General features: G+C 32.1%; 3 protein-coding genes and 1 long non-coding RNA gene across 4 annotated transcripts in view; 1 reads left to right on the forward strand and 3 right to left on the reverse strand.

Annotated features, from left to right (window-relative positions):
- Positions 1 to 16,744: 16,744 nt before the first annotated feature.
- LOC111703391 (protein mab-21-like) lies at positions 16,745 to 26,769 on the reverse strand. The gene is given in 11 exon segments (XM_023475319.1): positions 16,745 to 16,850; positions 18,404 to 18,468; positions 19,980 to 20,069; positions 20,169 to 20,267; positions 20,774 to 20,840; positions 20,922 to 20,984; positions 21,830 to 21,916; positions 24,087 to 24,153; positions 25,581 to 25,719; positions 26,225 to 26,291; positions 26,420 to 26,769. Coding segments are annotated over 11 exon segments (912 nt in total). The 5' UTR covers positions 26,500 to 26,769; the 3' UTR covers positions 16,745 to 16,762.
- Positions 26,770 to 49,121: 22,352 nt separating this feature from the next.
- LOC111703401 (alpha-crystallin B chain) lies at positions 49,122 to 54,045 on the reverse strand. Its single transcript, XM_023475333.1, has 7 exons — positions 53,973 to 54,045; positions 52,532 to 52,629; positions 51,714 to 51,757; positions 51,204 to 51,250; positions 51,036 to 51,107; positions 50,130 to 50,237; positions 49,122 to 49,267 (listed from the first exon to the last, which is right to left on the reverse strand). Exons 1-7 carry the CDS (start codon positions 54,023 to 54,025, stop codon positions 49,213 to 49,215), a joined length of 477 nt encoding a protein of 158 aa, XP_023331101.1. The 5' UTR covers positions 54,026 to 54,045; the 3' UTR covers positions 49,122 to 49,212.
- A 153-nt stretch (positions 54,046 to 54,198) lies between these two features.
- Positions 54,199 to 58,225, reverse strand: LOC111703402 (uncharacterized). The gene is made up of 2 exons (XR_002765607.1): positions 58,075 to 58,225; positions 54,199 to 54,281 (listed from the first exon to the last, which is right to left on the reverse strand). It is a non-coding gene; the product is annotated as an uncharacterized LOC111703402 (long non-coding RNA).
- Positions 58,226 to 66,904: 8,679 nt separating this feature from the next.
- Positions 66,905 to 70,801, forward strand: part of LOC111703396 (early growth response protein 1) — a 14,447-nt gene continuing 10,550 nt past the window's right edge. Inside the window, exon 1 of the mRNA XM_023475327.1 lies at positions 66,905 to 67,351. Coding sequence (XP_023331095.1) covers positions 67,126 to 67,351 — 226 coding nt within the window. The 5' untranslated portion in view covers positions 66,905 to 67,125. The remainder of the gene's footprint in view (positions 67,352 to 70,801) is intronic.

Raw genomic sequence — 70,801 nt, forward strand, 5'->3', positions numbered from 1 at the left:
CCGACCACCGTGAAAGTATGTGATTATATATTCATACATCTATGGTTAAGTATGCTTAGGTAGATAGATAGATAATATCATATTGTTAGATAGATAGATAGATATTTGGATAGATAGATATAAAGCAGCATTTACAGAATGTTATGAAAAAGTTTATTAATCTCTAGGTTTCAGTTACTAACTGTAGTTTTCATCAGAAAAATGTGGATGCTACAGTATTAAATAGAAAACCATATGGAATAAGAAGATTATATTATATTATATTATATTATTATATTAATACTTAAGCGTACTTGATGTTGTTACAAAGCAAATAGTTTTACTAGACACCTATCCAATCACTAATTTAGTGCATGAAATGGGTCTGTTTACGCTGCACAATTGCTGTGTCTCATGCTCATTGGTTTTTAAAGTTCTAACTTGATTCTAAAGTATTCTACCTATTTCAGAGTATTCTGATCATCCCTGTATGTAAATGTGATGTTAAAAAGATAGAAGCTATGTACGTATTTTTCTAATTCTGATTCTGATGTAATATTCTTAAAAAGTCTGAAGCAAAATATTCGTGAAAAGTTTTCACTTTCCGCATTGTTGCATTAAAAGTATGCTCATATTTTCTTACTTTGAATTTATTTTGTAATACTAGGTTTATTGTTTTAGTTCCAAATCACTGGCAGGATATTCAAAAACCTCTATATTTTGGAATACTAGGTTTATTTGTTTTGATTCCAAATCACTGGCAGGACATTCAAAACCCTCTATATTTTGTAATACTAGGTTTATTGTTTTAGTTCCAAATCACTGACAGGATATTCAAAAACCTCCATATTTTGTAATACTAGGTTTATTGTTTTGGTTCCAAATCACTGACAGGATATTCAAAAACCTCTATATTTTGGAATACTAGGTTTATTTGTTTTGATTCCAAATTACGGACAGGACATTCAAAAACCTCTATATTTTGGAATACTAGGTTTATTTGTTTTGGTTCCAAATCACTGACAGGACATTCAAAAACCTCTATATTTTGGAATACTAGGTTTATTTGTTTTGATTCCAAATCACTGACAGGACATTCAAAAACCTCCATATTTTGGAATACTAGGTGTATTTGTTTTGGTTCCAAATCACTGGCAGGACATTCAAAAACCTCTATATTTTGGAATACTAGGTTTATTGTTTTAGTTCCAAATCACTGACAGGATATTCAAAAACCTCCATATTTTGGAATACTAGGTGTATTGTTTTGGTTCCAAATCACTGACAGGACATTCAAAAACCTCTATATTTTGGAATACTAGGTGTATTGTTTTAGTTCCAAATCACGGACAGGACATTCAAAAACCTCCATATTTTGGAATACTAGGTTTATTTGTTTTGGTTCCAAATCACTGGCAGGACATTCAAAACCTCTATATTTTGTAATACTAGGTTTATTTGTTTTGATTCCAAATCACTGGCAGGATATTCAAAAACCTCTATATTTTGGAATACTAGGTTTATTTGTTTTGATTCCAAATCACTGGCAGGACATTCAAAAACCTCTATATTTTGGAATACTAGGTTTATTTGTTTTGGTTCCAAATTACGGACAGGACATTCAAAAACCTCCATATTTTGTAATACTAGGTTTATTTGTTTTGATTCCAAATCACTGACAGGACATTCAAAAACCTCCATATTTTGGAATACTAGGTTTATTTGTTTTGGTTCCAAATCACTGACAGGACATTCAAAAACCTCCATATTTTGGAATAGATACTGAGATTGAAGTTTATAATCACAAATCCTGAGCTGGGAACTTTAGAATGGTGGATATCAGGATTAATGCTTAATCCTCTCTTTTTGCTAATCTCGAGACTAACATAATCTCGAGATTATGTCCCGTCATGATGCCTCGTCAGGTAAGTACCGACGCGCATGAATGGAAAAGAGAAAAAAAGTGTATTAGGGACTAAGATTAAAAGTTTCCATAGTGGATATTCGACATAAAGCAGTCGGGATTAAAGGTTATCCATTCTAAAGTTCCCAGCTCTGTATTCTGACAAATTTGTTTCTCTCATACTTGCTTAAATGAAAACTAGAGGATCTACGAGATCACAAAGTCGCAGCTTCTTATTTACTCTCAAAAAGGAAATGAGTCTTTGCAACAAAATATTATTTTCTAATTTGTATATCTTCTCAACCAAATATCCTAGACCTTAGAAATTTCAAACTATGAATTCTGTTAGATCAAATAGTCTAAATTTGAAATATCAAAGGATTATAGAGGACGTGAGTCAGACTCTAATAAAAACGCATAAATAACTTCCAGTATATATATTTCTTATAACTTATTACTAGAGGGTTCAGAACTAGAGTCAATATCGATATCACACGTGTAGATGTTTTATCAGTACTATGCCCCGTATCTCATTCTGTTGAATCTTGTGGAACTTGTTTAACGCGGCCAGGCATCGTCTTCCACAGGATTACACTATTAGGTGGTTAAGATATAGAGGTTTAAAAATTTGAGTTTGTGGCAAAAAGTCAATTCCTTTAATTAAAAAGGATGGTTTTAAGGAGAAAAGAATCATTTTGTTTAAATGAATTTAGTTCATTCAAAAGTTTAAAGTAAGATCAGAGTTAATCCATATTGGCAGAAATGACAACAATGACAATGTTGTATAGCGTAAAACTATACAAAGTACTAATTAACTTCTTGATGTTTATTAACCAACCCTGGTTAAATAGATAAATACAATCAATAGTTAAATAGATGGACGGATAGTTAAATAGATAGATAGATAGATAGATAGATAGATAGATAGATAGATAGATAGATAGATATCGGAAGGAGAAACTCAAAGCCAGTGTTTAAATTGTAAGTTTGTTTAACAATTCAGGGAAAGATACACTTCACTTTTTTATTAGATATTTTAAAGACCAAATGCAGATAAATTTTAAAATTTTATGAAAAATATTTATTTTATTGGTTTTGTTCCCCTGGTTCATGGGGTCAGGAATTCAGGTAATATATCACATTCTTACAGATATACAATATGTAATTAATATTCCAGGATAGATAGATACCTGGATACACAGATAGATAGATAGCTGGATGCACCGATATATATATAGCTGGATACACAGATATATAGATAGATGGATACAAAAATAGATAGCTGGATACACAGACAGATAGATAGGTGGATACATGCAGATATTACTTCTTAAAATAAGCTCAGAACCTTTGTTTTGTTTATCTTCTTCTATAATATAAACCTCTCCGCTCATATATATATATACATACTTATATGTATATATTTTTATATGCCAGCTATAGCTGGCCAAACGGCTGGACCGAATGGGCTGACATTTTTTAGGTAACTCTTGAGTACCCCGGGGGTAACAAAGGTATTAAATTTTTTTTACCAAAAATCTAAGTTTTTTCTTTTTTTTAATTTGATTTGAAAAAATTCCACTGGCAACCCCGGGCACTTCAGTTAGTTTAGAATATATTTAGTAATCTACAGATATTCGTGTAGATAGATGCAGTGAGACCCATTAAATGGTGGAATAAAAAATATGATTTATTAAATAGTCTAATAAGCATTTTACTCAATAAGTTTATATTCAAGCTTCTTGTAAAACTTATTGTTTTAAAACAACATCAAATATAGGTTTTATTTAAATATAGTATTTATACAATTCTCCGAAATAATGAAATTCTTTTCTTTGTAAAATCGTCTTAGCTTTCTTCGATTCTTTTTCAAACATAGCATGTATTAGAATTAAAACATTGGTTTGGCTTATGAAAATCTACTATTAAATTCTGAAATAAGATTGATATTTGAAAGCTTAGAAAAGTGTCGTTTATTTTCATACCATATTTTAGGGAAATTGTGAGGGGGAAGCAGTCTGATTTTAATAGATTTTACTCTAGGAATATAAAAATCATTACTGATTCTAAGATTTGCGTTTTTGATATTTTTTGATAATGTGAAATCTTTTTTAAATGTCGGGGGTTCAAAGCCCAAAAAGCTTCGCTGTGTTTCTTATTCTAGGTAACCCCATCAAAAGACGAATATCTTTCTTTTGCAATGATTCTATCTTATCGATATTTTTGTTTGAAGTTAGCATATAACTGAAAAGCCCCACTCTCTCCCCCTCTCCCTTTTCCCCCTCCCCTTCCCCTTTCCTCCTCGCATTCCCCACATTTCCCCCTCCTCATCCCCCCCCCCCATCTGGTCCGAGTTCTGTGAAGATAATTAGATTCGGAAGCTAAACTGAATATTTGACGGACTCATGACACACTGATTACTTAGTGACAGGTTCATGGTTCATGGTTCATAGATAGATAGATAGATAGATAGATAGATAGGTAGATAGATAGATAGATAGATAGAAACTGTACGGTATCTAGAAAGGATGAAAGCATTCATCATCCTATCTATGGCTCTTCCCAATAAATAAATACCTCATAAATCAGGTCTAACCCGGCCACCCAGGTACCTTCCCCCCCCCCACCTTCTCCTTCTCTTAATATCCACCCCCACCCCCCTCATTACCTAAACCAGCATCAAAATTCTTTTAATTTCTTTCTTATCTAAACTCCAGATTTTTATTTTTGTAAATGAAAGTTTAGAATGTGTAAAACGAATATTTTCCCCTTTTTACAATATATACACATTATACATGTGTTTATAAAATCAATTTGTTGCTTGTTTAAAGTTTGAAATATTGGTTCAACATTATGGGTGGGCACACTCATACCTCACGCTGGGGTTGGGCAGATAGTGTTCGGTGTTTGTGTGTTATGGTAAGGAGTGTGTGTGTGTGATGTAATGGAATTGGGAGGGACTGAAAGACTGCAGATAGAAGGATAAACAAGCGAAGAGGGAAGAAAGGGAAAATGGAGCAAGAAGAATGGGAAGGGAAGAAGAAAAAGAAATTGAAGGAAAGAAGGAGAGTAAAGAGAAGGAAAGAAGGAGAAGAAATGAAAAGACAAGTAGAAAAATAAGAAGGGAGAAAAGGAAGGGAAGAAGAAGAGAAAGGTCAAGGAAACAAGGAAAAGAAAGGAAAAGAAAAAAGGAAAAGAGGAAAAAGCAGTAGAGAAAAAGAAGAAGTAGGGAAAATGGAGCAAGAAGAATGGGAAGGGAAGAAGGAGGAAAATGGAAAATGGAAAGAAAAGAAAGAATAGAGAAAAGTAGAAGAAAGGGAAAATGGAAGGAGAAGAAAGGGATTAAGGGAGAAGAAATCATTGGAAAGAGGGAGAAGAATGATAAAGAAATTGTAAGATGAAAGGAAAGGAAAGAAGGAGAAGAAGAAGAAAGGAAATGAGTGGAAAGAGGGAGAAAGAGAAAAAGAAGAAAAGAAGGAGAGTAAGAAAGGAAAGAAAAGAAGGAGAAGGAAAAGAAAGGAAGAAAGAGGGAGAAGAATAAGAAAGGAAAGAGAAGAAGGAGAAGGAGAAGAAAGTAAAAAAGAAGGAGAAGGAGAAGAAAGGAAGAAAGAGGGAGAAGGGGATGAAATGTATTTGTGGGAGTGTGTCCTACGTATTCCTATAATGAGATGAAGCCTCCGTGAAATGAAGGAATAAAAGGAACAATTTATTTTCTACAAAATTATTCCATTAAATATTTTCTAACTCTTCATTCATTCATTCATTCATTCATCCTTTAACTCTTCATTCATCCTTTCACTTTTCCTTTTATATATCCTTCCGTTCATCTTTTCATCTATTTCTTATCCGTTCTACAATTTCTAATTCTTTCCTCAACGTGATAAAATTTAAAAGGAAATGAATATGTAACACATACTGATTTAGTCTTTATAAACTGGTAAGATATTTATTTATTAACTATAATTCTAAAATCTTTGTATCTTGACAACCTGATGTTGTTTTGTATTCTGACACACAAATCTGCCCCTTTAGTAAAAGTAAACCTTGTTGAACCTTGTTGCACCGGCTAGTCCTTTCCGTAGAGCTAGGTACAGAACAAACTGGGACCGGAAAGGTTGACCCGGCTCGGAAATTCAAATTTTCTACGGCTGACCGTGCTGACTCGAGCTAAGAGGGGGGGGGTATTAGTAGGAAACATTATTTAATTTGTTCTATTCCCTGACATGTTATTGTAAGAAATGTAAAGTTAATCTAGTTATCCCAGTACACTCATACTCATATATACATATTATAGATAGATAGATAGCTAGATAGATAGATAGAAATGATCACGGGGATCTGAGCATCTAAAATCCCCCTCTTATGGAAACAGTAAAATGTATTCCAAATAAAATCTTTGAAATGAACTTTAAGCTTCCAACTTTTGAATTTGAACAAAATTCTCTGCTCTCTCATTAGTCCAAGGTTTAGAGTTTGACCATACATATCTATGGGTTTGACCAATTAGAAATGAGAAAATGTGTTTTAAATGTTTTATACAGTTCCGGATCAAAAATGTTATGCTGTAAATCTGTTTAGCTCAGGTCCCCTCTGCGGATACCGGTTAAATTTAGGACACACTGCACAACCATCCTTTATTTTCATCATTTCTTTAATATCTCTTAATAGATTACCCCTGCAGTCCCTGAATTTAACTTTCATCCTTTTATTTGAAAGATTATATTTTAGACCCAATGGTCAGAAATCTTTTCAAATATGAATTATAATTCTTACAATGGAACAAATAAAATGGTGTTAGGCATCTTTTAAATAAAATTCTTATTGACCGACTGAACTCAAATTTTGATTGGGGAACTCGGTAGAACCACGGGAATGTTGTTAGTTTGGTCTCTAGGTGGGTGCAACTAAAAATTGCGAAAAATTGGTTTCCAGGCAAAGGTTGGCTCCCAAGCTAGTAATTAATAATCATGTACAGGTTCTTTACAAAACTATCATTTTATTATTGTTGTGAAACATATAAAATTTACCTTGAGTCAATTAAACACTCGTAGAAATCTGTCTTTGTGAGAGGATTAAACTATAAAAATGTTTCCAGGTGTTTCAATCCAATTTCAGATTTGGAAATTTTTTAACTTGGCAAAAGTCAAATTAAGAAAAATTTTTCTAATTTTGTAAAATTGATAAACCTTAATATGGTATTTTTCTACTCACAAATACCAAAATAAAATTCACACTTTCTTAGTTAGTGCATACTCTTAGTGCATACTCACAGATTTGAATAAAAAACTTGTAACTGAAAAGCCCCACTCTCTCCCCCTCTCCCTTTTCCCACTCCCCTTCCAGGATAGATAGATACCTGGATACACAGATAGATAGATAGCTGGATGCACCGATATATATATAGCTGGATACACAGATATATAGATAGATGGACCTGGATACCAGGATACTGCATATGTATTATCATCTTGATAACCATTCCACCATGGAGTTGATAGACTTTTGCTTAACTAGGCTCACATATATTTACACTTTTATCTATATCTATCTCTCAAAAGTAAAATATATTCATGGTTTCATCCATCAGAAATCAGCCCTCACTAGGGTAAAATGATGGATTGATAACTAGGGTGCCAAAAATATTCTTAACTCTGACATTCAAAAAGTAATTCAGTAATTTTTACGTGCCAATTCTGAAAAGATTGTGAAGTGTTCCCTCTCGCATATCTCATGAATTTTGGAATTGTTAACTCATGATCAAGACAACCCACTCTAAAATTTGCATCATCCGAGCCGGTACTACATGTATATGCATTCACCCGTACTGTCCAGTCAGAACAACCCAGTGTAGAGTCGGTCCAGCACGTTTTATTCAACAAGCGTACCCTGCATGCAAGATTACAGTGAAGAAGGGATCTACTCGATCTGAACTCAATTAACCCAAAAACTCTTGACAAATATAGAAAAAACATTTAACATATTAAATCAGAAATAAAGATTATGGATCATTGGAATTTGTGTAAAAAAGAATGAAATGTTGCGCCTTCAATATCTAGGCCATCCTCCAAATTTTACTTTCATCATAATTCGCCTTGGATAGAAAGGTAAAAACTAATGAATGTAATCTGCTTGCTGAGAGGCGTGTACTGTATTGTACTTGTATTGGCTTTTACTATTATATTATATAATATTGGCTGGAATCCCTAGTTTATAATCCTAGATATAGATTGATGTGATTTAGATGAGATAAATCTTCTTCACTTCAGAAGAGGGTCCCAAGATCAGCCCCACACCTTAAAGGGACTGTATATGTAATTTCAAGTAACTCTCCATGCACAGAGTGGCAAATTAGATTCATAACGATATTCTTAAAAGCCGTTGTGATTAAGAATGCTTGAGATACCGATGTTCTTGGCGTTGACATTTGATTTTTTCGATTGTGGGTTCTCTTTAAAAGTTACGTGCGGAATGCTTAAAGTTGTTAGAGCTAAACTATGTTTATGCAAGAAAAAACGACGATATAGTACACAATATTTTTAGATAAAGATTTAATGGTTAACGTTGTGAATCGGACATGTCCAACTTTAAATAGAGAGGTACTTAAAGTTTCAACAATAGTGTCCCTTTAAGCATTGCAAACACAACCTTAAAGATGGCAAACACAACCTTAAAGATGGCAAACACAACCTTAAAGATGGCAAATACAACCTTAAAGATGGCAAAACAAAATAGTTTGAGGTTTGATGAACTTCTGTACTTAGAAATATTAGAAGAATTAGATTTGTAATTTTAGATTATATTTCCGATACTTTCTGAAATGAACTAAAAATAAATTTTATAAAAAGTATTTTATTCCAATGAAATAAAATTTTTTTGTGACATGAGATAAGCAAATTATTTTGATAATAAACTAGAAATTGAAAAAACTTTTGTTCTTCTCAATAGAGCTCTTCAATAAAATAGAGAGTTATGATTGAAAACTTGTAAGAATTCTATCTAAAGTAAAATTTATTATAATTTGACAAAATACGTCACAGTAGACTCCGGTTCATTTTGAATTGTACCAGCACGGACTTTAGTAATTATGAAGTTGTATCGTACATATTGATTTTTCATGTTTAATCGTTCCAGGATGAAATGTCTTGGTCATACATTTGTTTGTCAATTATAAGCAAGTGCATTTATTTGTTAATGATAAATGTTTCATAAGGATTAAGAGGAATCGGACAGTCTGAAAACCCAGGAATCAAAATGAACTTATGAAATAAGGGAAATTCCACGTAAGATTGAAAGTTTTCAAGCATAACTCCACTTATTGAAGAGCTGATGAGAAGTAGTTTTTTTTGTGAATTTTTAATATGTAACCGGATAAATTTGTTATTTTTAATATGTAACCAGATAAATTTGTTATTTTTAATGTGGCCGAATTTAAAGAATTTGAGCGGCGGTTTAAATTTAAGCCGCGGTTTAAATATGGTTAGTTCCACTTAAAATTGTATCAAATGTTTCAAGAGTTAAGCCGGCGCTTAATTTAAACCGGGTTTTGGCGGATTTAAACCGCGGCTCAAATTCTTTAAATTCCATCTCTGATAAATTTGTTATTTTTGATATGTAACCAGATAAATTTGTTATTTTTAATATGTAACCAGATAAATTTGTTATTTGTAATATGTAACCAGATAAAATTTTTAATTTTAATATGTAACCGGATAAATTTGTGAATTTTTAATATGTAACAAGATAAATTTGTTATTTTTAATATGCAACCAGATAAATTTGTTAATTTTAATATGTAACCAGATAAATTTGTTAATTTTGATATGTAACCAGATAAATTTGTTTTTTTAATATGTACCCAGATAAATTTGTGAATTTTTGATATGTAACGGATAAATTTGTTATTTTAATATGTAACCAGATAAATTTGTTATTATTAATATGTAACCAGATAAATTTGTTAATTTTAATATGTAACCAGATAAATTTGTTAATTTTAATATGTAACCAGATAAATTTGTTATTTTTAATATGTAACCAGATAAATTTGTTATTTTTGATTTGTAACCGGATAAATTTGTTATCTTTAATATGTAACCGGATAATTGTTTTAATTTTAATATGTAACCAGATAATTTTTGTTAATTTTAATATTCAACCGGATAAATTTGTTAATTTTCATATGTAATCGGATAAAGGAATTGAGTCTTTGGAACTTAATCAAATATTTAAACCTCAATATCTTTATAACTCGATGTTGTAAACCTTTGATATTTCAAACTCAGATTATTTTATCTAACAAAATTCATAGTTTGAAATATCTAAGGTCTGCAACATTTGGTTCCAAAGATATTGTGATTAGAAAATAAGAGTTTGTGACAAAGACTCAATTCCTTTGTTATTTAAAATATGTAACCAGATAAAATTGTTATTTTAATACTGTGCGTAGGATCAAAACCAGAATAGCTGCAAGGTCATAAAGTTGTTTAAATAATGTCATATGAATTTGATCTTACTTTCCGTCTTGTTTAGATAAGACCTCGTACATATTCTTCAAGTATACTTCAATCGTTGGTCTAAGAAACAATGGAGGAATCCTTCAACCCTCACTCACCCTCAAAATTCTGGTTTTGTGGTATCAGGGATTAGATCCAAACAAGATTTTGAAAATTTGGACCTGGAGTTGAACCTGAAAGCCGGAGATCAGGTTTCATCAACCATCAGATAAAACCAGGGACAGAGAGATAAACTGCAGACGAATAATAATTTAATACATATTACAAACCCTCTCAACCTAGCTTCATGTTATTCTAAGCTCAAACTAATATATAAAAATCCACTAAATTCGTTCAGATCAAATTTTCCTGAAAATACAATATTAGATTCAAGAAATATAACAAACTCTATACAATTTTTCTATACCTAAATCAAATTTTTTCAAGTAGTAGATAAAGTTAAGCAGATAAAGTTAACCAGATAAAGTTAACCAGATAAAGTTAACCAGATAAATTTAACCAGATAAAGTTAACCAGATAAAGTAACCAGATAAAGTTAGCCAGATAAAGTTAACCAGATAAATTTAACCAGATAAAGTTAACCAGATAAAGTAACCAGATAAAGTTAACCAGATAAAGTTAACCAGATAAAAGTTTTATAAGATAATAGTTTGATACAAATTTACTGTGCAAAAATTCAATGTTATTATCATTTTTGAAACCTATCACTGTTACATATTGTCTAAGTACAAACTTAAACAAGGTTTTTATCAGATAAAATGTAGATATTTATAAATCTTAAAAGTAAGAAAGAAAGCAAGATGAACGCTAATACTCTTGAATACCTAAAGATAGACAAACAATTGACTTGAAGAGAAAATTTATGGTTGCGCGCATAAAGTGACAGATAAATGGTTAGATTGTAGGAGAAACTGACAGATAGATAGATAAATATACAGATAGTAGTACAGTTAGATAGATAGGTAGATAGATAGACTGTATTCTCAGGCTCTGAACCTCTGTAGGTCCAAGGAATTTAGATTTTTATCAAGGGTTTCCTTACACATGGGTGCATGGAGGGGTTACACACATGGTTGTATGTATGTAGGGGTTACATGCATGGTTGTATGTAGGGGTTACACACATGGTTGTATGTAGGGGTTATACACATGGGGTTTTACACATGGGTGTATGGAGGGGTTACATACATGGTTGTATGTAGGGGTTACACACATGGGTACGTGGAGGGGTTACACACAGGGGTCTATGTAGGGGTTATACACATGGGTGCATGGAGGGGTTACACACATGGTTGTATGTAGGGGTTATACACATGGGTGCATGGAGGGGTTACACACATGGTTGTATGGAGGGGTTATAAACATGGTGCATGGAGGGGTTACACACATGGTTGTATGTTGGGGTTACATACATGGTTGCATGGAGGGTTACATACATGGGTGCATGGAGGGGTTACACACATGGTTGTAAGGGGTTATATAGATGGTTGCATGTAGGGGTTACATACATGGTTGCATGGAGTGGTTATATACATGGTTGTATTTAGGGGTTAGGGACAGGGTTGCATGTATGGGTTACGTACATGGTTGTATGTAGGGGTTACATGATTGGTTGTATGTAGGGGTCACATGCATGGTTGTATTTAGGGGTTACATGCATGGTTGTATTTAGGGATTATATGCATGGTTGTATGTAGGGGTTACATGCATGGTTGTATTTAGGGGTTACATGCATGGTTGTATGTAGGGGGTTCATACATTGTTGTTACATTCATATTTTCCAACTGAAATACTAAATCTTTATTTAAATTAAGATCGAAATTTAAAATATATTGCCCTTTAAAAGTGTCAATATTTACAATTTTTGGAAATCATAAATTTAAAACAGAAAATCCGCGAACATTTGTGTATTTTGGAGAACGATGAAAAATGTTAAATTGCAAAGCAACAGTTGAAAGCTAAATTTGTTAATAGAAAAGGGGGAGCAAAGCGCTCTAATAGCCCAGTACTAAATACAAGAGGCTAGAGAGGGGGTACATTGTACACAGAGTGCTTACCAAATAAGGTAAACCTACAGGATACATGGAAACAAATATGGTTACAAATGTATATACAAGGATATTCAGTTAGAGAGGGGGAATACCAGGTATTCAGTTAGAGAGGGGGAATACAAGAGTATTCAGTTAGAGAGGGGGAATACAAGGTATTCAGTTAGAGAGGGAGAATACAAGGATATTCAGTTAGAGAGGGGAATACAAGGATATTCAGTTAGAGAGGGGGAATACCAGGTATTCAGTTAGAGAGGGGGAATACAAGGGTATTCAGTTAGAGAGGGGGAATACAAGAGTATTCATTTAGAAAGGGGGAATACAAGAGTATTCAGTTAGAGAGGGGGAATACAAGGTATTCAGTTAGAGAGGGGGAATACCAGGTAATCAGTTAGAGAGGGGGAATACCAGGGTATTCAGTTAGAGAGGGGGAATACAAGGGTATTTAGTTAGAGAGGGGGAATACAAGGGTATTCAGTTAGAGAGGGGGAATACAAGGGTATTCAGTTAGAGAGGGGGAATACAAGGTATTTAGTTAGAGAGGGGGAATACAAGAGTATTTAGTTAGAGAGGGGGAATACAAGGTATTCAGTTAGAGAGGGGGAATACAAGGTATTCAGTTAGAGAGGGGGAATACAAGGGTGTTCAGTTAGAGAGGGGGAATACAAGGTATTCAATTAGAGAGAGGGAATACAAGGGTGTTCAGTTAGAGAGGGGGAATACAAGGTATTCAGTTAGAGATGGGGGGAATACAAGAGTATAAGGATGGGTTTGTTACATGTATTTTTTTATCAACCAGCCCTAACCCCTCTTCTTACCCTCTATTTCTTTAGATACAATACGTGATTCCAATTCTATTATAAGAAAATACCCCCCCCCCCTTATTTTCTGTTTGAATAAACATATTTTAAACTTAAAATTCCGGCCTAATCCCAAAATTGCTTTTGACAGATTTTTGAGATATTTTCGAGATATTTTTGTTAATCTCTATCCGTTGTTTTTTCTAAATTGTAAACTAAACATCTGGTGTGCACAGACAGACGAGGAAGATCAACAGACGAACATACATATGGATAGAGAGATAAATAGTTAGACAGTTAGTAAGTTAGTTTGATTGGTGAACCCAGATTGTGATATATTTCACAAGTAATGGATAAGAAAACAACAAATATATAAATTTTAACGTGGGACTGGGAAATAGAGAACTTAACGATAATCCCTTGAACCCTTGTTGCAATTCTTGATAAAGAAACAATATTTTGACATTGTTTTGAAATCGATTTTTTTGTTTTTTTTTATCCTGAAAATGTACATGGGCATTCTGTAAATAATTTTAGATATACTGGGACTTGAAGTCAATATAAAAATTCTTTTGATAAACCTATCAGGCCATCCTGACAAACTGAGACATCTTGTATATAATTATAATGTTCTAAACTGGGACATCTTGCATATAATTATAATGTTCAAAACTGGGACATCTTGTATATAATTATAATGTTCTAAACTGGGACACCATGTATAAAATCTAAATCATCAAAACTTGGACATCTTGTTAATGTAAAATAGATAGAATAAAAATGATCTAAAATTGAAATTATCTAAACTGGGACACCTTGTATAAAATTAAAATTATCTAAACTGGGACACCTTTATAAAATTAAAATTATCTAAAGTGGGGCTCCTTGTATAAAATTAAAATTATCTAAACTGGGACACCTTGTGTAAGATTAAAATTATCTAAACTGTGACACCTTGTGTAAGATTAAAATTATCTAAAGTGGGACACCTTGTATAAAATTGAAATTATTTAAACTGGGACACCTTGTATAAAATTAAAATTATCTAAAGTGGGGCTCCTTGTATAAAATTAAAATTATCTAAACTGGGACACCTTGTGTAAAATTAAAATTATCTAAACTGGGACACCTTGTGTAAAATTAAAATTGTCTAAAGTGGGACACCTTGTATAAAATTAAAATTATCTAAAGTGGGGCTCCTTGTATAAAATTAAAATTATCTAAACTGGGACACCTTGTGTAAAATTAAAATTATCTAAAGTGGGACACCATGTATATAACTAACCAACTAAATCTGTATAATGTATATTAATAATTGAAAGAATACAGACTAGATGATATTAGCCTAGGGTTAACTGCCTTGGGTCTCAACATACATGATGATATACATTGTTCATTGTGCACTATTCATACGAGTATACCACTACACAACCAGACACCTGGACAGCCATACTACTTGCTAAACATTTTTACACATACCCTCCCCCCCCTTCCTTTCCCTTTTTTATATAAACCCGTATTACAGCTGCAGTCTCTTAAAGATTTGTGTACGATTATTTCTGTTAAATGTGTGTCAGCTTTCGTATATCAAACGTATTCGTATTTCTGTCTTTAAAGTATGTCTAATTGTGTCTTTAAAATACGTTTTTTTGTGTCTGTTAAATGTGTGCGTTTGTGTCTATTAAATGGGGGGTGTTTGTGTCTATTAAATATGTGCGGTTGTGTTTATTAAATGTGTTTGTTTAAATGAACGTATTTATGTATATATAAAATACGTTTTATATGCCTGTTAAACGTAATTTTTTGTGTATATTAGATACGTTCGGTATGTCTGTTTAACGTAATTGTTTGTGTCTGTTAAATCTGTGTTTTGGATCTGTTAAATGTGTTTTTTGTGTCTAATAAAATATGTGTATTTGTTTGACTCTGTAAAATGCGTGTGTTTGTGTCTATTAAATGCTTTTTTTGTGTCAAATAAAATGTGTGTGTTTGTTTCTGTTAAATGCATTTTTTTGTGTTTATTAAATGTGTGTGTTTGTGTCTGTTAAATGTGTGCGTTGGGGTGTGTTTGTGTCTATTAAATGTGTGTGTGTGAGTGCTCATTGTTTCCCACATTACTGCACTGAAAGTAAATACCTAGTTGAACTGTATGATGCATGATCACAAGAATTTCGGAAATCCAACAATATCGAAAATTAGGCAATTTCGAAAATTCGACGATTTCAAAAAGTTTAACACTATAATTTGAGGATTTAACACTGATTCCCAACTTCTCCTAAATACCTTATGTCTCTAAAACTCCTAAAGACTCCAGTATCTGAACTTCTAAAGACCCCTTATCTTTAAAACTTCTAAATTTCTAAAGACCCCCCGTATCTAAACTCTTAAAAAGCCCCCATGTATCTAAACTCCTAAAGACCCCCAGTATCTAAACTACTAAACCTGGTTGTTCTGTATTATCTAAACTCCTAAAGACTCCCTGTTCCTAAATTACTAAACCCGTGGCCGAATTTAAAGAATTTGAGCGGCGGTTTAAATTTAAGCCGCAGTTTAAATATGGTTGGTTCCACTTAAAATTGTATCAAATGTTTCATGATTTAAGCCGGCGCTTAATTTAAACCTGGTTTTGGCGGATTTAAACCGCGGCTCAAATTCTTTAAATTCCATCTCTGGTTGTTCTGTATTATCTAAACTCCTAAAGACTCCCTGCTCCTAAATTACTAAACCTGGTTGTTCTGTATTATCTAAACTCCTAAAGACTCCCAAATTACTAAACCTGGTTGTTCTGTATTATCTAAACTCCTAAAGACTCCCTGCTCCTAAATTACTAAACCTGGTTGTTCTGTATTATCTAAACTCCTAAAGACTTCCTGCTCCTAAATTACTAAACCTGGTTGTTCTGTATTATCTAAACTCCTAAAGACTCCCTGCTCCTAAATTACTTAACCTGGTTGTTCTGTATTATCTAAAGCCCGAATGTTATCTGAACTCTGAACCGTAGTGTATAGATAATAGATACATGCAGTAAGGTATAATTATTGGTATAGTTCAATAGATATTTGATTATATACTATATTCTATGTTATGCATTCACTCTTTACCCCTTCAGCCTTGTATTACTTGTATAAGGAATGATTCGGATATTTGAAATCAATGGTTTTCCCATCTTACATCACACAAAGTTTATTTCATTTTAATTTGAAATTGTGCAGGTTATCAAACAAAAATTCTTTTTCTCAAAGTTATAAGATTTATATTTATTAAATATTTACGCTGTCACAAATTCTTAATATAAAGTATCAACTTATATATTGAGATTGGAGTAATGGTAATTTTGTAAAATTGAGTAAACTGCATTGTTCAAGTTTATTTTTCATAACGAAAATTCAAAGTATATCAAGTTAAAATATTATAACCACACAATAAGCTGATTTTGCATTATTTTCATTTAAATACAACTATGTGCAAATATCACAAATAAAATCATACAATTAAATACTATTATTATGATTATATTATATTATCTACCAACCTGTAAGCATGAAATGAGTTGAAGAAGTATTCCTGTAATCCTGTCTCCCAAACATCCATCCTCCCACTCCTCCTCTCTATACAGGAGTACTCATTAGTCAACCAGAAGTAGGTTAGAGTAGGAGTAGGTAGGATTAATCAAGCAGGATTAGGTAGGATTAATCAAGCAGGAGTAGGTAGGATTAATCAAGGAGGGGTAGGTAGGATTTATCAATGAGGAGTAGGTAGGATTAATCAAGGAGGAGTAGGTAGGATTAATCAAACAAAGAGTAGGTAGGATTAATCAAGTTGGAGTAGGTAGGATTAATCAGGTTGGAACAGGTAGGATTAATCAAGCAGGAGTAGGTAGGATTAATCAAGGAGGAGTAGGTAGGATAAATCAAGCAAGAGTGGATAGGATTAATCAAGCAGGAGTAGATAGGATTAATCAAGCAGGAGTAGGTAGGATTAATCAAGTTGGAGTAGGTAGGATTAATCAAGCAGGAGTAGATAGGATTAATCAAGTTGGAGTAGGTAGGATTAATCAAGCAGGAGTAGGTAGGATTAATCAAGTTGGAGTAGGTAGGATTTATCAAGCAGGAGTAGATAGCATTAATCAAATTGGAGTGGGTAGGATTTATCAAGCAGGAGTAGGTAGGATTAATCAAGTTGAAGTAGATAGGATTAATCAAGCACGAGTAGGTAGCATTAATCAGCTTGAAGTAGGTAGGATTAATCAAGCAGGAGTAGGTAGGAGTAATCAAGCAGGAGTAGATAGGATTAATCAAGTTGGAGTAGGTAGGATTAATCAAGCAGGAGAAGATAGCATTAATCAAATTGGAGTGGGTAGGATTTATCAAGCAGGAGTAGGTAGGATTAATCAAGTTGAAGTAGATAGGATTAGTCAAGCAGGAGTAGGTAGGATTAGTCAAGCAGGAGTAGGTAGCATTAATCAGCTTGAAGTAGGTAGGATTAATCAAGCAGGAGTAGGTAGAATTAGTCAAGCAGGAGTGGGTAGGATTAATCAAGCAGGAGTAGGTAGGATTAATCAAGTGGTAGTGCATAGGATTAATCTAGCAGGAGTAGGTAGAATTAGTCAACCAGGAGTGGGTAGGATTAATCAAGCAGGAGTAGGTAGGATTAATCAAGTGGTAGTGGATAGGATTAATCAAGCAGGAGTAGGTAGGATAAGTCAAGTTGGAGTTGGTAAGATTTTCAAATTGGAGTAAGTGAGATCAGTCAAGTAAGAAAGATCGAGTGGGAGTAGGTAAGGTTAGTCAAGTAGGAGTATGTTTTTTTAGAAATAAATAAAAGAAAGAATAAATGTGGGATATAAAGATTAGAAGTAGAGAGAGCACAATGAGAATAGGAAGTATAAATTGGAAAGTATTAAAACATAACAAATAAATAAATAGATAAATAGCTGGATTTTGGGCTAACCCTTAAATAGTAATTTGGCCGAGAAATTTATTTACAGCTGCAGCGAATGAAGAGTTTAAGAAATATATTTTAATAAAATCACTGAAGTTGTCTCGGTAATCTCATCCTTTGTGGGTAATCACATGGAATTTTGATAACTGAGAGAAGTAGAGAGAGAGAGAGAGAGAGAGAGAGAGAGAGAGAGAGAGAGAGAGAGAGAGATAAATAATACCTTGGATGTTTCTCACATTCATACAGAATAAGGGTTTGAAGAACATAACAGCTGACAGGGTTACCCTATACGATAATAGTTTTAGTCATTTTAGCAACATATACTTTAATTTGAAATCTATCTTTCTGTCTATCTATCGATCTATCTATCTATCTATCTTTTTATATATATCTATCTTTCGATCTATCTATCTATCTTTCTGTCTATCTATCTATCTATCTATCTATCTATCTATCTATATCTATCTATCTATCTATCTTTCTTCTATTTATCTATCTATCTGAGTAGACCTGGTATATGCACTGTTATGAGAAGAATATGATGATATCCGTTTCCTGGCCAATTAATCTGTCATGTTTTCCAGGTCTATCCATGCACTATCTACTATGTATTTATCTATTCAACTTTCTATCTATATGTATTCTTATTTTTCCACTTTTGTATCTACCTATCTAAAATTGCATTTATCCATTTAGGTTTTTATCCTTCATCTATTTATATTTCATTTATCTATTAATCCTTCATCTATTTATATTTCATTTATCTATTAATCCTTCATCTATTTATATTTCATTTATCTCTTTACCTATTTATCCTCCATCTATTTATATTTTTATCTATCTATCTATCTTTCTATCTATCTATCTATCTACCTAACTGACTACCTAATTATCTTGTCAACCAATTGTTTAACCCACATCATTATCAAACTTTATAATGAAAATAAAACCGGATGCTTAAGGAGAAAAATGGCAGGGGGGGCAGGGGTTCCATGGGGCAATAGTTCCCGGTTCCAGGGGGGCAGAGTTCCAGGGTAAGAGGCCCGGCACCATAGAGGGTTAGTGTCTCATACCCCCTCATCCATAAACTACTTCTCTTTCTACTTCTCTTTCTTTCTTTCCCCTTTACTCTTGCAACCCTTCCCCCTTCTACTTATGTATACCCCCCTTCCCCCTTCTTCTTATGTATACCCCCCTTCCCCTTGTACTTATGTATACCCCCTTCCCTCTGCTACTCCTTCCCCCCCCCCCCTCAAAGTCTCGTATCTAAATTGAATGTAAGGTTTAGACTAAACATATTTAAAATCTGTATCTTGAGCCGACCTTACCATTTATCAAATATATATACGGTATAGTTCATCTATCTATCCATCTATCTATCTTTCTATCCATCCATTTTTCTCTCTGTCTATTCGTCTATTTCTCTCTGTCTCTATCTTTCTAATGATCTATCTATAAATCTATTTATTTACCTATTTATATGTCTATATATCTATCTATCTTTCTATCTATCTATCTATCTATCTATCTATCTATCTATCTATCTATCTATCTATCTATCTATCTATCTATCTTTCTATCTATCTATCTATCTACTATCTATCTATCTATCTATCTATCTATCTATCTATCTATCTATCTATCTATCTATCTATCTATCTATCTATCTATCCATCTATCCATCTATCTATACATCTGTCTACCCATCTTACATCTATCTAAGTATCTATCTGTATATCTATATATCTATCTTTATATCTATCTATCTACCTATCTATATGAAAGTGTGTCTATACCTGTAGATCAAGGTGTCTATCTCGAATAGTTTTCAGCATTGAAAGACATTTTTTTCTTGAACCTCCAATTAAGAGTTGAGCCTCAGCCTCCTTATATAGGTTTGATGTTAGCAGAAGTTTTTAAATTAATTTTTTTTTATTTATAAGTTTTTATCTCAGCAGTAAATGATTGTATTGTAAAGATCTCACCTGAAAGGATATTATCCAGGCATCTCCTTCCATGGATGAGCTGGATTGCTTGTTCTGAAGAGCTGCAGATTCTTTGGATAATAAATCAAATCCTTCCATCTAAATAAAATCCAAGTTAATTTAAGAATTTCTCGTTTTTTATTATCTTAAACTATTTGCTTAAACTAATCAAATACATTTTTTTCATTTCTTGAAATTGTATTGTTTTGGTGAATATACTTGTTGTCTGTTTTTGTTTGTTTGTTATCATGTTATAATCTTGTTATGATATGATATGGCTTGACAGGATACTATCTTTCTAGTTTTCGGACTGCTTAACTGCCTGGCTGCCTGCTGGTCCTTTCCTACTGCCTGATACCAGCTGCTAGGCATATTGCAATGCTTGAATATTAAATTATTAGCAGGACTCAAGCTATGACGGCCTGGATTGAATAATTATAAGGTTAGAACCGTTTTCTTACAACAATATCAAACCTAATTAAATTCCAAATTTATTGTTGAAGTTGAAAATAAAATTATTTCCAAAAATCTTCAAGTTCTTCCAAAACCACAACACATACTTTGTAGTAAACATTATCTTTTTAAACATTAAAGTTGCATCTCACCTTAACTTGAGCTACTAGATTAGGATGTGGCCAAGTCATCGGCATTAAAGGCCAGTGTGCAGCAGACCTAGGGAAGAATGCAACTGTTATAAAGATATGAATGTTTTATCAATTTTTTTTATAAAAGCATTTTCATTTAAAAACTTGCCTTGGCCAAACTCCATTGCACTTGAAGGCTGGTGTTATCTGAACTACATACTTTTCACGGATTCTAAAATATTATTCAATCAAACGTGAATATTTGACTTCAGAATTTTTTAGAAAAACTCGAATGAAAGCTATATATTATTTTGAATTTCTGATTTTAACGCCTGCTTTTATCTAAAGGAACTTATCCCTCACCTCTAAATAACTATTCATTATTTGAAATATCAAAGGTCAACAACATCTGGTTGTGATTAGTGAAAGAAATTTAGAATTTTTAGTGAGTGTTGAGATCTTTTCTATGATTTAAGTGTATATTTATTTGTTAGCTCAGAGCTGAAAACTTTAGAATGGTGGATATCAGGATTAATGCTTAATCCACTCTTTTTCTTAATCTCCAGATTAAATATGGCTTGTTGTCCTCATGAATTTAATCTCCAGATAAGTCAACAGATCGGGATTAAGGATATCCCATTCTAAAGTTTTCTGCTCTGAGCTGAAAACTTTAGAATTGTGGATATGAGATTAATGATTGATATCATCTTTTTATTAATCTCAAGATTAATTTAATCTATAGTTTAATTCTGAAAAGCGAGAACTCTAATTGGTATGAATCTGGAAGGAATATACAAAAAGAGAGAGAAAAAGCGGATCAATCAAGAAATTAAAAGTGTCCACATTGGATATTCACATAAATTCTAAAGTTCCCAGCTCAACATATAATAAAAAAATGGAAACATGAATATCGCTCCAATCTCAACTTAAAGGGAGTGTTCACGAAAAGCAAACTTGTTTTGTTGATATAGAAGGATTTCTAAACATTTATAAAGTTGTGAAGAAACTAGGTTAAATTAAGGAAAAGTGTTGTAAGATGCTGTCTAGTATATTCTCCAAATAAGTAAAACTTGTTACCTAATTTTAACTTCACTTGCATCGTTCATCATCTTTACTGAATCACGGTAGGAGGATTTATCACAGGCTTGGGCAACTAGAATATAAATCAATCAAATATTTGATAAATCAGTCAATCAATCATTTAATGAATTATTCAATTAACTAATCAAAAAATCAATTTCAACAATTATTTCATTAATCAATCAATTAATAAAAAATTAATCAATAAGTTATTTATAAAAAAAATTATTTGGTAATCAGTTAAGCAATTGAATAAACAACTAGATAATCAATTAATCAACGATATTTAAAAAACTGAATTATTGAAAAAACTAAAGTAAATGGTTAGAGCATAGATTAATTAATATAACAGATAGGACACTAGATTTTCAAGATTTAAAGGTTATTTTTGTTCACAATAACCCTGAGACAGAAGCCCGAAGAACCTACTCGCAGTCTGCGTAGAAAAGCATCTCTCTCTGTCTTGTAATTCTACGCAGCATGTGCGAAACTTTTGGGCGTCTGCTTAAGTGTTATTGTGAACAAAAGCTTTAAATCTTGAAAAGACGACGTATATTATTCTATCTGTTAATTTAGTTAAGCTATGGGTTAGATAAAAAATTTAATCAATGAATTCACAACGAAGTATGGAAAGAAACATTTAACGAATGATCAAACGAATTAATTAATAAATCAAATTAAATCAAGAGAAACAGTAAATCAATCGAATTTTTAGAATTTTGATAGGTAGGCAGGCGAGGCGAAGGGGGGGGGGGGAGACAGTTTTCCTGTATTAAAGGTTCAAAATTACCCTGAATTTTCATTCTTAAACCTGTTCTTAAATATGTTTATGGTTTAAAAGATAAATCCTTAAATTTTCGGTTAAGCGGAATTGTTACTGATTTAAGATTGGAACAATGGCAGTTTTATTATTTTATTTTGTTCGTCTGGACAAACTAAACCTGAACTAAACCTAAACTAAGCTATTTATAATCTTCAAGCCTTACACAATCCCTGACACTTTACAGCCCTTTCTTAATCTAGAGATAACTTCTGCGCTAAAATGAAAATATTATGAGTCCTTTTTATATTTTGAAACAAAGGGTGTGACGAAAAACATGTAAACTAAGTAACGAATTAAAACTTTATCAATTCATGACAGTCACAATCTTATTTAAAACGATGTAAAGTCTCAATTTATTCATTCTGTGATTTCCAAATTGCGGTCTGTTTTTTACTTTTTAAAAGAAATTAACGTAAAAATTTTCCCCTGCTCTGGTTTTCCTATATCTTTGCAACCAAATGGCGTAAAGCTTTATTATTTCAAATATCTTCTAAATCTGTTTGCAATGATAAAAGGAGAAGAAAATTTGAATTTTTATCAAGTGTTAAATTCATTTACGAAGTAGTTATGAAAACTTAAAATCAAACATTAAAAATGTTTGTTACAGACTTGAAAATAATGTTTGAAATCAGATTGTTTTAATTCTTGGCTTTGAGGACTGTGAAAGGAAACTATTGCGGGGGTAAATTGGTTGTATTACTCTATTGTACAGGAGCTGGTGTTTATCTGGTTGTATTACACTATTGTACAGGAACTGGTGTTTATCTGGTTGTATTGCTCTACTGTATAGGAACTGGTGTTTATCTGGTTGTTTTACTATATTGTACAGGAACTGGTGTTTATCTGGTTGAGTGACCACCAGATGTCTCTGTGTGCGAGGAAGGAAATGGTGGATTTGTGGATTGTGTGGTTTGGAAACACGAGAATTTAGGTTTGCATGCAGCAATTACTAGTAATCGTTCATCAAACCAAGGGGTGTACAAAAATCAATTTAAGGGGGATGTAGGGGGGGGGGAGGTAAGCTAAAAGCATTCAAAACTAAACTAAACACATCGCCGTTTTTATTTCAAACTTTAGGCTCGTCAAAAAAATTGTAGACAACCCCCCCCCCCTGCTATTAATTTCTCTGACACCCCTGTGTAAACCAACTAACCAACAAACAAATATACCAATCCAAATGTGAAAATTGTAAAACCAAAATTTGTGAATAAACAGAACAAGTAGGCTCGGGGAAAAAGTTATCTATGATTTCATCAATCTATCCATTATCTATGTATAAATTTGGCTTGTCTGTCTGTTTGTCTGTCTGTCTGTCTGTCTGTCTGTTTGTATCCAATAAAATAATAATAATAATAATAATAATAATAATAATAATCATAATAATAATAATAATAATAATAATAATAATAATAATGATGATAGTAATGAAATAATGAGTTTCACCTTTTTCTACCATCTGAAAGTTTAAGCACTGCACAGCCAGGCATAGAACCATCGTCTGTAATTAATTAATCAATTAACAAATCTTCCTGAATTTCAAGAATCTAGAAGAACCTATGTATTTTTCACTACTGTTATTGTAAAATATACAAAAAGATTCTGGAAAGGTCAAAACATGAAAAAATCGTTAAACGTTCAATAGAATTTCATAAAAATAAAAAATAAAACAATGAATATAAAAGAAAAGAATTGTAAACAAGGGTTATTTTTTCATTTTCTGTACCCCCCTGTTAGAAAAAACCTTAAATATCTAAACGTCTTTTAGAAAAAATTTTTTTTCTCACAAATCAAAATTAAATTTTGAAAAGAAATAATATATCAAAATATAGTATTGCAGTGTATAATATATAATATAATAAAGTGTAGACATGATAGAATCGAAATCAAAAACTTTTTCAAACATTGTCACAAACTCCTTCATTTAATGATGTACTTGTAATTTTATTTTACACCAAAGTAGTAAACTCTCATATTTCTGTAGATGATTGTCTTTTTCATGGTCAAATTTCTGTTTAACACATCATTTAATAAAAATTAAAACTTGTCTTATTTTGGACAGAGAACAAAAATAAAAATGAATGAATTGAAACAATGATATTTTATATATGACATTACAGAATAAACTGAAAAATGTTAGCAAAATGCAAAAACTAGACTTGGATCTGAAATTAGATAAATAGGTCAAATTACGGTAAATAACTGGTACGCTTTTATGACCTCTTAGCTCTTCTAATTTTGATTTAAAGCCTAAGCTTAAGAACAGAAAATTAATTTAATTGCGTATTTGAAATTAGATTTTTCTGCTCTTCAAAAAAGGAATTATGAATTATGATCAAAAATATTTTAATAATACGTGAATCTATTTTAGTTTGACACGAGGTGAGTAGCTAGGTAGGTTGCAAAAATATCAGAATATCAAATGCCAAATGATCAAACGCAGTACATTTCAATTAGGTCTACAAGCTAGAAATGTAAACAAATCAGAGAAAAATCATAACAACGGTTCGTGCTACATTGTTCATCTCAAAACCGGTTAAATGTCGACAACAAAGAGAAATCAAAGAGGAGACAATAAGAGATAAGGGAGGAGAAGAAAAGAGAAGAGAGAACAGATGAGTAGAGTAGTAAAAGAAGAGAAAAGAAAAAGAGAAAAAACGTAGAAGAAAAAAAGAAGAAAATAAAGGGAAAAAATAGAAGAGAAGAGAAATAAGAAAAAATAGATTGCGTAAAAAAAGACGTTTTATGATAAAAATATGTTTAAGAATACCTTAAACTTTAAAATTAACTTTATTGTAAAACTGTATGATATTTTGGAAAAAAAAATAGTTGTACTAACTGTTTAGCGTACATTTTTTTGATCAGTTAAAGATTTTTGATCATTTGGCAGTTGATATTCTGATATTTTTGCGGTAGGTTGGTTAATACCTATAAAGTTAAATTCTCCCATCTGGTTTAAGTAGAGGACCACCTCAAACTCTGTCGGGGAGATCACACGGAGGCCGTCGAACCGGCCGTTGATCTCTGTAAGGGAGGAGATAAACCTCGGCTCCTGGGCCTCAACCTCCTGGTTCATCAACATCATCATCATCATCTACAGGTAAACCAAGAGTACATTTTTGGAAAATTTTTTTTCGTTCTCGAATTGGCACTATAATTGATATCTTCAAAAAGATATTTTGAAGAGGTGGTGGAGGGGGGGGGGGAATTATGCATTTATGGATAATATTAATTTTTTGTACAGAGAAATTATAATCTTTTTTTTTTAACTTGCATTTATCTTGAAAACAAGAAAATGATAACCAAGAAACTATTTTAATTTTCGTTTTCAAATTTTACAGTATTGATAAAAATATGTTCGTTTTAAGTAATACACTCCGATCTATAATTAAATAATTAATGCAAAATTGATAGAAGATCAATATTCATAAATTTTTATAATTGGTTCGTAATATTAATTTGTTGTTGTTCTGAAACTGAATAGTTTATGTCTCTGAGCTTTAATTTTATTCCAGTATTTTGAAGGTTGGGTCGCAAAACTTCAGTGATAAGTATTTTGATGAATTTTGTTCCTTGAGCATATCTTGAACCACTGTGCAGACATCATGAATGGTTTTCCTGATACCAATGTTTCTATCACTAAAAATACAGTGGAAATTATTTCAACCATAATTTAACTTTTTTTTTTCGGAATAAAATATTATACATCACCGTAGATTTGAAAATTTTAAGAAATGCATATTTCTGGTATGAAAAAATCCCCCTGCCTGACTTGATGTGTTTGAAACTTTTCTATCTGATTCATAAGTTTGGTTTGAGCGCTCACCATATCAGATGGAACCAACATTTTGATCACTTCCGGTTCAAAATCAATCAATTAATCAACCACTTAAGAATTTTTGTAATTTAACTGTTTGTTTTACTGCATAACTGGCCTGTTTGCTTTGCTTTATCACGGAACTGACTGGGCTGAGCGCCTATTTGTTTTACAGACTTCCGGAAATTTAAGAAAGCGCAGCGTTTTCATTGGCCCTCTCCCGCTGTGCACGGACAATGCTTCTAGTTCCATTTGTCGGAACGAATTGTGAATCTCTGTTCTGATTGGCTGGTTGGATACAATGTCTGGCCGCTGATTGGAGGCGGTCTGGCGGGAAGGGGAAAGCAGAAAGACTGGCGGATTTTCATGTCAAAGTTTCGGAATTTCGGGTAGTGACAGCTCATAGGGTGTAGACTCTAATAAAGGGGGTGTAAGAGGGGTTACGAAATTAAAAACTTAGAATTTAAAAAGTTTAGTGATTGAAAAGGTTGAAAACTTACCATGAAAAAAAAAACAAATGTTAAAATTATTCAAAACACGATTTTGAAAAAAATATCTAAGGTTTCTCCTACCCCAATCTACAAACAAATTAAATTATTTTATGCAGCATTTTCTAAGACGTACAGAGAACGAATCGCAGTTACACTTATTTTATGCCTAAAAGAAATAAGCATGTCCATAATAAAATTATATACATTTTTAAGAACACACTCTCTCCACTAAAACCCTTATTCTTTCGGTGAGAGTACTGCAGTGATCTGCAGTACTCTCACCGAATGCTTAGTTTAGGGTGATCGGTTTAAGGATAATTAATTTTTCATATATAGGCTATAATCTTCTAGCTATTTCAATTGTGAACATATTCTCTTTGTTTACACTGTAAAACAAAACAAAAAAAACTCGCGGATTTTATAAAAAATTTTTTGTGGAATTTTAAAAATTTCTATAATCGAATTTTGTGAGAAAATTCGATCATCCATAAGCCTTCTCTGTGGTCACAAACAAAATTTGGGCCCAATCGGTTCTGCCGTTTTGACGTTTATTGGATACAAAGAAACAAGCAAAGTATATATATATAATATGAAATTTTCGGACATGTTGCTTTATCTGTAAAACCTTGAATACAAGGAAACTGAAAGCTATCTGTTCTAAAACTAGTTCTGATGCATGCACTTGTCCATTTAGATTACACTTATTTATTGCTGACCACTTTTATGCAGTAATTTTCAGCTAATTAATTGTATACTTATATATGACTGCACTATGAATACAAATTGGTTATTTTAATCGTGGGTTTTCTTAAAAATGAATTGTGCATTTATACTACAGAGAAACTGAGGATCTTTTACAGAACTTTCAGACGTCGACACTTTCAAGCTAGGAAAAATGACGATTTATACCACATTATTGTTTTTAGATGAAATTGAGCAAATAAGGTGAATAAAATAGTTATTGTTTAATTCCACTGAAAGAATCCTTGCTCCCAAGAATCAAAATAGCTTGAAAAATAGAGTTTAGCTATCTAACTTTATCTATCTACCTATCCAACTAGCTAAACTCCGTAAAAGGGTTGTCACCCTAAATCTCCTGTGATAAGAACAGTCCAAAACAAGGGGTGAACAATTTTATCATTTCAACACTTGTTCAAACATAAACATAATTTGAAATCCTTAAATTTATACACAATTATGCAATTTTTCTGCCCTCCCCCACCCAGGAAATATATTGCCCCTGGCTTAACTCCCCTATTATCTTACTGACCCTCTCCAAGTATAAAGTCAACAGTGTTTCACGCTTAAAACAATAGACTAGATTCCTAATACTACAATGGGAACATGAAAAAAATGTTATTTAATATTTTTTTTAAGAAGAAAATAAAAATAATTTTTAACCATAAAATTACATGTTTAAATTGTAAATTTTTAAAAATAACAGGAATGTTAAGCATTGTTTTACTGCCTATCTATCTATCTATCTATCTATCTATCTATCTATCTATCTATCTATCTATCTATCTATCTATCTATCTATCTATCTATCTATCTATATATCTTATCTATCTATCTATCTATCTATCTATCTATCTATATATCTATCTATCTATCTATCTATATATCTATCTATCTATCTATCTATCTATCTATCTATCTATCTATCTATCTATCTATCTATCTATCTATCTATCTATTTATCTATCTATCTATCTATCTATCTATCTATCTATCTATCTATCTATCTATCTATCTGTCTATCTATCTATATATCTATCTATGATCTCCACTCTCTCATGTTTGAACCTAATTCTAGTAAGATTGAAAGTGCTATACCATTACTCTACATAAGTGTCTAGTTTCCCCATCCCTAGGGGATAAATCCACATTCCCCCCCTTCTCCCTCCTGGAACTCTGTTTAATCCCTTAATCTTCTAGAAGGCAGGAGAAAAGGGTTGAGCAGAGTTAAAAGGAATTAAAATGGAAAACAAAACAAGAAACGTGTTTGAAGTAAGACAAAAAATGAGTTCGAAAGATAATTTTTTTTTAAATCGAGAAAATCTGATGGATTTCACTAATCAACATTTTTACATCGGGGGTTAATTATATAGATAGATTGACAAATATACATGAAGTAGATATATACATAGACATAAATACATAAACATGAAGTAGATAGATAGATAGACATAGATACATAAACATGAACTAGATAGATAGACAGACATAGATGCATTAACATGAACTAGATAGATAGATAGACATAAATACATAAGCATGAAGTAGAAAAGATAGATAGACATAGATACATTAACATGAACTAGATAGATAGATAGACATAGATACATTTACATGAACTAGATAGATAGATAGACATAAATACATTAACATGAACTAGATAGATGGATAGACATAAATACATAAACATGAAGTAGATAGATAGATAGACATAAATATATAAACATGGACTAATAGATAGATAGATAAATATGCGCAAGAAATAATTACATAGATAGATAGTAGAGAGATGAAGATTGAAGTATATGTTTAAGAGTTCATCCCAATCTTTTTATAGGTTTGTTCTGAACCCTACCCTCCCTATTGTGTGCTGTGTGAACTGTGTGTGTATGTGTGGTGTGTGTCTGTGTGCAGTATTGAGTAAACGTGCATAGATAATATCTAAATGAGGTTAAAAATACCTAAAAACCCGGATAGAACTTCTCTCTTTATCATTCATTCATTCATTCATCCTTCCATCCGTTCATCTCTCCATCCTTACTATGATACAGTGGTAACCAGAAAACAGTGGAATGATTGTTGTCTTTTTTATTCTTTTTATTATGAAATGTTGCTGAGGATTTGTCAACTATTGAAAATTAAAAAACCTAACTTTGCATTATTCACAAAGATCCAACCTGCCTATATTCTCGCTACCCATTTAATCCATGTTTATTGCTGGACCGTACAGGGTCAAATATCAGGCCTCTGTACACTACGGCTAGTTTGATTCCGGCCTGGCCGGTTATCTGCTATATGTCGTCTACGGTATAGATACGGCCTGGCCGGTTATCTGATATATGTCGTGTACGGTAAAGATAAGAGTTGGATCGGTCCCGGCCAGTACGTGAATATAATGCAAAAACCTAAACTGATTGAATTGTCCAGTTGAAGGTTCTATATAAAAAAAACGCCCAGGATATAACGAATAGTTTATCAAATTCTAATTAGAACTACAGGTTTTCCACCAATATAGCTTTACACGTTGAGATGATTGCCCCTTCTCTCGCAATAAATATGTTTCCTATGTATTTGCTATTTGTATTTTTTGTTTAAAATTATTTTCATTTTTAAGATTTTTGAAAAATAGAATTGAATGGTTTTCATTGTGTTCTATAGATTGGAGATCATCGAGAGGTATATAGGGGACAATAGAACTAAACCAGGGCAGTGTATAAAGACAGATATTGAAATAGATAGATAGATCAATAGGCATATAGTTGGATAGCTAGATAGATAGATAGATAGATAGATAGATAGATTAGGGCGGCCCTGTAAAAAATGTTCAGAGGTGCACTTTTTCTTTTGAATAGATATATATGAAACTAAGAAAAATCCAAAATATTTTTTATTTTGGACCATTTTTTCCGGTGCCACCGGAAAAAACGTGATTTTTTGGCCATTTTTGAACTTTATTGATTTTATTTCTTAAAACTTTTATAACATCCTAATTTTTTGACTGAGAATAATGTTTTATATCATTTTGGAAATCCCAGATAATGTTCTATAAGATAAAACCAACTTATACTGAATATTTTGAAAATTCATAGTTTTATAAGCTGTTTTTGCCCCAAAATCATTGATTTTATTGATGCGCACTTGCACCTCAATAACATACCCTGAGAACTGAACAAAACAAAAACTATTTTTTTTTTCATTTTCTATATTTTAAACTTATTCTAAAATGTCATTACTTTTTGAAATACCTTCAAAAATGGTCGATCAATGAACAGTTCAAAAACTCCGTTTTTTTTGAGTTTTTTAAAAATTGTAACTCTCTTATAATTTAATGACGTGTTTGGACATTTTGAACTTGTTCTTTTAAATTGTTCATAAAATGCATAGTTTTTGGCTTGGAATGTTGTTTAATATCATTTTGGAAACCCCGGATACTACTTTATAAGACATTATAAAAAATTTTTTAAAAAATTGTTGAAAACTATTTTATTTTTATGTAAGTTTAGTCGAAAAATAATCTGGTTTTTTACTATACACTAACCTTGTCAAAACACTCGCTGACAAATATAAAAACATTTTTTTTAGTTTTTCACTTTCTATTTGATATACTCTATGCTTAATAGTTCAGACAACTTAAAAAATCTATAAACATTTTGAAGTGATATGTTATTGAAGAAAAGTGATTTTCCTCCAATGACATTTATTGAAATCCTTGTAGAATCGTCAATTTTTAACTTCAGGTCAAGGTTACGCACAATCAAATATCAAATTATTTTGCATTTTTGCTTTCAGCCTATACCCCCTTTTTATTTTTTCTTTACAGTCCCTGTAAGATTAAGGTTGGACACAATTTAAAGAGCTTAAATATCAAGCTATAAGTTAAACATGATAAATGGAACAAAAAATTATATTACATTTTATTCATCTCAGCATTGCACGGTTTTCTTGATTGTCATTCAAAAATATTTAATTTTTGAAAGTATTTTTGTGCACAAAAATCAAAAGAGATCCTCTGGAACACAATAAAACAGACAAAATTTGGATTTGAAACTGCTGTTTCATCTCTGTGATACGTATCAGACAATGAGGAGGATTTGTTGTTGCTGCATATATTCTTAACAGTCTGGAGAACTGGTTTACCCATCTGGAATTAGAATTTGGGCCAATTTTATTCTTTTCTAAGTCAGTGGAAATATTTCCAGCGCTGAAAACTTTTGAATGGGATATCCTTAATCCCGATCAGTTAATTAATCTGGAGATTAATAACAAGAGGAGAACAAGCATTATTTAATCTAGAGATAAAGAAAAAGAGTGGATTAAGCATTAATCCCGATATCCAGAAATCAAAAGTTCCCAGCTCAGATATAATCCCATTTGCATATGTGATAAAGATATCTTTGGTACTGTAGAGAGATTCAGTATGAAGTCATTAGGTACATTGGGGAACTGTTCATTTGGCATAGGGAAAAAAAGAACAATTTTCATAGATTCAATAGACATAACTGGTCTCCAATCAGCCCTTTTCTTGAGAATGGTCCTGATTTTTCGCCATATTAAGTTTCTCAGTAGGTTTCTTGCTGCAAGTTCACAGAAATGTAGTAAACGGCAGTTTCAAATCCAAATTTTGTCTGCTTTATTGTGTTTCAGACGATCTCTTTTGATTGTTGTGTGCAAAAATATTTTCAAAAATTAAATATTTTCCCATGACAATTAAGAAAAACGTGCAATGCTATAGATGAAAAATATGCAAAACAATTTTTTGTTCCATTTATCATGTTTAACTTATAGCTTGATATTAAATTGTGTCCAACCTTGACTTGAAGTTAAAATTTGGCGATTCTACAAGGATTCCAATACATGTCATTGAAGTGGAGGAAAATCACTTTTCTTCAATAACATATCACTTCAAAATATTTATAGATTTCTTAAGTTGTCTGAATTATTAAGCATAGAGTATATCAAATAGAAAGTGAAAAACTAAAAAAATGTTTTTATATTTGTCAGCGAGTGTTTTGACAAGGTTAGTGTATAGTAAAAAACCAGATTATTTTTCGACTAAACTTACATGAAAATAAAATAGTTTTCAACAATTTTTTAAAATTTTTTTTATAATGTCTTATAAAGTAGTATCTGGAGTTTCCAAAATGATATTAAACAACATTCCAAGCCAAAAACTATGCATTTTATGAACATTTTAAAAGAACAAGTTCAAAATGTCCAAACACGTCATTAAATTATAAGAGAGTTACAATTTTTAAAAAACTCAAAAAAAACGGAGTTTTTGAACTGTTCATTGATCGACCATTTTTGAAGGTATTTCAAAAAGTAATGACATTTTAGATTAAGTATAAAATACAGAAAATGAAGAAATTTTTTGTTTTGTTTTGTTCAGTTCTCAGGGTATGTTAGTGAGGTGCAAGTGCGCATCAATAAATCGATGATTTTGGGGCTAAAACAGCTTATAAAACTATGAATTTTCAAAATATTCAATAAAAGTTGGTTTTATCTTTTAGAACATTATCTGGGATTTCCAAAATGATATAAAACATTATTCTCAGTCAAAAACTTTGGATTTTAAAAAAGTTTTAAGAAATAAAATCAATAAAGTTCAAAAATGGCCAAAAAATCACGTTTTTTTCCGGCGGCACCGAAAAAAATGGTCCAAAATAAAAAATATTTTGGATTTTTCTTAGTTTTATATATATCTATTCAAAAGAAAAAGTGCACCTCTGAACAATTTTTACAGGGCCGCCCTAAGATAGATAGATAGATAGATAGATAGATAGATAGATAGATAGATAGATAGATAGATTGATAGATAGATAGATAGATAGATATATAGATAGATAGATAAATAGATAGATAGATAGATAGATAGATAGATAGATAGATAGATAGATTTTTTAACGTAAAACTTGTGAACAAAACACATTGGTTGGATTAGACTAAATAGACAAGAAATTATGCATTGGATGAAAACAGAGAAAATTGATCAACAAAAGAGAAGAGGGATACAAAATGAGAAAAAAAAGTTAGTAAACTAGTTTTTATAAAATAACAAAATTTAGATAAAGAATGTAAACCTGGATCGACTTTAAAAAAGAGAAGGAAGAAATATGGAAGTAAATTATGGAGAGAAATCTAAAAAGCGCAACAAAACTCGAAAAATCGTTATTTCTCTGACTAATCAGGATGAGGTATCTGTGCTAAACTACTTATCTAGTTCATCCATCTTGTGAGTGTATACTGTATATTGTCTAGGGTTAGTTTAGTAGGTTCATTAGGCCAGTTTACTACTAATACCACCAATATCTATGCTAATACAACAAAACCAAATCTTTATACAACATTGCTTTAAACCAACCAAAAAAGTTGAGGAATATTACTGTGCCTTTATATTGAAATTTTATCAAGTTTGTTTGAAAATATTCTTGTTTTTCTATCTGACAGCTTACACCTTTCATTTGCGGGTTCTTTTTCAAACTTTTAGTAACGAGAAAATTACCATGACAGTATTATAAATACATGTTCAAATGTACAAAAATATATATGGAAATGCGCAAATGTTAGAATTTATGAAAATTTATGCAGCAGGGACAAGAAAGTAAATTGACAGAATTTTCCAGATAAAAGTTTTGTGAATCAGTCATATAACTTCATAAATAGAAGTTTTGTGAATCTGTGATATAACTTCTTAACTGGAAGTTTTAATCTATTATAATAACGGGGCTTTAACGGTTTTAGAAGGACTAAATCGTTTAAAGTTTGTGCTGTAAGTAAACTCCATCCTTAAACCATCATTAAACTGAATTAAAGAATTTAAACTACTTGAAGAAACCCTAGAAGAAATACTGACCGGGTTAAGTTGCCTCAAATCATATTTGTCCAGAAAAAATGTTGAAAAAGAAGAGGGGGAGGGTGGAGGGATTGGTAAACGGAGAGTTATAAATAAAATCTTATAATTGGGTGATCAGTAAGATTTGTTCTGGTGAGCACTTTATATTAGACAAATTATTTATTAGGTTACATCTTTTTTGTATAAGTTAGATAACAGGTTATTTTTTAATGGATAAGTTAGCCATTAAGTATTTTTTATTGAATAAGTTATTCATCAAGTTATTTTTTATTGGACAAGTTGGCCATTAGATAACTTGTTATGGAATAAGTTATCCATCAGAATATTTTTTTATTGGATAAGTTATCCATCATGTTTTTTATTAATTAATCTAGCCATCAGATTACTTTTTATTTGATTTATTAGCCATCAGATAAAATGATTAGACAACTTAGCCATTACAAGTTTCAAGTATAAAGCCATCCTTCAGGGATATTCATCATGCAAACATATTACCAAAGAGAAAAGAATATATATTAGAGGGGAATTTACTAGAACAAAGTGTAAAACGGCCATTTTGTTGTACTGTTTCCATACTTCACATATTTATGCTATATAACGTTTTGGGCCCTGAAATATCATTTTATAGAAAATCTAAAATTATTGTTAAAAAAAACAAATCATGAAATAGGCTGGTTTCATAATTGACCATTGATCATTTCACATAGACTCTATGCCTTTCACTTTAAAAACGATGATTTTCCGTTATAACTATAAATCAAATGATGTTTTTATTCACCATTCGTTATAAAGTTTATTTAAAAGCTTTAAAAAATTCGAAATTGAAATAGATAGTCTAGGGAACATACTGTATTATTGTACTCTAATGCATATAATTTGTGAACATTTACATGATTTGTACACTTTGAACTCCCTTTCAGGCTGAAAGGGACTGAAAAAATTCATACCGAGAGATTGTCTAAATCCCCCTCTAATACATATTCTATTCTCTTTACATATTACATACAGTTAAAAACACCTTAGTTTGGAAATTAGATATATGAGAAGATAAACTGTATTGTCTCATCAGGATAATAGATGTAGGCAAGGTTTAAAATAATAAGATGGTTAAAACAAGGGAATTTTAACCATAATCTTGAAAATACATTTTTTCCCTTTATTTTTATATTTGTTCAAGGGGCCTTGTTTTGAGGACCTGAAATAGGACAATAAGGGTGTGTTAGCTGTTCAAAATTTCAACAATTTTTGAAAATAATAATGGTTGTTAGTTAAATATTTGCAGAGAGAGGTTAAATAGTTAGACAGATAGACAGAAGAGATAGGGAGATAAGGATAGTTAGGTAATAACAGTCTAGATAGATAGATAGATAGATAGATAGATAGATGTAGATAGAAAGATAGATAGATGAAGGGTGCTGGAAACAAGATGTTAGAGGACTACATGGTTAAACAATAATCAGATTTGGTCAACCCTGCTCTGAATTTCAACACCCTGTAGATAGATAGATTAATAGATAGATAGAAAGAAAGATAAATAGAGAACTATATAAATGCATATTTCCAGGCTGCGAGAGGAGATAATCGTCTCCTGTCATCAAACCTGTTAAACTTGATTGTATTCTTCATATTATCCTTGTATCCTTGTTATCCTTGTATCCTTGTATCCTTGTATCCTTGTATCCTTGTATCCTTGTATCCTTGTATCCTTGTATCCTTGTATCCTTGTATCCTTGTATCCTTGTATNAGAGGAACAATATTTATCATAGAATAGAGGAACAATATTTATCATAGAATAGAGGAACAATATTTATCATAGAATAGAGGAACAATATTTATCATAGAATAGAGGAACAATATTTATCATAGAATAGAGGAACAATATTTATCATAGAATAGAGGAACAATATTTATCATAGAATAGAGGAACAATATTTATCATAGAATAGAGGAACAATATTTATCATAGAATAGAGGAACAATATTTATCATAGAATAGAGGAACAATATTTATCATAGAATAGAGGAACAATATTTATCATAGAATAGAGGAACAATATTTATCATAGAATAGAGGAACAATATTTATCATAGAATAGAGGAACAATATTTATCATAGAATAGAGGAACAATATTTATCATAGAATAGAGGAACAATATTTATCATAGAATAGAGGAACAATATTTATCATAGAATAGAGGAACAATATTTATCATAGAATAGAGGAACAATATTTATCATAGAATAGAGGAACAATATTTATCATAGAATAGAGGAACAATATTTATCATAGAATAGAGGAACAATATTTATCATAGAATAGAGGAACAATATTTATCATAGAATAGAGGAACAATATTTATCATAGAATAGAGGAACAATATTTATCATAGAATAGAGGAACAATATTTATCATAGAATAGAGGAACAATATTTATCATAGAATAGAGGAACAATATTTATCATAGAATAGAGGAACAATATTTATCATAGAATAGAGGAACAATATTTATCATAGAATAGAGGAACAATATTTATCATAGAATAGAGGAACAATATTTATCATAGAATAGAGGAACAATATTTATCATAGAATAGAGGAACAAATACTTCAATAATTATTATTGAGTCCAAAATGTTTCTACAAAATTTGTGATTATCTTTGATTTTTAGCACTTGCTTTTTTATTTGTTTTTCTGATTGCGCACTATTTTGGTTCAATGTGCAATGGGCAATTGTTAAATTAAAAATTTTCTTTCAAACAATTTGAACCTATCCGATTTAAAGCTTCTGCGTGACACTTTTAGATTTTTACTTGATTTCCTGCCATTCTCTTTTCTTTTCTTTTCTTTTCTTTTCTGGTTTCTCTTCAATATTGATTCAATGTTCAATAGACAAGTTACAATGTATGAAATATTTTAAAGTTTTTTCTTCAAGTGACCCTACATGCTAGAAGGGTCATAGAAGATATCGTCGTTTTTCCAGCTTGAGAAGTGTTTAGTTCTCATGATTCCTTCATAGTTTCTGTTGCGAGAAATCAGCCAGTCACCAAAGTAGAGAAACCACACTTGAAAATAACTAATTTTTGAAAGAGAACTCTTGAAAACCTCACATTGATATTGATTAGAAAAAGCTAGCTTTTAAAGGCACCGTTGTTAATCGGATATGCCACTCTTTGGGTCTACAGTCATTTTAGTGTACTTTTTGACCCCTTCTTTGTCACGTTGCCCCCTCCTGCGCCCCCCCCCATCCGTTCAAAAATCCATCAAAACTGGAGGAACCTGATAATATATCATAATTGTGGTTACAAACCAATATATTCCCCAACTCAGAAAACATTAAAAAATTATTTTCTATTTCTGAAAATAATTAGAATAATGACTGACAGGCGTAATTTGTCATAAATGAAATTATATAAGATAGGTAGATTCATTATTATAGAAGCATGGTCACAAAACTACACAATCTACACAATTTTATAATAATTAATACTCTGTGTGTGTGGAGAAGAAATATTTAAAAAAAATTACATGCGGAAGATTTACAGATTTACAAAGTAAAAAATAGTTGGAAATAATTTAACTTTTTTTGAAGTATTGTTTGATTAACATTCTTTATCTTAATAATCTCGTCTATCTTTCTATGTGTTTATCATGCATACCACCAGGCTACGCAATTACGCGGTTCTGGGGCAAAAACTACGCAAAAAGTCGAAGCATGAAGCTCCTGTCCACTCAGGCTTTGACGCGAAAATTACCCCTTTTCATCATAAAATAAATTTATTCTGTTTTCAAGTTCACTTTCTTAGGTTGACAGGTCTAGGTCTAATATTTATCTTTTCATTCTTGATTATAAATATATTTACGCATATCGTCCGTATGTGTATCGTACGCATGTGTAATATGTGTACTAAAACAAGTTGGAAAGAGGTGATTACAATTCGTCACCCGGCATCTATTTACATAAACTTAGATTGAGGAACTCGGTAGAACTACGGAAATGTTTTTAATTTTAATTTTAGGATAATTTTAAAAACACCATGCACATTAGGAACACCTTGCACATTTCAGGAACACCCTGCAGTCTACCCATTTAAGGAACACCCTGTAGTTTGCACATTTCAGAAACACCCTGCAGTCTGCATATTTCAGGAACACCCTCGAGTTTGCACATTTCAGGAACATTCTGCAGTCTGCACATTTCAGGGATACCCTGCAGTCTGCCAATGTAAGGAATGCCCTGTAGTTTGCACATTTCAGGAACACCCCGCAGTCTACCCATTTAAGGAACACCCTGTAGTACGCACAATTCAGGAACACCCTGCAGTCTGCACACTTTAGGAACACCCTGGAGTCTACCCATTTCAGGAACACCCTGCAGTCTGCACACTTTAGGAACACCCTGGAGTCTACCACATTTCAGGAACACCCAGCAGTCTGCACATTAAACCCAAAAATAGTTTGTTTTGCAAACTTGGTAAAATTATGCAGGGCGCAGGGTTGTTGACGGGTAAAGTATAGTGCGGACCTTTCCATATACTTTACGCTTATACACGCAACCTTCGTATTCATTCATTCACTTTTTCATCCTTCCTTTCATCCTTTCTTTCCTTGGTTCTATTCTTCATGGGTTCCATTTTTTTCTTGGTTCCATTCTTCTTTGGTTCCATCTTTACTTGATTCCATATATCCATGGCTCCAATCTTCCTTGGTTCCAGGTTCCATTCTTCCCTGGTTCCATCCTACCTTGCATCCATTCTTCCATCTTTCCTTGGTTCCATCTTTCCTTGGTTTCATCTTTCCTTGGTTCCATCTTTCTTTGGTTCCATCTTTCCTTAGTGTAAATATTTGAAACCTTATACAATTTTATCAAACTTACCAAAAATTGCCGAATATTTATTTTGATTATGTAGAAAGAAACAAGGTAGAAGAAGCAAACATAAAAGTAAAAAAGTAATTAATTGACTTGATAAAAGAGCCAGGGAAAATCTTTGATGGATACGTGTTTAACAAATGATAAACCTTTTCATTCATCTGTCTGTTGTCCAACTCAGTCAACTGTCAACCAACGATTTTCGCATTCATTCAACTGCTGTCTATCTGTCTTTCCATCTGTCCTCATATTAGCGGCGCCAGATCCCGATGTTAGACCAAGATAGTATATTCTCCATATTTCACTTGATCTCAGGCACACCAGGCACCATCTTATTCTTAAGCCGCACACTGCAGCATTCTTCAAACCATCTTATTCTCAAGCCGCACACTGCAGCATTCTTCAAACCATCTTATATTTAAGCCGCACACTGCAGCATTCTTCAAACCATCTTATACTTAAGCCACACACTGCAGTATTATTTAAATCATCTTGCACTCAAGTCGCACACTGCAGTATTTTTTAACCATCTTATACTGAAGCCGCACACTGCAATATTGTTTAAACCATCTTTTACTCAAGCCGCACACTGCAATATTCTTTAAACCATCTTATCCTCAAGTCACACACTTCAGTATTCTTCAAAACATTTTATACTGAAGCCGCACACTGCAATATTCTTTAAACCATCTTGCACTCAAGCCGCACACTGCAGTATTTTTTAAAGCATTATATACTCAAGTGACACACTGCAGTATTCTTTAAACCATCTTATAGATTTAGATTTTGTATTGGTAACATTTTATTGTTTTCGAGAACTGTTTTAAAAATTTGAAAAAATCTGCAGTGTGTTTGTTAAAAGAATGGAATCCAACGGGGTTTTCTGTAATAGTCTTCTTTAGGTTGAACATTTACACATGATCTTTTCCTTCTCCCTTAATCATTCATTCAGAGTATACATTCTAGATTCGAAATTTCAGATTTAGAATTCTACATTCTAGATTCTAAATTTCAGATTTAGAATTTTACATTCTAGATTCTAAATTTCAGATTTAGAATTCTACGTTCTTGATTCTAAATTTCAGATTTAGAATTCTACATTCTAGATTCTGAATTTTAGATTCAGAATTCTACATTCTTGATTCTGAATTTCAGATTTAGAATTCTAAATTCCTGATTCTATATTTCAGATTTAGAAGTTTTCATTCTAGATTCTAAATTTCAGATTTAGAATTCTACATTCTAGATTCTGAATTCTAGATTCTGGATTCTGGATTCTGTATTAAATGATATCTAGATTCTGGATTCATAAATTCTAAATTCTTGATCTAAATTTCAAATTCTAGATTCTATATTGTGGATTTTAGTTCCTAGATTTTAAACTAAATTCTAACTTTGGTTTTCAAGATTTCGAATTCTAGGTTCTAAATTCTAGAGTCTAGGTTCTAAATATCATAATCTTAAATTCTGGATTTGAGATTTTAAATTTTATTTAGCTTAATTAGGGTCTGAGGCCCAGAAGATGAAGGTTAAAAAAATTTTAATTATTAGATTATTGTTTAAGTAAAACTTATTTTATCATTACCTCCTTTTTTCCTTCGAACTTTTCCTCTACTTTCCAATCCTTCATCCCACCTTTTCCTTTACTTTCACATAATGGCTCCCACCTTTTCCTTTACTTTTCCATCTTTCCTTACACCTTTTCCTTTACTTTCCCATCTTTCCTTACACCTATTACTTTACTTTCCCATCTTTCCTTAAACCTTTTCTTTTATTTCCCCCCATTTTCCTCCAAAAGGATTTGAGTCTTTGCCACAAACTTAAACTTTGCAATCCCTATATCTTTACAAAACTTAGATTATTTGATGTAACAGAATTCATCGTTTAAAATATCTAAGGTCTACACCAAATTGGATTGCAAAAGTATATGAATTAAAAAATCTGAATTTGTGGCAAAAACTCAATTTCTTTTTTTTAATTTCTCTTCTTTCCTCAAAACTTTACCTTCCCTCTCTTCCTTATGGCTTTTACTTTATACCCCCCTCCCCACAACTCCCTTCTCTATTATTTTCTCTCCCCCTAGCAGGACCTGCAGGACCTGTAGTGGCCCCTGGTGTTAATTCTGAAATGATCTGCTTTAAACTAAGATTTGTTAAACGCTAGAAATTAGAGAAATTATACAAACTAAATAGGAAGATAAATAGACACTGGGAGAAATAGATAAATGAGTAGACGGATAGATAGATAATTAGAAAGACGAATAGATAGATAATCCATCTGGGTGTTTATCTGGTCGTCTACCTGGTTTCTTTCTATTTTTTTTTATCTGGCTATCTATCTGGTCAATAAACTGGTTGTCTATATGTTTCAATGTTTATTCGTCTGGTTTAAAATATATTTGTCTATCTATTCATCTATCTTGTTGTCTATCTATTCATCTATCTTGTTGTATATCTGGTTGTCTATCTAGTTGTCTATCTGGTATGAAGTCCTGTTATTAATTTACTTACCTATTCATCTGTTGTCTGGTTGTCTATCTATTTCACTCTTTGGCTTACCACTACTTGTATATCTGCTTAATTTGGAACTGCAAGTTTTTGCCACAAACTCAAATTTACTAATCCCTATATCTTGGCAACATAATTGTGTAAACCTTTGATTTTTTCTAACTATATCTAATTGATCTAATAGAATTCATAGTTTGAAATATCAAAGGTCTACGACATTAGGTTGCAAATTACAAAGGGATTAGAAAATCAAAGTTAGTTACAAAGACTCAATTCTTTTGCATACCTATTTATCTACACCTATTTTCTGTCTGTTTTTCTTTCTGTCTTTCTGTCTATCTGTCTTTCTGTCTACCTGTCTTCCTGTCTATCTGTCTGATTTTTTATCTGTTTGTCTCTGTGTGGGCTGGTTTACTGGGGAGTAAGTATGCAATGAATCAGATTCAAGTTCTCCTAAATACGAAGGTAGGAAGGTAGGAAGGCAGGAAGGTTGGAAGGCAGGAAGGCAGGACGGAGTGTGTGGGTGTTCTATTGCATATCTAAGTAATAAAAGAATTTCATGCTGTTTAACTCCGTGATACAAGACACAGTGATATAATATGCAGATAGATAGATAGTTATATGGTTAGATAGATAGATAGATATGATTGGAATACGGAGTTCCAGCTGTGTTTGTTTGCATACTATTTACTAATACATTATCAGGTTAGCTGCAGCAAAACCCTGTTCAGGGAAATTAGTCGATGTTTCGTGATGGTGGATTCTCATTTGAACTACTGCCGTTTGAACTATGGTACGTTTGAACTATTGTTCGTTTGAACTATTGTTCATTTGAACTACTGACATGACGTCATATCCTGTAGTTTAAATCAACGCATTTTTTGCTCATTTGAACTATTTTTCTACCCCAATTCAGTTTTAAAATTTTTTTTATAATAATTCTTTGATTTAGTATAGTGATACCTAATGAGAAACAAGGGTGTAATGCAAGGAAAGTTAATTGCGGTCGTGTATACTATCATATTAAAACCAGTTCTCTTTAGGCGGAATTTGTAAACAAGAATAGTCTGCATCAGTGTTCGTTTAGTATCCGAGGAGGTTAAAAGCATTAAATTTTGATAATTTTGATAATTTACATAATAGTTTCCTATGACCAGAATATTTCATTGATTTTTTTTATGTGAAAGATGGATCCCATGTCAGGCTTTGACATCCGTCTTGTGTTTACATTACCGCCCAGAGACAGTACACTGCAGTCCAAAAGATGTGTACACCTCTGAAATAACTTTCCTTGCATTACATCCCTGCTGAGAAAGCTGTAATCTGTAAGAGTTTCGTGTGCTATGTTCACCTTTTGTTTGTTTATGTCTTGACTGCATACGGTTGTACTTAGTAAAACAAGAAAATTGCAGTAAACAAACAGAGCAAACTTGTCCGTCTTCATTGTTCATCTTACGGAGACAATATAGACACATCTTCACAGTCTCTTCTCCTTTTCAGAAAATAAACGCTAGCCGACATTATAATATTATGGCTTTTGAAATTAGGTATTACAATGCTAATTCATAACAAAGACGATATCCAATTCAATTGGGACACCCTGTATATATAGATTGGTCTGTACTGAGTGCACAGTATACAACAGAAACTGGACTCCCTTTGTTTACAAACACAGACTTAAAATTTGTATTTAACTTAAATATTGATTAACGTAAATTAGGATTTTAGAAGTGAATTTTAGCCATTTTACTGCACAATAAATAATTTCAGACAGCACAATAATGCCTGCATGCATAATCTGTAAAACAAGGAATGCAGAATTTGTGATACTGAAATATATCTCTTGGTCTTCACTTTTGTATTTTGACAAATTTAAGAGTGGCTGAGAACTAAGACATAGTTTTAAAGATATTAAGAGGGGCGTATTCAGGTTTTTTTCCCCAGGAAGGGCTTACATTTCTTTTTCTTTTTAGGGGTTGGGGGGAGGCCAACCCCCCCCCCCAAAAAAGCATATATTTCACTGATCCAGGAGTGGGATGAACCCCCTTAGCCCCCCCTGAATACGTCTCTGGATAATAACATAGACGTGTTAAAGAAATTTACAAACATATTTCGGAAAGGAGTGAGATTGGAAAGAACTAAATGAATTAGAAGTGCCAGACAAAATCAATGAGTTGATTAAGCGACTATACAGTATGTATAAAATACATACAAACATACAAAAATGTTTGATTTTTAATTATGAAAATTTAAGTTCTAACTAAAGACGACATTTACATGGGTCTTTAGTCTTTACTTTCCAAAAGAAATCTGTTTATGCAATTATTTCCAAACCAAATAAAACCTTATGGCCCAACCTGTCGTCGTTGCCTTAGTCTGTTCCACTTTAGTATTTATTCACTTTGCCCTTTAGGGGGGGGGGGCAAGAAGTCCGCCCTGTTTTGCAATTTATCGATTCATGAATCCTGACCCTGAGCAAATTTAAGAGCTCTGATCGTTAAATAAAAGGGGGTTTATTAAGTATTTTTAGATATTTTCACTCTCAGTTCTGCCACTTATTATGAAACTGCTTTATTACGTAGTACAACTATTAAATTAATCCTACATGTTCACCGCTAGTATTGTGTGATGTGTCATATTATAAAAAAAAATATTTTTCATGTAAAATCATGATTTTTAAATGAAAGACATTTAATTCAGTATCTGAGTACAATGCACATATTTGATTTATGGATGAATAATGAATATGTTTATATATAAATTGTAAATTAATTAATATTGTGATTTATATTAAACAGAAAAGATTTTTTTTATTTTATTTTATATTAGATCTGACTTACTGAATATCCTGTTGGTAAGGTTAGTTTTTTATTGTTTGAGTATAAAACACATTTTTCTTGCCCCCCCCCCCATAAAAAATGTATAGGGGGGTGGGCAACATTTTTTTGCACTACGCGTGAAATATTTCCCTCTTCATGCCCCCCCCCCCCCCCTAACAAAATGTCTAGTTGCGCACCTAAATTGATTTGGTATTCTTTACGTATAGTTCTTTTAATTGCATTTTTTGTGAGGTTCTATGTATGATTATTTTTTCGCAGGTTCCGTTAGTGGTATTACTCTTTAGGTCCCATTATTTGTTTTCTTTGCGAGGTTCCGTTAGTTTTATTCTACATGTAAGCACACAAATGACAAAGCGCATTTTGGAAATTCCAGGACTAGGGTTATTTTGTGGTTATTATCTTTAGAATCATAGTTTCAAAATAAGGTTTACGAATAAATAGTATTTTAAAGATCAAAGACGACCTTTATGAGTTTTCTCGTTACTGTCAAGTTTTGTGGGAACCCTCTTTGAGCGTTGAAAAAGACGACATTATTTCTCTTCTTCCTAATTCAACAGGCGATATTTAGAAAATTCTTATCATCAAATACCAGCAAATTTACTAAAACTATTACTATTATTTACAATGGATAAAAGAAAAAATGAAAATTTGACAATTGAGACGCATAAATATATATATCGGTGTATTGTATACTATGGTCTGTATACCCCTGAGATGCTACGCAAAGTAAAGTGTGAAATGCTGAAAAAAGTTGACGAGACGATTATTCCGAACTAATTTCATATGAAATGACCCATACACTATTTCCAGCTTAAAACACCCAGCTCTGTGTAACTGTAGCATTTATAATTGGGTAGATTAATTTGAAAATCATATGAGAAAGATCCTCTCTTAATTTACAAAAGTTTTTATTTACAATGAATTAGCGGCGTCAAACCCTATAGAAATCCAACGTATAGAAACCGCTACGTATAGCAACATGGAGTATTTTCCGGGAGAACATTTTTTATATTTTTGAGAAATTAAATAATCAGTGTAAATTGTAGATATAGTTTTCATAAAATCCTTTTATTTAAATGGTAAAACAGAATTTTATGAAATCATTTTAGCATTACTGGAGAACTTTTTTTTTATACTTTTAAGATTTTTTTCTTCTAAAAATAAAACTGTAGATAGCATTTTTATAAAATATCTATAATTAATAGTAACACGCAATTTTATGCATAACCATATAATCATTCATTTATGCTGTCAGTACATAATAAAACCCATGGGGGACCTTAAACACAATAGAGAGCAGTACAAATGTACATATTTTTCTCCTTTAATGTCTACGGTATGTTAAAAAAATAGAAATTATGATAATGATAATGATAAGCTACACTACAATGTTTTACGTAGCAGTTTCTATACGTTGGATTTCTATAAGGTTTGACGCCGAATTATCACGCATTCTTAAAAGGTTCTAGATAGTAGATAATAGCCAAATGGAAAACCCCAACATTTTAAATTTTTAGGACTGGTTTACAAATATTTATTTCAATTTAACCCCATCCCGGCTGGGCTGGGGGGGGGGGGTGTTCCCCTCCTATGATTCTGCCCTTAGAGTTGAGATAGGGGAGTGTGATGCATTTTCTTAGTCCAACTTTTCAAGGTCTGCTCATTAGACCTCTAACTTTAATAGTAGGGTGCAAGGGAGGATTTAAAAAAAAGTTAAAAAACGTATTTTTAATTTTGACAAATATTAACATCTGACACACTTTTTAAATATATAAATCCCTGAACCTTAGTTAATAAAAAAGTTTTTCATTTCTTATTCATAAAAAAATTTGGCAACATTTGTTCACAACTTGAAACGTTCTAATCTAAGCCGTTTTTAAGTTATTTAGAAAAAAAACCAACTCATGATATGTTAATAAAACCCCAAAAAATGCTTATTTTGATGGTGTTTTTATAGTACTGTACACTGTACAGCGTACAAGGTGTCTCTGAAAAACCTTCACAATGTATTCGAAATTTACTCGGTCCCGATTCCTATGATGTTCAAAAAGATCATTCATAATTTTTTGTCATTTCTTTTTAAAAATCCCAATTTTATCATTGAAAATTTGCAATTTATTTCATTCTGTTGTATCATACGCAAAATAAAATTATTAGAATTTTTTTTATCTTTGGAAAAGAGACCGAGTTAATTTTCGAATACTAGTCCTACTTTAGAAGGTTTAAATGGAATTTTTGAGCAAAATGTTTGATCGACGACCCTCCCATTTTTACAGGCATTGTTATACTTACTCTAGAGAAACACTTTTTATTACAGGGTGTCCCAAAAAACATGGGAATTCAGTGACGAATTCGATATCGTCTTTTCAAATAATTCTTTGATTTAGTATAGTGATACCTACTGAGAAAGCTGTATAATCTGTAAGAGTTTCGTCTGCTATGTTTACATTTTGTTTGTTTATGTTTTGACTGCATACGGTTGTACTTAGTAAAACAAGAAAATTTCAGTATACAAACAGATTAAACTTGTCCGTATTCACTGTTCATCTTGCGGAGACATTATAGACACATCTTTACAGTCTTTTACCCTTTTCATTAAATAAACTCTAGCAGACATAATAATATTATGGCTTTTGAAATTAGGTATTACAATGCTAATTCATAACAAAGACGATATCGAATTCGTCACTGAATTCCCATGTTTTTTTGGGACACCCTGTACAATAAAATTTGTCAAGTTGCGAAAAAGCTTAAACACACGTTTTTCAGAGACACCATACACATTGTAAACTGTTCACGAAAATTATTGCTTTTCCAGTCAAAATGAGTATAAAACGGAAGTAACGCGGATATGATTTAACAGTTTTGCCTTTATGTATTTTTTTTGTCGTCATACGTTTAAATGAAAAAGTGTAGAAAAGATAACTCTTAAAGCTTAAAGATGGTTGAATTATAGATTAAAACACGATTAAATTCATATAATTATAATTTTCGATATGCATGCAAATTTCAACATCTTTAGTGATCCACACAGGATGAGACTTTAATGACGACCTTAAGCTCTTTTTATTTAACGATAAATTTGGATCTCTGTTTTAAAATTAGTCTATTAATGGTTTATTAACAGGCTTGTCAAAGGCAATATTAATATTATTGTTTGTGAGGTGTGGTGGAGAGTGTGTGACACCAATTCTCGTTAGATCACTTTAGTTAAGCACACTTGTCCGCAGCCAGAAACTGCATTGGTATCCAGATTGGTATTCAGGGGTTTGATTCCTACACTCTTCACAAACCTGTGGTTTCAAAATCATCTAAAGCCAACATCTGGTAAAGCAGTTATGACCACCTGACGGATGTAGGAGGAAAGGGTGCGTGCTTTCTACTCAACAAGAAAGAAGCTTGAAATGGATTGATTCAAATGAATGATGATGAAGAGAGGAAAGGTTGACAAGCAAGGAGAGTCTATGGTTGCCAGTTGTAGGTATCTGGGGGTTACAAATGATTGGGAGCAATGAATGTGACCTTGGAACTTGATTATTTTTGTTTTAAATAAAAGTGCTTATAAACAAACTCTCTTTTCTATAATACATTTAGGTTTGAGGATTTTTACAGATTCTGAGCCTCAATAACATTAAAAATGATGTTATAATGTTCTGCGGCCCTCATCTAATGAGTAAAAAATACCTAATTTATTGTGATTCAAACTGGCATTTAAGTCTTTCAAGAGAAGACCATTCGAAATAAAGACGACATTTCCTTCAATAATGTTATGTTAAAAATACAGTGATAATCAGAAAACTTTGCGAAATAGGAAGACGACTTTAGACTTTTAAAAGTCCAATGAACATAAGACAAATGTGTGTATAAGCAGACCCATTTCACCTAATTCGTGGTTTGATAAGTATCTAGTAAAACTATTTGCTTTGTAACAACATTAAATACGCATAAATATTGAAGTAATGTCGTCTTCTTATTCAATTGTTTTCTGTTTTCACTGTGTAATAAAATAAAATTTTTGAAACCATCCCATTTTTTATATAAATATGAATAAAACGATTAAATTGATTTTTATTTAATTTAAAATGTGACCTTGAAATACTATGGTTCTAAAGCTATCTAAATCGGATAAGCATAAAGGCAATGGTCCCCTTCTAAACAAAGCCAGCTGTAGACCTAAATAGATAAGCTCAGATAGGAAAGTACACAAGATGCATCAGGTCTGATAAAAAACCTTTAAAAGAATTCATATTTTTCAACGTACTTTTATCTCAATGACTCTCTATAAATAAAATTGAATACGTAAAATATTTGGACAATGACTTTTTAAATAATTTTGAAGAAGAGCTGTCCAGTTTTCACAAATATATATATTTCTTAATATTAAAATAATTACAAATATATCTATATATACATAAAATATAAAAGAGAATACTAGACTCCAGTCTAGTAGTAGCTCGTTTTTATAGCACGCGATGAGGGGCCGGTCAACATCATCTTCCTAGAATATAATAGAAAATAATATAATATTATAAAATATAATATAAATAGAATATAATAGAATATAATAGAATTAAACTGAAAAAATAGATTAGTATAGAACACAGTGGGGCCATAAATCTGTAAATTAGAATCAATATATGATAAAAGTTTAATGAACATAAGATACGGGAGTGTCCACAAAAAATGTGAGCCCATTCTTTCCAGCCATTTGGTCGGCTACAGGCAACATATATATGACTGTCTTTCTTATTTATATAGATTACAATGATAACTGATGCTGAACATTGTTGCTACATACGATACTTTGAAGCAAAAGGTGTTAAAATCCAGAGATTAATTTGAAAATATAATTACTTATGATAAAAGAGGTTTTTTGGTCAAAAATCTTGTATTTTAGTCTTAATAAGTTGGCTTTCAAGCTAATGGTGAAGTTATCTTCTTTATCACAACATAAAAAACACATCAGATTAATAAAATGTCGTCTTCCTATTCCAAAGTTTTATGGTTCCCACTGCAGTTTAAATTAAAACAGAAAAATAGACGAGAACAGAACAAAATAGAATAGACTAAAGTAAATTAGGATAAAATATAATTGAAACATAAAAAACTGAAAGAAAAAATAGAATAAATAAAACAGAAAGAAACGAAATCGAATGGACTAGAAAAGAAGAACAGTTTAGAATAAAATAGATCATAATAGAATGGAATAGAATAGATTATAGTAGATTATAATAGAATAGATTAGAACCGTTTAGATGATATAAAAGAATAAAAAAGAATACTGTATTGAAAAAAATATAATAGTGCAAATTTTATATTTGTGAATTTGCACATTTGCGCATACCGGGTTAGGAACATACCTTGGACAATTTACAATAAGTATATTGTCTGTTGTAATCTTGCTAGTCAGGTTGTCTGGGTTACAGCCCGGTGGGAGGCTAAACCTTCTCTCTATACTTGTACTAAAACTATATATAAACATTTATTAGTTTTCAAGTCAACACTTGTAATGCAATTATACATATTCATTAGTTTTCAACTCTATACATGTACTGAACTTATATAAAAATAATCTAATTGCTCAATTTCTTTAGCGAACGGTCGTCTTGCAAATAATTTGGTCATATTGGATAAAATACAATTTAAAAAAGCTTTATAAGTTTTATTATACCTTTTTTTAATCTGATGTTTATTTTAAAGTGAAATCATTATGTCACCTTGATTGTTAGATTTGACCTGTTTCCACTTGGATTAATTGTTAGGTTTTGATCGCTAGGTCTGACCTGTAGGCTTGACCTGGTTCCAACTGGATTGATTGTTGGGTTTGACCTCTAGGTTTGACCTGGTCCTACCTGGATTGATTTTTGGGTTTGATCTCTAGGTTTCACCTGGTCCTACCTGGATTGATTGTTGGGTTTGACCTCAAGGTTTGACCTGGTGTTACCTGGATTGATTGTTGGGTTTGACCTCTAGGTTTGACCTGTTCCTACCTGGATTGATTGTTGGGTTTGATCTCTAGGTTTGACCTGGTCCTACCTGGATTGATTGTTGGGTTTGATCTCAAGGTTTGACCTGTTCCTACCTGGATTGATTGTTGGGTTTGACCTCTAGGTTTGGCCTGGTGTTACCTGGATTGATTGTTGGGTTTGAACTCTAGGTTTGACCTGGTGTTACCTGGATTGATTGTTGGGTTTGACTTCAAGGTTTGACCTGGTCCTACCTGGATTGATTGTTGGGTTTGACCTCTAGGTTTGACCTGGTCCTACCTGGATTGATTGTTGGGTTTGACCTCTAGGTTTGACCGGGCAGCACGGATTATTATTGTATCTCCACACACACTGCAACAGTGTTATCAAATAAACAAAAAATACAGAAACGAAAATTTTAAGAAAAATATTAAGAAAATTATGTTTGAATATTTAAAGAATGTTTACCTAAGTTTGACCCCCTGTGAATCATACTCCCCGATATCTACCTCAAGCTAAACAAGAATTTTAAATTATTAATAATGTAAAAAAATTTGCTCAGTTTTTGTCTTTGTGTCCAATAAATGTTTGCTTGTACATCTTGTTGTTCATCTGTCTGTTAGTTTTGTCGTCCTTGTGTCTGTCAGTTCTGCTGTCTTTTTGTCTGTCAGTCTTGTTGTCTTTATGTCGGTCAGTCCTGTTGTCCCTCTGTCTGTCAGTCTTGTTGTCTTTTTGTCTGTCAGTCCTGTTGTCCCTCTGTCTGTCAGTCTTGTTGTCTTTTTGTCTGTCAGTCCTGTTGTCCCTCTGTCTGTCAGTCTTGTTGTTCATCTGTCTGTCAATCTTGTTGTTCATCTGTCTGTCAATCTTGTTGTTCATCTGTCTGTCAGCCTTATTGCCTTTCTGTCTGTCAGACCTGTTGTTTTTTTGTCTGTTAGTCCTGTCTTCAAATCTTTCCAAATATCTTTCTTTTAATCTTACCGTCCATGAATCTCCAGTATCCTTGATGGTTTGAGATGTAAAACCTAAAAATAAAATATTTTGGCATTTAATTTTTCGGATAAAGAAGCTACCTTTTTAAAAAAGTTGAACTATGCGTACTAAATTGAACCACTTTCCTTCAATTTGAACCGGTGCACAAGAGAAGTGGTTCAACAACGTCTACGTAGTTCAACTACTTCTTACTTTTAATTTAATCTGTGGCCGAATTTAATGAATTTAAGCGGCGGTTTAAATTTAAGCCGCGGTTTAGATATGGCCGGTTGGTTCCACTTAAAATTGTATCAAATGCTTCAAGATTTAAGCCGGTGCTTAATTTAAACCGGGTTTTGGCGGATTTAGGTGGATTTAAACCGCGGCTTAAATTCTTTAAATTCCATCTCTGGTCTCAAAAGATTGCTGAACGTCTTATGCAGGGTTAAAAAAAAGAATGCGACTTCATGGAGACGACTGTGTGGAATTTTATTATTCTTTGTTTTCACATTCTTGGTTCCTTGGAGCTGTGAACTTGTTCTTTTTTCTTTGTCAAATCATTATAGTATACGGATACGATACCACTTAAAAACCATATGCAATGCAGGAACCAAAATTTAGCTTGCAGATCGGTTAATTATTAGAGTTTTAGGTCGTCATTGAAGCCAAACCTTTTGTGGGCAACCCTGTATGTGTGCACACAGAATATGATAATATGGGCTGTAGAGCTCTGAACATTTCAATTTAATACAATACAATATAATTTGATTGATTAATTGATTAACTTTTGAGTTGATTGATTGTGTATTTGACTGATTAATAAACACCTTTCAATGGTTGAGTATCCTCACTAAGAGCTGGCCAGTTATGCTTCTGATTATCTGGAACCGCCCACTCGGGAAGGCGGGGCCGCTGAGGACCCATCCTGCAAGACATATGGTTATGTTTCATTAATCCTAAATATATTTTTCATTGTTGTCTGGAGCATAAAGTTAATTTGTTGAATTCTACTTTTATTTTTCTTAGTATATAGACTATATAAAGCTGTAAATTGTTAAGTTTCATTTAAGATATGTCATGATTTAACAGTTTGTTCCTTGTTTAACCAACAAACCTTTTCCCGCTTTTTCAATTTTAACCTTTTTGTCGACGGGTGCGTTTTCAATCAAAAAGTAAAGCTGAACAACTAGCTCTGTGAACTATGTCTGGTCTGTAAGGTTGAAGATTGTTGAATTAAAGATAAAAACAAACATTTATTCCAAATTGAAGAAACCGAACACCTGGGTTAATCCAGGGTAAGGTTAAACTTTAGGTGTTAGGTACTTTCCCAAGGGCAACTTCCCAAATGTACAAGTTCAGTTATCAGTTCGGTTTCTGTAATGTTCGTTTGCTCACAAACGTTTTTCGAAGAATTCCGGGAACTTTAATCGAAAAGACGACATTAATGAAATCCGCAAACATATTTTCAGCGGACAAAGAGTTCAATATAATGACGATAAAGAAATAATTGATTCTATCATTGATTTCCTTTCTTTCAATTATTAGAATTATTAGAATTATGTTCCAAAACAACTAGTTTACTTTAAAATTATTGTTAGAATTTTTGTCTGGATTAATAAATAATTGTAAAAAACGTTCTATCATGCTGACTAAAACAACTGGTGAAACAATATACAAATCTACAAAATTGTACACCGTAATAATGTCTCATTTGGATCAAATGAATCCTAAAGTTTTCTCAGCTCAACTACCATGTCTATCCAGTCACTTTCATTAAGAATAATATTAATTTCCAAAAGATCAACATAAAATGGTTCACACAGATCAACTCAGCTTAAACCAAGTCGTAAAATTATGAATTTAACTATAATCAGCCTAAGGCAGGCACGTATAAACCAGAGGGACGAGGTTAAAACATGGTAATAAAGTTTTAACCCCGTCAATATCTCATGGCATTTAAATATTTGCCCTTTATACCTTTCTCAGTTTACATAGTTTTAAATTTTGATGATTTGTAAATCAGGAATTCCAAAATACTATTTTTTGTATTTTCAGCCATGATAATATCCCACGCAAAACAATGGAGAGGTAAGTATGTCCGATCTGTCTCTAATTATGTAAGTAGGCTTTGTCAAGTTTTGCATTCTAAATCCAGAAACCAAAGCTTTCATAAAAAAGTGTTTAGTCCATGACAAAAACGTTTAAACAGATGATACGACGAATTATTACACCTAATGGATAAAAAGGTTTAATTATTGTTAACCTCACCTGTCCTCCATTTCCTTCTCCATGGCTGCAACAGCGGCCTCGAACCTTTCCATGTCAGCCTCAACTGCATCCTGGAGTTTATTATAAACGTTATAATGATTTTTATAATTATTTTTATTATTATTCCTATTATTATCATTATATATTGAGTTTTAAATATTTTATTTTGTTCCAAAGAGGAATAATAGCTCTTGAACCTATCGTGTAACTCATCTTGATTGATTGATTCTCGATTGCTTCAAAAATTCTAGTTTTCCTCCTAAAGCCTCCTTGGATAGAACTGCTCTGGAGCTAAAAACTCTTTTTGACCTGAAATAGATAAATAACGTTTGTTAAAATGATAAATCATGTTTGTTGTTTCACTAATAATTGCAGGTCAGATTGAAATCTTTAATAATTTCGATAATAATTTCTCTTATTGAAGAGATATTGAGATGAAGAAAAATGTTTTGAACTGCTGGTATGAAACCAGATAAAGTTATCAGCTTATTATTATGCGTCAAATTAAAACTAGAGAAGCTACGAGGTCACAAAGTTAGACCAGCAATGTTGTGTTTTTAAATTCGACCTTTCATTCTGTCTAGTTCACAATGTGCTGGTTCAATATCTATACAGACTTTGTCTATATGCGTCCATCGTTTGGCAAACGGGACGTTAGATAAGTATATGTAAATTACATTACGCATTAGTGCGTTAACGTGGTAATGTTTAAAGCTACGCAATACGACTGACGCTTGATGCTGCCCTTTTTTGACCTTTTTGCCTCAAGATGTAGGGGGAGGGGGGGGGATGAAAGGGGGGATAAGAAGATGCGTATGAATTGATGTGATGGGGGGGGGGGGATTGGAATGCGTATTGTTGCCCACATATGTATTTAACCTAACGGTTTGCCTAGTTTGGTTTGTCTATATCTTGTTCTATCTTCAGACTTTATATTTATAGCCTGGCCTCGCCACGCAGGCTTTTTCAGAAATGGTCATTTTAAAGTTACAAGTGCAGCAGAACCAAATTTAGCACATTTTCATCTTTAACAATAAAGGAATTGAGTCTTTGTCACAAACTCAAATTTTCTAATCGCATGATTGACACCTGATATAGGGATTATAAAATCAGAGTTGTGGCAAAGACTCATTTCCTTCGTGTATCCTGTAACCTATATTTTATATTCTGTATTCTGTATTCTGTATCATGTACCCTGTGTCCATAGTTCTTAATTTATCCTGTGTCCTGTATCCAATAAACTGCATCATTGATCCTGACACTAAGGAATTGAGTCTTTGCCATAACTCTGATTTTATATTCTGTATTCTGTATTCTGTATCATGTACCCTTTGTTCTTTGTTCTTTATCCTGTGTCCTGTATCCCATATACTGCATCCTTTATCCTGTATCCGCATTCCAGACCTATGCAGATGAACAGTACGACCTTCCATCATCATTATATGCATCTTTCTCTACCCTTAGCCTACCCTCTATACCCTAACTTACCCTCTCTACCGCTAGCTTACCATCTCTACCCTTAGCCTCCTACCCTTTTTATTCCTAGCCTACTCTCTTTACCCCTAGCCTACCCTCTTTATTCCTAGCCTACTCTCTCTGCCCCTAGACTACCCTCTTTATTCCTAGCGTACTCGCTCTGCCCCTAGCCTACCCTCTTTATTCCTAGCCTACTCTCTCTACCCATAGTCTACCCTCTCTACCACTAGCCTACCATCTCTATCCTTAGCCTACCCTCTCTGCCCCTAGCCTACCCTCTCAACATATAGCTTACCCTTTCTACCCCTAGCCTACCCTCAAAATCCCTAGCCTACTCTCTCTACCCCTAGCCTACCCTCTCAACATATAGCCTACCCTCTCAACATATAGCCTATGAGATCTATCAAAGGAGCATAAAGATAAAAATACAAGTTGACGTATGGATAGATAGATTATTAACAAGGTTTGCGCTAATAGATATAGATAGATAGATAGATGGTTCTATATATATAATTATATAGATAGATACCCCAAGAGCATGACTAGAACGGCCTTGAGGTATACTAAAGCCAATATTAAGCCTATATAATCTCTGTGTACTGTCAGTATTCACTGCATTCTTTGGCGCCATCCAAATGGGATTTAGGCGCCACAGAAGGGATGTTAACCTCAGAGAAGGGGGGGCCACTGCAGTGCTTTAAGTGCCACAAAGAGATATTTAGGGTTACCCACAAAAAATAAAAAGACGACCCAAAACTTTTTAAATGTGAACGTTAGATTAATAAATTCCGGACAGTCGTCTTTGAAGTCTTATCCTTTGTGGGTGACCCGGCAATTGCAACAGAATTCAACAGATTGTGGCAACCTGTCAACGTTTAGATTTGATCAACCTAACAAATAATTGGTGAAAACCATAGATTGGGTAGAAAGTAGATACATCAAATCAGGATAGGCGCCAAGCGCTCCGAATGTCAAGGTTATGCAAACAAGTAGCGTATGTAAGAAAGGTGCCACTGCAAAATTATGGTAGATGCACCATGAACTGGCATTAACAATATAACTGCATTCAGTCCCCCCCCCCCTTCTCTTGATTGAAACCTCCCTTAAATGTACAATAAAAGTGCCCTATTTCAATGGTCAATACATGGCCTGATCACAGACCTAAAAGGGCTTTGAAGGGACTGGCGCCAACCTTTAGATTAAAATATTTGTGAAAAAGTCGATTTGAAATGATTTTATCCCAGCGAGTAGTTCTCCTTATATGGTCATATCTCCTTCTTCTCTAACAAAAGGACAATTATTTAAACAATAAAAAAACAAATTGTGTTTCTGAAAACATATACAACATTTTTTTTTCAAATGAGTTGTATTTTAACAGGGGAGTCAATTTTGGCAAATGGCAAGCTACAATGTTTTCGGCTTATCTTTGCGATATTAGGGCATGTTAAAGCAAAAAAGAACATTTTATCAATAGGAAAGACCACAGATTTACATGTAGCTGCTGTAATTTTACATTTACAATATATTATTTATGCATATTGGAAAGTGTTTATTTACAATATTTAAAATTTTTATCTATATAAAACTGGTTTAGATAACTTATACAATGTTAAGGAATTCTCTCCATTTCGCATTTTTGTATTAGAATGCATTTTAAGAGCGTGGGAGAGCAACTCAAACCCAAGCAACAATTTTTCAGGTGAAAATACATTGATTGAATCTCAACTTTTTAATTATCGTTTATGAAATTGTAAAATTATTGAAAGATTACAGTTTTCTGTCATAACTTTGAATTCTTGTACCCTGTACTGTTTCATAATTCATGTATTGCATTTACATGTACTGTGTGTGAAATTTAGGTAAAGGAATTGAGTTTTTGCCACAAACTCTGATTTTCTAATTACTATATCTTTGGAACCAAATGTTTCAGACCTTAGATATTTCAAACTATGAATTCTGTTAGATCAAATAATCTTAATTTGAAATATCAAAGGTTTACAACATCGAAATCTAAAGATATTGAGTTTTAAATATTTTATTTTGTTCCAAAGACTCAATTCCTTTAACAGTGTACACATAGATCCAGACTAACATGAATACTTGAATCAATTTTAAAGAATAGTCGACTTTGAAGTGTTGCAACGCCTTTGACTTTGATTTTACTCCACTTTTAAGTAGCCCTAGACATGCTTACTTTTATGTAGCCCTAGACATGTATACTTTTATGTAGCCCTAGACATGTATACTTTTATGTAGCCCTTTATGAAATAAAGCAAAAACATACAAAATTAAGTGTTTCAGGAGAAAATATGTAAAAACCTCTAAAAGTAGAGGTTGTGGGAATATTTCCCCCAATTCTAAAAAAATATAAAAATAGAAATAAAAGGAAAAGGAAAGGAAAAGATAAGGAAAGTTACATATTTATTGTTTACATTATATTTAATTTAAATTGGTGGTGGATTGTCAGTATTTTTCGACAATGAACTAAAATCTTAGAAATAAAAATCATAGTTTTATTTGTAATGTTAAAAAAAGTAAAAAAAGCTTTATGGAGTGTGTAAGAGATATAGGTATATTTTGTGACTCACTGTATCTTATCTGTATAATTTGACTGCCAGAAACCTACCTGAGGCCTGTGTTGAACCTGACTGCTCAAGCGACTGCCTGTAACTGCCTGGTAACTGCCTGAATTCAATGCAGTTGAAATATTGGGCGGTTTGTGATGTATGTGAGATGCGAGATTTAAGAAAATGTCCCGGATACATTAAACAGATGCTTAATATGAAATATAAAATAAAATTTTAGTTTTTTCAGATAGTTTAATTCTAGAATTATATAATTATTTACAATTATTTCACAGATAATTCAAGGGAATTTTACTTTCTTTAGGATCACTCAGACCAATTTTGGTTACAAAGTATCCACTATCCAGATTCCGGAGCGTAACTTTTTTTCACGAAAACTTTGCAGAGTGGGTCATTATTTTACTTAATGGCCCCAAGGGACGTTCAGTGACTCAATATCCCGCTATTAGGGGAATCGTGGGATAATATGTGTTAGTCAAAAAGGCGGTATATAAAATACATAACCAACCAAATAGTTTATCAAGTACAATAGGTGGCAACAGAGAAATGAAGCAATTATACACGACGTCACAAGTGTCTAATACAACAAGGAAAACGAAATTTTCTCACAACAGTTGGCATGTTTTCCAAGATTAAATAAAAAAGTGTAAAAAAAGAAACTAAAGAACACATAAAATTGCACTTATTTTACTGTAAGAAAAGCACTTTATTCTAAAATTATCACTATTATTGATAATTTTGTCGGACACAAAAACTGAATTGACACTGACGACAGAATACAACTGTACTGATAGTGTACAAATTCTAAACCCTAAAGAGTATACATCTTTTCTTTAAATTTTGAGAGGGTGTAATTGACGGGATTTAACTCAGTTTGCCTGCAGAAAAGCTAGAAATAAACAACAAAAAATAATAGAAACAAATATGATACTATGCAGTTTTGTCAACAATGGGAGAAGTAGTAAAGCCTATACGCCTGTATCTAAACTAATAAAAATTCTTAAAGTTAAACAAAATTAGGACACCTTGTAGTAAATAAACCTATTCATTTTCTTTTAAACAATTACTTAAGATGGTACAAATTAAGCCATATTACATATAAAGGGGCAACCCCCCCCCCAAAAAAAAAAATCCATTAAGATCACCCTGTATTTTTCAACCTTGTTATATCGTGTGTGTAAATACTTTCTATAAACTGTCATTATATAATTATATTCAAGGTGTGGAGGATAATAACATGGTTGTGGAGGAACCTTCAGAAATTCTGAATATTCTATTTATGAACAGGGGGTTCACCAAAAAACATGAGAATTTTCCATCTTTCCGACAAGTTTAAACATTGGATTCAAGGGGCGGAAACGTCATGTGTGTGTGTCTGTACCAAAAGAGTGTGTGATAGTTTAAAGTACTGGTCTGCAAAGCAGTGCGACTGGCTTTCTCATGCCAGACCAGCGCCATTTCCTTTCTATTTATTCCTATTCCCTGATTGGATCCCCCTCTAAGAGATTATATAGATAAGAGGGGGCATATTTTTTCGTGATTTTGCGTTCAAAAAACTATCTAAAATCTAATTATCTAAATAATTTAGAGCATTATTATTTGTACTTTGCAAATGAGGATAATGTAGTTTTTTTAATTATACATTACACATACATTGATTTAAAATTGCGTTAATCACCTTTAGCTTATTTTACCATTATACCCAAAAAGTATAATTATTGTCGTCTTCTATTGCTCTGAATCAAAATACCGCAAAGGATTTTGTAATTTGTACCTGAGTCTAAAACTAAAGAATGCGCGAATTTTAAGTTCGAGGTTAAAAGTTGTGTAAAATAATGAATAATTAAGTCAAAACTTTTCGTTCTTTAGTTTTGGACTGGTAAACAGTTTTCTACAGAAGTAGTTTAACTTTACGATTTATTTAACTACTTCTTGCTGTGCAATACATGAATGTTTTGAATGTCTTCTTCCACTTACTTTTTTATATATTAAAGACTTTTAGCAGTTCATTTCGTTAAACATTTTTTTTACTCAAATATATCTTCAATTAGTTTGAAATCATTTTTACTATATTATTACTGCCATATAATATTTTTCAATATTCTCTTTGGTATTAAACAACTTGGCAAATTATGGAAGAAGACATTTTAAACCTTTCCCAACCTTAATGTTTCGTGCTTGAAAACAACTTTGGTTTCATTAAGGTTATTCAATCCACATTTTTGACGTGCATATATTTACATAAAAATATTCATGAAAAATTCCCTTTCAAATATGCATAAACAGCGTTATAAAATGTCGTCGTCCACCTATGATTGTATTTATTAAAACTTTCTTTATTTTTTGAATAAATAATTTTTAACAATGGTTCTATTTTTGGATAGTTAGAGACTAAAAGATGAAGCTTAGAAAACATTTTTGTCACTAAAGTTTAGATAATCTTTAAACTTTTGAACTGTAACGATTATGGAATGTTGTCATTTATTTTTATTAAGCTAAATAAAAGCTCCCAGGCTGAAACATTTTTAAGTCGTTCCAGAGAAATCGACTTTAAGCTAGGATTTTTTACCACTTTTGTGCGAGTTTTTTCAAGTCGGCAAAATCGAGTTTAAGTCAACTTTTAAACTCGAGTTAAGTAAGTCGAGATTAAGTCGAGTTTCAGTTGTCAGTCAAGTTCAAGTTGACTTTTAAGTAGATTTTGTCTGGACGTTTTTTAGTCGACTTAAAGTCGTTTTCAAGTCTTCTTGTTCTCGACTTTTTAGTCGACTTAAACTCGACTTCTTTACCACTCATATACTCCACCGTTTTAGCACTTTTATTCATACATCTTAATAGGCACACTGTGACACATATTCATGGTCCATATCAACATTTATTCATCAATCAATCATCATTAATCAGACACAGATGTACCTCACTCTATACCGTAGATAAATAAATAAGAACAGCCAAAGTTCACAACCAACCTACAGGGTGTCCCACGAAACATGACAGTTGGTAAATAGTTTTGAATGTCGTCTTCCATTCGCTGTATTAGATATTAAAGGCTGTTTGCAGTGTATTCGTTTAAATAATCATTTGCTCAAATATTTTACCTTGAAATTAATTTTACTATAATATGACTCCTATATAATATTTTTATTGTTGTCTTTGGTATTAAACAACTTATCAAATTATGGTAATCTATAAGTTTGGAATATATTTTATACATTTATATCTGATAAGTAAAGAAATGTCGTCTTATGCGCAATCTATCTTTATCTATGATTTATACCTAATTCAAATACTTGAAAACGAAACCTCTATTTCAAAAAAAATTCATAATTTACATCAAAAAACTTCAAAATAAATCACTGAAAATAAAAATTGTCTTATGAAGACTAAATTAACTTCTGAATTATTTCTAGAATCTAAGTTTCCACATTTTATCTGTTAAAATAGAAAATATCACTGATTTCTTTTCAAGCATTTTAAACAAACAGTTTCCCGCATTTCTAGTTAAATCTATATTGTAAGAACAAATGATATCAATATTTTGAATTCTAAATGCTGTAATGATTTTTAAATTATAAAAGAACAAATTGTTCTGTTTTTATTTTCTATTTTGTTTCTATTTTACCTTATCAAAAAATCTTGTTTTGTTTCATAAGTGCGTAAATACTTGAAAATAGACATTGATATGAATTCCGGTAATTATCTCAAAATCAGGATATGTTCCAAAAACGGGTCATGTGCTGAAATCCGGTAATTGTCTCAAAACCAGGATTTGTTCCGAAAGCGCAACATGTTCATGTCCTCGATTTCAATTCTCTTTTTATATTAAATTACTCCAACTATATTCTTTACCACAGGACGGAAGAAAATCAGCTAAACTTAAAATTAATTTTTCTCCAATTCAAGCAATTTCGAAATTTGATATATACTGGATATGGGTAATGGTTTCAAAGGAAAAATTATATTTTTTTGTGCTGAAATCCGGTAATTGTTTCAAAATAGGGATATGTTTGAAAATGAAATCAAGAATCATCAAAAATAAATAAATACTCCGAATTTTTTCTTCTGTCTGTATCAATTTATCAAATACGTAATATTGTAAATATTTAAATCCTGGGAGCATTTATCAAAGTTTTATAAAATTCTTGGTAAAGAAATTAAAGACCTTGAAAACGAGAAGGGAAAGGGAAAACAGAGGGAAAAAAGGAAAGGATAGTAATGGAGAAGGGTAGGGAAGCTAATGGGTATGCAAAAGGAAGGTAAGAGAAGGGTAAAGGTAGGGAGGGAAAGAGGAAGAATGGGTATGGAAAAGGAAGGCAGGGACGCCGGACGGGTACAGAAAATGGGAAGGTGAAGGAAGGACTCGTTCCCTCTACATATATAAGTTCGGCTAGAAATCAACAGTTTTTTAACTATAATATGTCATTTTACCCGATAGTTCTAGTACACCGTAAACAGCGTACAGGGTGTCCCACGAAACATGAGAGTTGGTAAATAGATTTAAATGTCTTCTTCCATAATTTGTTTTTTGATACAGTGAAACCCTTAATAACAAATAAATCGGAAGAACTTATCAAATGTCGCCTTGACAATTTTTCAATGAGTTTTATATTACGTAAATTTAAGTATCTGCGAAAATAAATAAATAGCCATGAATATGCGAGAACAGTTTTAAAGAGTTTCTTATAATCATTTAATTAAAAAACTAGATATCTGCAACATTCCATAATCAGAGAGTGAAGAATACGAAATTTGATGAATTCTTTCGATGTATTCGTTATTAAGGGTTTCACTGTACCAAAAAGAATAATGAAAAATATGGCATTAATAAAATAGTAAAGGAAATGAGTTTTTGCCACAAAAGCTAACTGTTTCTTCCCTGTATCTTAGCAACACAATGTCGTAAACCTTTGATATTTCAAACTATGAATTCTGTTAGATCAAATAGTCTAAGTTGGAAATATTATCGGTTTATACCATCTGAGATGGAATTTAAAGAATTTGAGCTGCGGTTTAAATCAGCCAAAACCCGGTTTAAATTAAGCACCGGCTTAAATCTTGAAACATTTGATACAATTTTAAGTGGAACCAACCATATTTAAGCCGCGGCTTAAATTTAAACCGCCGCTCAAATTCTTTAAATTCGGCCACTGGTTGCAAAACTCAATTTTTTGATATAAAAGTAAAACATATTTGAGTAAAAGATTTTTTTAATGAACTAAACTGCGAAATGTCTTTGAAATATAATACAGTAAATGGAAGAAGACATTCAAAACTATTCGCAAACTGTGATGTTTCGTGGGACACCCTGTACAACATTTTTTTTGTGCTGCTTGCACAACTTCATCAAAATATAGTTAATAATAATCAGTCATCCCCCCCCCCTAATAGTTCATTAAAATTGTCAGTAAAATATATTTTTGCATATTTTTCAATATACATCCTTGAGATTAAGATGTATTTAATAATTTTAAATGATGATGCTTTAAGTACAGCTCTTAATAAATATCCGTACAAATTAAATACTAGCTTGGGAACTCAGCTTTGGCTGAATATCTAAACAACTTTCAAACCAATCTAAGTAAATATTTTATTAAGGTTACTTATTCAAGAATTAATGTAATCTGTCATAAAATATGATCAGTCATACATACAAACAAACAGAAATTATAATTTTCAGGTCCATTACTGGGTCTATTTTTAGGGGGGGGGGGGGCACCGAGTAGAATGAGGCGGGGGGTTGCAGGGAGCAGGGCGCCCCTGAACTTGAATTTGATGTTACATGAAACAAAGAATTCCACTTAAAAAACTTAAAAGTTACCTTTTTTCATTGCAATTAAATAATATATCATTAAACAATTATCTACACAGTATTTAAAATTCCTGGAAAAAAATATTTTTAATTTACTTGATATATTAATATGTGTATAGCAGTAAAATAAATCTAGTTTAAGATTTGAAATGAAATAGGACAGATATTGTTAAATGGTATCTTATTTTTGTTATATCAAGGTGCAACTTGCCAGCAAGTATGTAGCACAATCTCTTCTTTCTAAAAATTGATAAAAAATGTCTTATTTGTCGAGCTTCCGACATATGTTTTAGTAACCCTTCAATTTTATTAAGAGTTGAATTATTAATTTTGTAAGAGTACTCTTTAATCTTCTATTTAATTATATTCTAGTTTTTCGACCCAATCATTTTCTACTGCAGTTTCTCTATAGAAATGACTAGAGGATTTATACTGCAGAGACAAGGGAAAAATATGACTTACATTAATGTTTTCAGGGAACCATTGCTTGTTTATTTTTAAATGGTTTATGACACTTATTAATGGGTTTGAAAAGTTTGTCTGTAGTAAATGCCGTACTCTTAAAACTGCTATCAGAATCGTAGCAGTCCAGGTACAACTCGTTAAACTATTATAAGTTAATCACAATACAGGTTTTGACGTATTTACATTTTACAGACGTAGCTAGGCTAGATTAATCGCTTTACAAGTTTTGCGTTGTTAATGATAAGCGCATTTGGATTTACAGACAATGTACAACGTAACATATATAGGTATGTTCAGGTTAACAAATATAGTGATTTCTGTATTTTCTACAGGACAATGAATTGAAAAGGGCCGTTGGAAAGTAACTTGCTAGAGTTATAAGTTACAGTTCAAATCGTGAAATAAATACTTTATAAAAACGAATACTTCGGAAAGGAAAAAGAATTCAAATTTCAAGTTTAAAACTTACCAAAATTACCGATCCATGACTCCTCCAAAATTGGGATGTCCATTTATTTTACTGTCCCATAATATAAGAACTTACACATTTTTTTTTTGTGCAGAACAGAAAATAAACTAGTAACTATCTATATTCGTTTGTACAATACTTACGTTAAAATTCATCTTTAATAGTTTTTCATTTTAATTTAGTAAAATACATTAATATATCTATCTATCAATCTTTCTTTCTATCTATCAATCTATTTTTCATTCTATCAATTAATCAGTTTATCTATCTATCTGTCATAGCGCTGTAGGCCTAGGCCTGTTATACAGGGTTGAATAATTACCCTATTACAATAGTTTAGGTCAGTTTCTCTACCAAATTGATATTTTTGAAAATAAAATTATTTTTGGAGAAAAAAATTAAATATACTTTTTTTCCGGGCGTTGAACTTACATAATAACCCACTCAAAACACAGCAGACTGCATTTCAGGAGAAAAATGCAATTTTTTTTTTGAAACATAAATTCTGTTTTTTGGGATTATTTACTTTCTTAATTATAAGCACCCAAAAAAATGTATCCAGGATAGAAATATGTATTTTGCCCTGAAATATTCTTGCCGTTGCTTAAAAACACATTATTAGGCCTGGTGAGTAATTTTTCTTATTTCGATGGTTTACTCGCAATGTACTTTACCACCTAGAAATATATTATGCATTGATGGTATTAGACTACACAATCATGTTCAAATTAAATTACTTACTTATATAAAAAATGTTTCTTTAGTTTTACATCAAAATTTGGCCTTTTTGTCTAAAAAATTAAAAAAAGGGTGATTCAAATAATATTATTTCATGAATTCTATTAAAAGGAATTAAGAATATCTGTGAAAACAGAGTAAATGCGAATGCAAATTATATTAAAAAATGAAATAAATAATATTACAGGAAGTTAAATAAGTTTAAAGGAACCAAATTATAGATTATCAAGTACTTGACAATATATTTGAAAGGAACTAAAAAATACCGGTTTTCTGTAAAATCAGAATAAATCAAGAATACAAATTTTCACAGCACCGCTCTAAATTTGGTCAATGTGGGCGAAAGTAGTAAATTATATAAACATTAATATAAAATAATGATATGTATATTATATAATATAAATATATATGATATACTTGTTAGTTGTTCTAAATATGGCTGCAAGATGGTTACTGTCTAAATATGGTTGCAGGATGGTTACAGTCTAAACATGGTTGTAGGATCGTTACTGTCTAAACATGGTTTCAGGATGGTTACTGTCTAAACATGGTTGTAGGATTGTTACTGTTTAAACATGGATGCAGGATGGTTACTATCTAAACATGGTTGTAGGATGGTTACGGTCTAAACATGGTTGCAGGATTGTTACTGTCTAAACATGGTTGCAGGATGGTTACTGTCTAAGCATGGTTGCAGGATGGTTAATGTCTAAACATGGTTGCAGGATGGCTACTGTCTAAATATGGTTGTAGGATGATTACTGGCTAAACATGGTTGCAGGATGATTACTGTCTAAATCATGGTTGCTGGATGGTTAATGTCTAAACATGGTTGCAGGATGATTACTGTCTAAATATGGATGCAGGATGGTTACTGTTTAAATATGGTTGCAGGATGATTACTGTCTAAATATGGATGCAGGATGGTTACTGTTTAAATATGGTTGCAGGATGGTTACTGTCTAAATATGGATGCAGGATGATTACTGTTTAAATATGGTTGCAGGATGGTTACTGTCTAAATATGGTTGCAGGATGGTTACTGTCTAAATATGGATGCAGGATGATTACTGTTTAAATATGGATGCAGGATGGTTACTGTCTAAATGTGGTTCGAGGATGGTTACTGTTTAAATATGGTTGCAGGATGATTACTGTCTAAATATGGATGCAGGATGGTTACTGTTTAAATATGGTTGCAGGATGGTTACACTCTCTCTCTCTCTGTTGTGAAGATGGCGCAAGACGTGACAAGGGGTGCATTCACCTCTAAGGTTTCTGAAGGCAGTGTAAGAAAGGAAAAGTCCAGATTAACCTGGATTTTTAAAATCAAAACATTAGTATTTATTTAGTTCCTTGACTCTACCTCCGAATTGTATAGAATTCGGCTAACAACTAAAATAATAATACATTTATTGTTGCTTAAAAATCGATCTAATACCTTTTCATAATAATACAAAGTTTAGCTTATTCCCTACTCTCCATGTCATATGTTGTGTGTTGCGGGATACAGGTGAACTGTAGCTGGGCCCGGCACCGGAGACTTCGACGCGAGAAACTTGAAGATTTGATCAATCATGGAGGAGCTCGCGTAGGGGGAACATCACACACATCATGCCACGCATATTCTTACTCCAGCAGGAGCTGGTCCACCAGCAGGAGGAGCTCCTCGAGGAGTTCAAGGGGTTCAACATATTCCCCAGGGTAACAGAGGACAACCTTAAGACGACCTCCTCCCTTGAAGTACAATGTAAACAACTCCAATTAAGTGATTTTGGATTTAATTTACCCAGTGATAGTACAGTAGATGTTGAGAGTGTTCTACCAGAACCAGTTTTAGGTAAACAATCTTGTTATTAAAGAACTGAAATTTATCCTGGTTGTATCGTTTTGAAGTTCCATTTTTAACCAATATGTATATTATGTCAACTATATTATTTAGCTCTCTTCTGGTATTCTTAATCTCTCTTCTTTTACTTTGCAATTGGTAACTTTCTAAGTAAACGTACAAGTGTTTTCTAAAAATACGTCTCCAAAGACTCAGATGTAAAAATCAGATTCTTGAGTATTGATATTTTATAGTAATTAAACAAACATAAAGATATATTTGCTACTTTGATGTTGTTTATTATACAGATAGCTATTAAATCGTTCCAATTCTATACAGTAATATTAGACCCTGAAGTCAGAACTTCTGCTTAGGGTATCTTTAATTTTTATTAATGCTTGATGTCGATATCCATTGGGAGCACTTTAAAATTCTTGGATTAATGCTTGATACCTCAATTAAAGTTATCTCTGTAGGGTGTGACCATAACTGATTATCAGAGAGGAATCAAATTAATTAGGTCTGCATAAGATGGAGATCAGTGTATGATCTCGATATCAAGAACAAAAGATCTGATTTTGGGTTTGATTTTAAAACGTTAAGACAGTCTGTAGTTTATTTTCTCTGCACCGTATTAAATTTGATAACGTAGTTTTATATTACGTATTTCTTGATTGGGTGAATGACCTCATTCAGCATATTTTGGGATTCCCACTCAGACTCTTCATTATTTGTTATAATATCTTTGTTCATAAAAACTTTAGTTACAGGGAGGAGTTTTGTTTTATATCCTTGCAGTAATGCAGTAAACATTTGTTATAAATAGAGATATATATGTTTCTTTTCTAAGTAATATCATCGATGGTTAATACTTTGATCCAGCAGAACAACTAATTGAAATATTACATGTCTACGATATCAGGTTGCAAAGATAGAGACAGCTTTGTTTCATTTCTTAAATCTGTAGTTTGTGCGAGGTTGTGTTTGTAAGTTAAATCCTGTATAATGACATATATCCTGTTGTTACGTAAATTATTCAATTAAATCATTATTTAATATAATTGCATATTTACTGAAAATACACCCTTTGTATGCGCCACGCTGTATAAATTGTTTAACTGAGTTCAGAATTCGTACTTTTTTAAAACTCAATGACGAAATAATTCAAGTGCAATGGTTCGTATTGGCTTAATTAACATTTTTAGAAAAACATGATATAATATAACATCTGATATTCCGGGAAGAAAATTATAAAAAATTAAGATTTAAGCTGATAAAATGCCCCCGAAATATTTATATATACATATAATTTATATCAACATTCATAATATGGGCAGAGAGTATAGGTTATCAGCTTTCTATATAGAAATTAAATCAATTGTTTAAATACGTTTGTTTACATTATATTAAAAATAATTATAGTCAGTTTGTGTTGATCTAATAAGGGGAATGGAAGAGGTATAATATGTACTAAGGAGGAAAGAGTAGGTAATAGAACGGCAGATGGTGGAAAAAATATAAATGATAAGTCATTCTCAGATCAATGAACTTACAACTATTTGAAGTTTCATGCCTTCCTTCTTCCTCTACACTACAAGAACTTACTTTCTAGCATTTTCTTTTTGTTGCCCCCTCTCTTCCCTCTCTTGTCAATTTCCCAAACTTATGTTCTCATACTTTCATCTTCTCAAGAAGTATTTTTCCCTGCATTTTTCTGTATTTTTTTAACTTCTTTGCAAAATTGTTTTATTGCATTTCCTGTGTTTCTCTATATTTCCTCCACCCTCCCTCCCCCCCACACCGCGCTCTTTCCTGTCTCTTTCCTTTTTTAATCTTTCCTGTCTCCTTCTTTTTCTACTTCTTTCTATTTTCCCAGTAGCGTCCTCCCCCCTGGCTTTAGCACATCTATTCTTTTTTCTCCAATCCCCTTCCTTCTCTTTCCCAGTTTCTCCCTTGCCTTTTCTTCCCCTTCAATCTTCTACTTTTCCTTCCCTGTCCATTTCTACTCTTCCTTCTGTTTCTTTTTCCCTCTCCTCGCTGTCCGTATTTTTCTTTTTTTCCTTCTCTTCCTTCCCTCACTTACTCCCCCTTTCCCTCCCCTCTTCCCCCTCTCACTTACTCCCCCTTTTCCTCCCCTCTTCCTGCCCCTACTACTCCAACCCCCCTGTCTAAACTATTCCCTGAGATCCTAGGTAATTCTTTCCTTCTTGGTTTTTGTTTTTTTACAACACGACTTATTCCCGGCTACAGGGCATTGCACTTGAAGGGAGAATGCATGGTGGGATGCTGGGAAGAAAGTCAGGCTTTTAGAATTTGATTGTCATCTTTACCTTCAGTTCTCAAACCTTCAGTACTATCTATCTTGCTATCTAGCTATCTATATATATATATTTATATACAGGGATGAGACTTCAGAGACGATTGTACGGATTTTGATTAGTCCTTTTTCTTGCAATCAGGCTTTCTTGTAGGACAAATATAGCTTATTTCTTGTAGGACAAATATAGCTTATTTCTTGTAGGACAAATATAGCTTATTTCATGTAGGACAAATATAGCTTATTTCTTGTAGGACAAATATAACTTATTTCTTGTAGGACAAATATAGCTTATTTCTTGTAGGACAAATATAGCTTATTTCTTGTAGGACAAATATAGCTTATTTCATGTAGGACAAATATAGCTTATTTCTTGTAGGACAAATATAACTTATTTCTTGTAGGACAAATATAGCTTATTTCTTGTAGGACAAATATAGTTTATTTCTTGTAGGACAAATATAGCTTATTTCTTGTAGGACAAATATTGTTTGTGGTTTATCCTGTATATCTATCTATCTATCTTTAAATCCATATATCTAAATATCTATATATTTATATATCCATCTATTTACCTTTACATCCATATATCTAAATATCTATATATTTATATATCCATCTATTTACCTTTACATCCATATATCTAAATATCTATATATTTATATATCTATCTATCTATCTTTACATCCATTTATCTAAATATCTATATATTTATATATCTATCTATCATATATATTTATGTTTATGCATTTTATGCTTTATACAGACACTTTTATCATTCTCTTTAAACACTTTTATCATTCTCTTTAAAAAAATGATTTTTCACATTTTTGGTTTATTTTTGCTTATTTATATCAGGCCAGTACTTTCATAGTTTTGATATTTTACTTCAAATCTCATATTATGTGATCCGTGCTTAATGTTCACTTCCTCTTCCTGCTTCTATAGTTTTCTCTAGGATCCCTTTAATGCTTCCCTTGCCAGCTCTTCCAAGATCTATAATTATAAAAATACGAAGCAAACATTTCCTGTACTATTTTTTAATGGTGGATATTTAGCCATGCTTGCAATATTAAAAATATATATAATGAGATTTCATGCTTATGGAATTTTATGGGACTTGTACGTTGATGTACGTATTGGGG

Source organism: Eurytemora carolleeae, unplaced genomic scaffold (genome assembly GCF_000591075.1).
Source record: "Eurytemora carolleeae unplaced genomic scaffold, Eaff_2.0 scaffold469, whole genome shotgun sequence".
In the NCBI taxonomy this organism is placed as follows: domain Eukaryota; kingdom Metazoa; phylum Arthropoda; class Copepoda; order Calanoida; family Temoridae; genus Eurytemora; species Eurytemora carolleeae.

Bases quoted from the DNA above. Each gene is read 5' to 3' on its own strand.
- LOC111703401 (XM_023475333.1), bottom strand. From the start codon at position 54,025: ATGGAAAGGTTCGAGGCCGCTGTTGCAGCCATGGAGAAGGAAATGGAG. The intron at 51,251-51,713 runs GTAAGATTAAAA...ATTCTTGTTTAG, and splicing joins ATACTGGAGATTCATGGACG to CTTGAGGTAGATATCGGGGA. The intron at 51,108-51,203 runs GTAAACATTCTT...ACACTGTTGCAG, and splicing joins TCACAGGGGGTCAAACTTAG to TGTGTGTGGAGATACAATAA.